This window comes from Loxodonta africana, chromosome 8 (assembly GCF_030014295.1).
Source record: "Loxodonta africana isolate mLoxAfr1 chromosome 8, mLoxAfr1.hap2, whole genome shotgun sequence".
In the NCBI taxonomy this organism is placed as follows: Eukaryota; Metazoa; Chordata; class Mammalia; order Proboscidea; family Elephantidae; genus Loxodonta; species Loxodonta africana.
The window spans coordinates 130,626,298-130,698,386 of NC_087349.1; the positions used below are offsets into that span (position 1 = coordinate 130,626,298).

The 72,089-nt window shown below is 43.8% G+C and overlaps 1 protein-coding gene across 2 annotated transcripts; it reads right to left on the reverse strand.

Moving 5' to 3' along the window:
• Positions 1 to 1,531: 1,531 nt before the first annotated feature.
• Positions 1,532 to 25,928, reverse strand: PRXL2A (peroxiredoxin like 2A). Of its 2 annotated transcripts, none has more exons than XM_023558563.2 (6): positions 25,812 to 25,928; positions 13,786 to 13,948; positions 9,717 to 9,808; positions 5,852 to 5,992; positions 5,053 to 5,217; positions 1,532 to 2,411 (listed from the first exon to the last, which is right to left on the reverse strand). In XM_023558563.2, the coding sequence occupies exons 2-6, from the start codon at positions 13,928 to 13,930 to the stop codon at positions 2,298 to 2,300; spliced, it is 657 nt and encodes a 218-aa protein (XP_023414331.1). In that variant the 5' UTR covers positions 13,931 to 13,948; positions 25,812 to 25,928; the 3' UTR covers positions 1,532 to 2,297. The 2 variants fall into 2 exon arrangements, with proteins under 2 accessions (XP_023414331.1, XP_003418635.1); XM_003418587.4 differs by having other exon boundaries at positions 13,786 to 13,965; positions 25,812 to 25,914.
• Between the last annotated feature and the right edge of the window lie 46,161 nt (positions 25,929 to 72,089).

Consider the following 72,089-nt stretch of genomic DNA (forward strand, 5'->3'; position numbering starts at 1 on the left):
GATCTCTTTGCAGTGTTAATTAGGTTATATCCGAGTAGGTTGAGTTCTATATCTAATCACTTCTGAAGTATAAAAAGACCAGAGTAGACACAGACACACACAGGGAGAAGAGGAAAGTAGAAGATGGAGACAGACACATCTACAAAGACTGCCTGCTACCAGAAGCTGATAGACAAGGAAGGATCACCCTCTAGAGCCACACCCTGAAGTTGGACTTCTAGCCTCCTGAAAAGTGAGAAAATACATTTCTGCTCTTTAAAGCCACTCACTTGTGGTGTTTGTGTTATAGCAGCACCAGGTAACACAGCTTTGCTTCTCAAAGTGTGACCCAGGAACCAACAGAGCATTAAGACCACCTGGGAGCTTGTTAGAAATGCAGAAACTCAGGCCCCACCCCAGACCACTGTATTAGCTGCCATTTTAACAAGACCCTCAGGTGGTTTGCATACACAGTAAAGTTTGAGATGTGTTGCTTCATAGTATTTATCATTCCCTCAATAGCTTCTCATAATAACAGCTCTGAATTGCAGGCAGGGATTATGCTGTCCAGTTTACCAGTGAGAGAGCTGAGAGTCACAGCTTCGCTCAAGGTCACGCACTTAAAACTAGAGCTTGAACCCACTCCTCACTCAATCGAGTGTCTTCCCACAATGCCATGCTAATCAAAGAGAGAAGACCACAAAGCAGATGAGGACCCAGGACAAAAAAAGCTGATGCAAGAGACCCTGTGAGGTTTCTCTTTGTGCATGCATTGATACCATGTCCCCTCAGGCTCCACTTCTTCATATGCTGCAAGAGAACCATTTCAGAATCATCAATTGTCTTCTAGGCACCCATGCAATTCTGTCTGAGTTATCCTGTCACCCTCTTAGCTGGAGTCCCAGGGATCCTGGCGTTGTACTGGCCCTTTTCAAATACTGAAGGGTGTTGTCTCAATGAGTGCAGAAGCCCAGCATTTCCCCGGGCCTACCCAGCACATTCAGCACCAGCACACTCAGTCAGGCTCACTTACGGGTCTTGGTCCTGAACAACTCATCCCTACTCTCTGCACACTTAATCCAGACTCACCCCTACTTTTCCAGCTTTACGTCCAACCGCTTTCTCTACTCTTGTTTTCCTACCAGGCAGATCTGGTGCCTTGAACAGACTCCCCAGGGCAGAGCTCCCCTTAAACTCCTGCTGACCTCATAATCATCCACATGACAAAATTTCAAACATAACAAATTAATGAATTAAGTTATATTTTGTCCTCACTAACTCTACCCGTTCTTCTCCTAATTTGCCAAATTTAGGCTGAAAGACCACCAGGGGAAAACAGTTACTAATTAATGTTAACCAGTCACTGCTCCAGAAGAAGCAGCAACAGCACTAGCACGAAGAACGTGATGAAGTGTTCTGGTCATTCACAAAGCTCTGAGGTAATCAGAACACAGTGCGCTTCTGACCTCAGTCCCAGCCCCTGCACCCTCCCCTGGCTTCACCCCATACATGTGGAGAACAGGGACTTCACTTTCAATGTCTTTGATATCAATGTTTAAATTCAGCCAGCATCATTGTAAATATTTTTATTATTAGTTTTATCAGAAAAACTTGTATATACAGGTGATTTTTAAAAAGCATGATTCTTTTGACCCTATAGGAGAGAGCAGAACTGTTCCATACGGTTTCCAAGGAGTGCCTGGTGGATTTGAACTGCTGACCTTCTGGTTAGCAGCTGTAGCTCTTAACCACTATGCCACCAGGGTTTCCATTACAGCCAGAGGTGATCATTTCTTCTGGAGAGATAACCTCCAAGGTTAGAATGGAAGACAATGTAAAAACAGATTCCACTTTACAGTTTACCTTTATCAAACCATCCTGGAACACATTAATTCTGTCATATGAATATGATTTACATTATATAAGTCAGTAATAGAAAACACAAGCCAAAAACCTTATATTCTCTAGTCTTCAAGTCAAATATCAATTTTCTTAAAATGTGAAGACAAAATAAAGTGTTTCAAGTAGCAGCACTTGAACACTATATACGTCTGTAATGATGTGCAGTAGTCAACTTTAAGCCTCATGTTTTCCAGGTTTTAGTGGAAATTACTCTCTCTAGTTTCTTAGATTTTTGTCAGTCTTATTTTGGGGGCTATTTTGCCTCATTGAGCCTAAAAAGAGTACACTTTTAAGATACATTAATGATCCATACTGAGAATAAGGTACAAATGGTTTTCCAACTCCTTAGGGACATGAGTTACTATGAACACAAGTGAGCACCCCAGTTATCTCTGAGCTGGGCAGTTTCAACAAGATCATTTTTCCTCTGGGGCCAAGGTCTGTGGCTTGATCTTCCTAGCAGCTTCCAAAACAGAAGCCAGGTTTACTTTGTCTCCAAATTCCTTCTCTCGGTGCTCAAGAAGAATGCCCTGAAAGGAAACGAGGGGACGTCAGTCCTCATCCTGGGTCATTCATTCCTAAGACGGACGTGGAGCACTGGCTATCCGTCAAGCTCTGTGCTGGGCAGCAGGACACAGATCCATTCCCATGAGTTCAGCCTTAAGGGGAAAGTAGGCACGGACAACAGGCTGCGCCACAATATGTGGGCTGTACAGTTGCACTTGGGAAGCAGAAGGTCAGGAGTGATTAATCACAAAGGCAATCAGGAAGGCCTGGCTGGTCCATGGAAGGTAAGAGAACAGAATGAGCCAACAGACAAGAGCCCGAAGGTGTGGAAGTGGAGCTCAAGAGGTCAGGCTTGGAAAAACCACCTGAAAAGCGAGAGCCTCTCTTCCTTCACTCTTCTTAAGAAACTAGAATCCACTCACTTGTGCTGATGCCAAATGCTTTAAAGGTACAGAATACTCCAAAGTGGTAAAAAAGATAAAGTGATATGTCTGAGACCAGTATCGAGATCGTTGTTAAAGAGTTCTCTGACCCATTACGTATAACTGGGAACTCATTTTGAACAAAAAAATAAACACCTGCAGGTAGGTTCACTATGAAAGTCCCAATTACGCATTGGTGACAACAGGGAGGCAAATCAGGGTTTTTTATCTACTTGCTCAGTCAAGCATCATGCCATCATTAAGACACAGAGTAAGAACACAGAATGACATGGGGAAATGTTCATGAGGCACTGCTAAATGAAAACAACAGCTAGGCCAGTAAGAGGCCATTCTGTAAAATAACCAAACAAAATGCCACTCAGCTCTGTTCTGATGGCTTGTCCATGGTGGCTGAGCTTACAGAACAGGCCTCACTGCACCCTTCCCCCTACCCCTGCTTTCTACTGTTCTCTTGTTTTCAAAATTCCTATAGTGCACACATATCACTTTTTCAAACATTATTAATGCAAAGGAAATCCCCACTGAGTGGCACCTGGCATGATGGGACTGCAAAAACTGCTCCCAAGAAGAACTGAGATTAAGTCCTGAAAGTCAGCCAGCCCAGTCAAACTTCCACCACGGCAGGTGAGAGGCAGGGGCTCCAGGGAGCACCAACAGAGTCAAACACCACACCTAGCAACACCAGGAGCGTGCCAGCCAGCTCAGAGTCCATGAGCACCAAGTTAGTCATTGCCAGGCAAGAGAGGGCTGGCCAGGGGGCCCAGCCCTGCCCTAGGGGCTGTGGGAAGGTGGAAATGGAGAGTGGGCAGGGGCCCAAATGCCACAGAGGGAAGAGGCTGAGCCTCCAGGAAGTTGGAAGGGCACCTGGAAGGGCTCTTCGGAGCCATGCAGAGAGAGGCTATGGGCAGGAAAAGGGCAGGGTCCCCAGAGCTGGACAGATCTGAGCTCCATTAGACCACTGACAAGCTATGAGTCTTTGACTGAGTTACTTCATATCTCTAGGCCCGCTTCCTCACATGTAGACGGGGATAAAAATACCTCACATTCCAGACTGGTTGTGAGAAGTAAGATCATGATTATGAGTACCTGGAACAAGGCAGGCACTCATGACAGCCATGATTACTAAGACATTCTGATATATTTATGAAATATGCCTGGCCAGGCCATCAAAGATAGACAGTAGAGAAAATAAGAAAATTAGCACATACGTTTATGCTCGTCAGATACCACATCATGCTAGATTTTGATGCAGACAAGCAGTAGAGTTGCCATGGTTTAAAGGTAAGAGATTATAAAATAAAGCTTAAATTGGGAGGGCTTCTATTCCCACTAACTGGGAAAAGTCTACCACTATCAATGTCAGCAATGAGAGCCACCAAAGCAGACCAACCCTGTCTCTTCAGAGATGAGGCCAAATGTCAAGGCCATATCCAAGGTTGGTGGAGATAGGCCTTGAGGTCAGGCCACCATTCCCCTGGTCTCCTCTCCTTGCTCTTGAGCCTGCATCCACTCTACACCATCCCTGCTACACGTCCACCCAGCCTCTGCCTGCACCCCTCCAAACCCCGCCTGGGAGGGGAGTTCCCCTTGGCTGACCATTATCTGACAAGCAGCACCTGCTGCCTGCCTGTCGGCCCCCCGAGAGCTCCCCTTTCCTTTCTACGACATCTCCGGGGCCCATGCAGGCTCTGCATCTTCATAATGAGGAGTCAGTTCCTTGCCAGGGCAACTCAGACACCAAGACCCTCGCAGGGAAAAGCACAACTCTTTGCCACTTGCCCTGACAGGTCTGTTCTCATTCCTCCTTTCCTCTTCACTTCCTCCCACCATCCATCGTTGGTGGCTTGGGAACAGTGTGAGGGATGGACTCCCTGACAGAGACCCAAGAGGAGCTGCCAACAGCAACTAGGCTTCAGTTTGAGCAAAGGAAACAGAACCCTGGGTCCAGGACCCGATGGCACCATGGATCAGCCATGCACCTTGTGCAGCCACTCACCCTAGTCTTCAGTTCCCTGTCTGAGAAATGGCAAAGCCATGGGTACCTCTCTGTGCTGAGAGACTGCATATGTGAGACTGGACATTTGAAAGGGGACAATCCTTCCCCTTCCTTCTCATATTCCTTGGCTTTCTGGAAGGTAGGCTGGGAGACCAGAAGCATAGAAAGTTAGCCCTGTCTGGGTATCCCACACACAGACACGTAAGTGAACACCTAGGATTTTACCTGCTTTCCCGATCCCACCACAAAGATTCCTCCGAGGATAAAGCCTTCGCCTTCTAGGTTTCCAGAGAAGCCTCCATTCCAGGCCCGGAAGAAGTTGTGCCAGACACCCAGACGGACAAATCCCATAAACATCATCTTCCGCTTTTGGGGACCATAGAACTTTTTCTGCAGGAACAAGACAGAACTCACATCAGTAGCTGACTGCCCACCTTTCCCAATAGGGCATTCCACCTCAGGCAGAGACCCAGCCTACCAATTCATGTCCTCCCTTCTACCCAACACACACAGATCCTGGCCAGGACCACCCTCAACCCGCCCACAGAAACAGAACCCTGCTGGGTGCAGCTTCTGACCACAGGGCAGGCCCAACCTAGGGAAACAGGTCTGCAGCTTTCAACTGTGACCTCTCATTAGTGATGTGCAGGCTGCCTGTGCCCGACAGGGTCATAACATGCCTACCTTCTGGACAGGTGGTGGAGAGGGGAAGGAACACAATGAATTAGGGTCAGGCTTTGTGCTAGACCCCCACCTGCAACATGGCAGGAACCCGACGGGGTTTCAGCTACTCCCTAGCCTCAGGGGTTAAAACTCAGGAAGGGCTTAAGTAACCAATGTGGGGAGCCATCTCAGTGCCCGGTACACTCCCTCTGCTCAGGGCATTAGGAGAGCCCCCCAAGCTCAGAGCAGCTGGAAGGGAGGAAGCCTCCAGCTCCAGGCCAGATACCTCCTGGGCCCCAACCTCTCACAGCTAAGCACAGTCCCCTCCAGTCAGTCCATGTCTGATGGGCTCAGCACACACCTTTTCATCCAGGAAGATTTCTCCTTTGAAATACAGCTGGAAGTCCTTCACTTCAGTCTTGACCTGCTCCTTCACCACTGCATAGAGGGGGATGCCCAGCTCGTCCAACTTGGGCTTCAGGGAGGACAGGTCTGCAGCCTCCTGTGGGAGACAGGGGCTCAGGTTGTGCGCCTGTGGCTCTGCAGCCAACAGACACCCTTTCCCACAAGCCCCGAGCATACCTGGCACTGAATGTAGAGGAACAAAGGAAGCAAAGCTGCCCTAACAATGAAGGCCTGTGCAGCCCAGCATAAGCCTGTCTTGGGTAGGCTCTGGGCCTCGGTACAGGGTGGTCAGGCCTTTTCCCCAGCCCAGCCTTGTTGTCTTTCCGTGAAGGGAGAAGTCCTGATGACAGAGACTGCATCCCAACATGGTCCTCCACCCATCGCTGATGTTTTCCCCTTCCCTCTCTCGCAGCCCTCCCGTGCATTAGAACAAACTAGCACAGGGGCCTGTCAGACAAACTCACTCATGCTGTACAAATGGCTGCCTCTAGGACTTTGCTCAGTCAGTCCCCTCCCCTGCCATAGCCCTCCTCCCCTCTCGAGTGCAAACCCTACCCTTCGACAGGTGTGCCTCTGCTAAAAAGTGCTCCCTGGCCAACCTGGAGCGAAGCCCCCATTCTCTGTGCACACCCCATCTGCCCTGTCTGCTGATGTTTTCTGTCCCAAGTCTTTGTGTTACCACTCACTTAAGTATTGTCACTTAGGTTCCCAGAGGTGTCTCATGGTTAGAAACCACATCTTCCATTTCTTGGTATCCTTCGATGCCTAGCATATGGCTGAGTATACAGAAAGTACAAGATACCACATGGGAAAGTCTGAAGGTGACCAATGGGGAGAAGGCAGCTGAGCCAAGCAGGACAGATGGCCCTCTTTTGAAATGTGCCGGACAGATAACTGAAACGCACGTGTCATGGTAAAGCTTCCACCTTAAGAACAAACTGCTTTTTCACATTTGGTGTAAGAACTACTGCTCACCTCCAACACAAATACTGCTATATGGTGGCAACCACATTTTATTTTTTAGAACAAGAAAAAAGCATGCAAATGAAGGTGAGCTGATTACTATGCACTTATCAACAGCATCAGTGCGTGGCAACCGTTGTGCCAGAGCAAAGAGGGCAGCGTGGAGTCAGACATGGTCAGCGACTGCCTGTTTGTGAGCTGGAAGGTTTTAGTCACTTCTCCTGGGCTCTTTCCTCTACGTGTGTCATTGTGCAAAGCCCATGAAGTAGAAACTGAGTCACACGCCTCCTCCCCAGTTCACTCAAAATGACTCATACCACCACCCCGCATCCTTCCAGAAACCTGATTCCACCAAATGCTCTGCCAGGGCACGGATCAGAGCAGAGGAAAAGAGGTGACAACCAGGGACAGCAGCTGCTCTTTGAACCCTTCGGGTTTAACTGACATGAAGAAATCAAGTCAAAAGAGACTTCCATGTTGGTATTTGGAGCCAGGAACCTGTGAACAGTTTAGGCTACACAGCAAGGTGGAATAAAAGTTACTACCATTTGACCTTAAGATAAGGAGATCATCCTGGATTATTTTATCCAGGTGGGCCCAGCGGAATCACCAAATCAAAAAACCAAACCAGTTGCCATCAAGTCAATTCCGACTCATAGTGACCCTACAGGACAGAGTAGACGTGCCCCATAAGGTTTCCAAGGAGTGGCTGGTGGATTTAAACTGCCGATCTTTTGGCTAGCAGCCAAGTTCTTAACCACTGCGCCACCAGGATCCAGTGTAATCACAAGGGTCCTAAAATGTGGAAGACAGAGGCAGAAGAGTCAGTGTCAGACTGATGCAGTGTGAGAAAGACTTGAGTGGCCATTGTTGGCATTGAAGATGGAGGAGGGGGCCATGAGCCAAGGCATGCAGGCTGCCTCTAGAGGCTGCAAAGGCAAGGAAACAGGTTCTCGCCTAGAGCCTCCAGAAGGAACCAGCCCTGTGACACCTGATGTTAGCCTAGTGAGACTCAGTTAGATTTTGACCTTCGGAACTCTAAGATGATCAATTTGTGCTGTTTTAAACCACTGAGTTTGCAGTAATTTGTTACAGCAGCTGTAGGAAACTCATGCATCTCCCAAGAGCAGTGAGACTTTGTCACAACCTCTCTGTGCCTGCTTCCACTTGCATAAAACAAGGATAAAAACAAGCTTCGTTTTTTAAGGATTCAGGCGAGGAACCAGTACGATAACAAGCATAATAGTGCCCTCATGTAAGGTACTGCAGTGTATCATATGCATCCAGCAGTGTAAACAGGCTCTTCACCAGCCCTGCTGGGCAAGCATAGGCGAGACCAGCAAGGCTAACAGGAATGCCTCTGGGCCAGAAAAGTCAGTCAGGGTACGGAGAATGACACCTGTGGCTAAGTTGTCTCCAGAAAAGGGATACCATCATTCCCAGCTCTCCCCAGGCTAGGCAGTGATATCAGAACCCAGGTCTTCTGCCTCCAATGCAGGCTTGACCACCAACTGGCTATGTAACTACCAACAGGTCCCCAAACTGCCCTGGCCCTCAGTTCATACACCCACCAAGGGGCAAGGCTGGACCCAGCTCACTCCAGTGTACCCTCCAACTGGACCCAGCTCACTCCAGCGTGCCCTCCAACTGGACCCAGCTCACTCCAGCGTGCCCTCCAACTGGACCCAGCTCACTCCAGCGTACCCTCCAACTGGACCCAGCTCACTCCAGCGTGCCCTCCAACTGGACCCAGCTCACTCCAGCGTGCCCTCCAACTGGACCCAGCTCACTCCAGCGTGCCCTCCAACTGGACCCAGCTCACTCCAGCGTGCCCTCCAACTGGACCCAGCTCACTCCAGCGTGCCCTCCAGCTGGACCCAGCTCACTCCAGCGTGCCCTCCAGCTGGACCCAGCTCACGCCAGCGTGCCCTCCAGCTGGACCCAGCTCACGCCAGCGTGCCCTCCAGCTGGACCCAGCTCACTCCAGCGTGCCCTCCAGCTGGACCCAGCTCACTCCAGCGTGCCCTCCAGCTGGACCCAGCTCACTCCAGTGTGCCCTCCAGCTGGACCCAGCTCACTCCAGTGTGCCCTCCAGCTGGACCCAGCTCACTCCAGTGTGCCCTCCAGCTGGACCCAGCTCACTCCAGTGTACCCTCCAGCACCAACATTTTGTGCTTTAACCATGACAGCTCCTGCTTTCTCTTGCAGAAGGCAGTGGTTTCTGTTTGCAGGGCCAAGCTCAAGACCACCCAGTCGAGGAACTCAAATGCTCTCCCATCAAACTCTCACATCAACTGCATCCACACCATCGGCATGACTGAAATCCCACCGAGCTTCAGATGCAACACTGAGGGCGCACGGGGCGGCGGCAGAGCTGCCAGTTCCAGTGCGTGGTGCTCAGCTGTCCAGGAAAGACTCCAGGCAGGTCCCAGAACAGACAGTGGGTCATCCTACAAGTGTGACCTTGCAGAGCTTCCCCGTATGCACAGCTGTGCCACTGCTAAGCCCTGACCTCTCGTTCCAATAGGCCTCTCCGTGTCCTAAGCCTCAGGTATGTGGAATTGCCTCTGTCCCTGCCCTTGATGAAATGGGAAAACATCCAGGACACAGGTAGTACAGCATATGGTAAAGGGTTTAGGAGTACCAAAAAGTCAGATGTGTTGTAACCCCAGCAGGAGATGGTGAATTGCTAAATTAGCAGAAACAGCGTAAGTCAAAAGAAACACCTGCAGAAAACAGAGACCAGGCCAACACTCACCAAGGGCTAACGTGGGCCTACAGACCTTTGGTCCCGGCTGGAAATGCACTGCCCTACTTGACAAGACCCTTTAACTGAGCAGACCCTCAAATGTACTCACCTCTCGACACAGGAAACAGCCTGGTCTCCGCACAGCCATAATCACAGCACCATTCTTTTCCCAGAGCTCCTTTGCTTTGAAAGCCCTGGGTTCTAAGGGGGAAAAAAAGGGAATTCAGTTATTTCCCCAGCCCAGCCCACTGGACTCCCAACCATTAAGCATGACCTAAACCCCACTGGACCCATCCCAGGCAGAATCCAGGCCCAGCAGAGGGTAAGGACAGGCATTTCCTACATGGGACAGGGCAAGGGGACACAGTCAGGGGATGTTCAGACTCCTGAGGAACATTAGTACACTACTATATACCCCAAACACCCCCTTCTTTTTTTAAACTTGAACATCCTAAACTGGGAGATAACTGGAAAAGAGCAATTTCCCTTTTTTGCAGGAGTCACTGGGTGTTGTAACAATCCTTTAGGACAGAACGTGGCCAAAATCCGGAAGTGACTGCACTTTCACAAAAATAAGCCCCACTCTTAAAAAAGTATTTGAAGAAACTAAGGCAACAGAAATTAGTTTTTGTTTTTGTTTTTTTTTTAACCTAAATATGCTAACTGCAACACTACCAATAGGGGAGGGGCAGAAAATGCCAGAAAGGAAATGCTCTCTGTAGTAGAGGGCTGCATTTGAAGCGGGAGCTCCCTGGTCAGTCAGCCTGAATCTGGCTGTGCGAGCTCCTCTCTGAGCCTCAGGTACCTGACCCGACTGGTAATAGGAGCAGTGGTAGCTACCACTCCAGGCTGCAGGAGTATTAAAAGATGGATATGAAAATGCTCACCAAAGCGCTGGCAGGAGACAGGTGGTGAGGGCTCAACGAGTATGAACCCTTATTACTGAGTATTTCCCAGATGGATCTATGTCCACCCAGCAGGGATGCTATGTCAGGAAAAAAGGGGTGGGGTGGGGGGAGGAAGTCCATAATCAAACCAGACAGGGAAACACTGGGTTAAACTAAGTGAAACAGGTTGCTTTCCGCAGGGCTTCTTAGTCCCTTACTCAAAAAAAAAAAAAAAAAACCCAGTACTAGGGTGGCCTATATTATGAATCTGCACAATCACAGCTCCTGCCTTCCCTCGACCTACTGAACAGAGGACAGTGGCTTCCGTTTGCGGCGCCAAGCTGGAGACCGCCTAGTCGAGGAACTCAAATGCTCTCCCGTCAAACTCTCAGGCCAACTGCACCCACACCATCTACGTGCCTGAAATCCCACCAAGCTTCAGATGCAACACCGAGGGCGCACAGGGCAGCCGCAGAGCTGCCAGTTCTAGTGCATGGTGCTCAGCTGTCCAGGAAAGACTCCAGGCAGGTCCCAGAACAGACAGACGGTGGGTCATCCTACAAGTGTGACCTTGCAGAGCTTACTCGTATGCGCAGCTGTGCCACTGCTAAGTCCTGGCCTCTCATTTCAATAGGCCTCTCCCTGTCCTGAGCATCAGGAAGTGGGACTGGATAAATAGTGTTTCTCAAACTTATTTGACTCAAGAACCCTGTTTTCATGAAGATCCCATGAGCATGGAATTCCTAAGGGCACAATCTGGAAGGTCTGGTTTAGTAAGCAATTGTACAATATTACTAAATATCATGGAGCAATCCGTCAGTATAATCACAGAGAGAAGAATACAAAGTGAAAAACTCTTTAGTAAGGAAAAGCTAAAATGTAAAAGTACTTACCCCAAGATCAACATGAAAAAATATACATGTATACATGAGAAACAATATGCATAAATAAAAGTAATTATTGTGTTGTTTAGGTGCCGCTGAGTCAATTCCAACACATAGCCACCCTATGCCATCCTCACAATCATTGCTGTGTTTGAGCCCATTTTTGCTGCCACTGTGTCAATCCATCTTGTTGAGGATCTTTCTCTTTTTTATTGACCCTCCACTTTACCAAGCATGATGTCCTTCTCCAGGGACTGGTCCTTCCTGATAACATGTCCAAAGTATGTAAGAAGTTAGTCTCATCACCCTCACTTCTAAGAAGCATTCTGGCTGTACTTCTTCTAAGACAGATTTGTCCGTTCTTTGGGCAGCCCATGGTATAGTCAATATTCTTTGCCTATACCATAATTCAAATGCATAAATTCTTCTCTGGTCTTCCTTATTCATTGTCCAGCTTTCACATGCATATGAGGTGGTTAAAAATACCATCCCTGGCTTGGCTCAGGTGGACCTTAGTCCTCAAAGTGATATCTTTGCTTTTCAACACTTTAAAGAGGTCTTTTGCAGCAGATATGCCCAGTGCAATGTCTTTTGATTTCTTGACTGCTGTTTCCCTGAATGTTGATTGTGGATCCAAGTAAAATAAAGTCCTTGACAACTTCAGTCTTTTCTCCATTTATCATGATGTTGCTTATTGGCTCACTCATGAGGTTTTTTGTTTTTCTAATGTTGAGGTGTTATCCACACTGAAACCTGCAGTCTTAGATCTTCATCAGTAAGTGCTTCAAGTCCTCTTCACTTTCAGCAAGCAAGATTGTGTCATCTGCACAACACAGGTTATTAAGCAGTCTTCTTCCAATCCTGGTGCCCCATTTTCCATATAGTCTAGCTTCTTGGATTATTTCCTAAGCATACAGATTGAATAAGTATGGTGAAAGGATATAACTCTGAGGCATGCCTTTTCTGATTTTAAACTATGCAGTATTCCCTTGTTCTGTTCGGACTGACTCTTGGTCTATGTACAGGTTCTGCGCGATCACACTTAAGTGTTCTGGAATTCCCGTTCTTCACAATGTTATCCATAATTTGTTAACATCCACACAGTTGAATGCCTTTGCATAGTTAATAACACACAGGTTAAAACATTTTCTGGAATTCTCTGCTTTTAAACAAGATCCCTCAGTAATGATATTCCTTGTTCCACATCCTCTTCTGAATCCGGCTTGAATCTCTGGCAATTCTCTGTCAAGGTACTGCTTCAACCGTTTTTGAATGATCTTCAGCAAAATTTTACTTGCGTGTGGTATTAATGGTACTGTTCAATAATTTCTGCATTGTTTGATCATCTTTCTTTGGAACGGGTATAAATATGGGTCTCTCCCAGTTAGTTGGCCAGGTAGCTGTCTTCCAAATTTCTTGGCATAGATGAGTGAGCACTTCCAGGGTTGCATCTATTTATTTAAACATCTCAACTGGTATTCACTCAATTCTTGGAGCTTTGTTTTTCACCAATGTCTTCAGCACAGCTTGGACTTCTTCCTTGAATACCATTGGCTCTTGATTATATGCTACCTCCTGAAATGGTTGAACACTGACCAAATCTTTTTGGAACAGTGATTCTGTGTATTCCTTCCATCTTCTTTTGATGCTTCTTGAGTCATTCAATATTTTGCCCATAGAATCCTTCAATATTGCACACTCAGGTTGGAATTTTTTCTTCAGTTCTTTCAGCTTGAGATATGTTGCAGGTGTTCTTCCCCTTTGGTTTTCTATCTCCAGGTCTTTGCACATTTCATTACAATACTTTACTTTGTCTTCTGAAGCCACCCTTTGAAATCTTCTGTTCAGCTGTCTTATATCATTTCTTCTGTTCACTTTAGCTACTGTACATTCCAGAGTAAATTTCAGAGTCTCTTCTGGCATCCATTTTGGTATTTTCTTTTTTTCCTGTCTTTTAAATGACCTGCTTTCTTCATGTGTGATGTCCTTCATGTCATCCCACAACCTGTTTGGTCTTCTGTCATTAGTGTTCAATGCTCCAAATCTGTACTTGAGATGGTCTATAAATTCAGGTGGGATATACTCAAGGTCATACTTTGGCTCTCATGGACTTGTTCTGTTTTCTTCAGCTTCAACTTGAAGTTGCTTCTGAGCAATTGATATTCCACAGTTGGCCCCTGGCCTTGTTCTGACTGATTATATTGAGCTCCTCCATCATCTCTTTCCACAGATGTAGATGGCATTATTGGTAATTTAAAAAGCGTTATTAAGTTTTTCCTAATGTTGCTCGCTATACAGCCTTTTCAATAAAAAAAGAGTTGTTTAGAAGGAGAGAAAGAAAAAAAAAAAAGTAACCCTGGGTCCCAGCATCTTGGAAGAGTACTGAGACCAGCGGGTCACCACTTACCCTCCTCCAGTGTTTTCAGTTCTATGTCTTCCAGATACTCCAGCGTTGCTTTCTGGGGTTTGGACAGAAAGACGTCTGTGTTGGCCAGGAGCAGTGCCAAGGCAGCAGCTCCCAGGGCCCCCGCACCAATGGACCACATCCCCATGGTAAAGAAACTTGGGTCCTGGAGGAAAGACATTTCTGGAGATTGAGAGGAAGGAAGAAGACGTTACTGCTCCCACAGGATAGCTGGAATCTGATCTTCCTTGCAAGGCTGTTGCTGGGCGGCCAGCCAGGAATCACAAGATGGGGGAAGGAAGGGACAGCAGTGTCAGAGACAAGACCACACAAGGGCTGCTGAGTATCTGCCACTACAAGAGACTAGGGATCCCACAGACACATAGCAGCTCCTGCCCCAAGGAGCTCACCAGGAGGCCAGGAGCTATAATAGAGACATGACAACCCTTCCAGATTCTTCTTTTGTCTCCTCCACCCACCCCCAAGGTTGTGGCCCCCAGCCTGTGATGCCCTTCCATACTACATCCCCTCATTCCCTTTCTGGTCAGTGTCTGTATCTCCTTTACAATCCACTGGTTCAGCTATTGCCTTCCTGACTAAGGGGCAGCTTTCTCTTCTGTGATCAGAGGAGACTCAGAATGCCAACCACACCATTCTGCTACCTTATCTTCCTTCCTCTTCAGTCTATGATGCCTCAGAAACAGGGACCATAGCCTATCATCCAGCCCCTGTCAGTGCCACCAGAGCCTCACTCATGGGAGGTATGCAACCTCAGTGAATTTCCACCAACTGCAAATGGTTTTATTGTTTAGTCATTATAGAAATAAAAGAAGCTCATGGAAAAAAACAAAAAAGAGGGAAAACACATAAAACCAGAGTTGACAAGACAGCAAATCAAATATCCCCTGAAAGCCTGCCACCTGGTGATGATCACTGTATCTCATCTGACATTTTTTTCCTGTGAACAGAGCTACACAGAAGATCGCCGAATGAATGGCAGGAGAAAGAGCAAGGTGCTGGCTGTCTTTCCGCAGAGGGTGGGGGCTCTGCCACTGTAATGGAGGTGTGGGCAGGTCCTGCCAGAGTCCAGCCTTGTCCCCTGCTTAAGCCCAGGTTTCTCACTAAGGTTTCCTCCAGCTGTGAGCCCTTGGGTTTCTGGGTGGGAGCTCCTGGAAGCCAGCCAGCCCTGCACCAGAGGCAGAGACCCCATCCAACCTTCTTTCTCCTGACAACCACTTACAATATCTCCCTTTCCATTTGACCCTCACAGCATCCTGGGGTCTGACTTATATTGGAGCCTTCCTGCCTCAGGACCAGTCTGATTCTGGGTGTTAGATCACTGGGTAGAAGCCTGGGTATATGGGTGGGCGGCCACCTACCCTCACACTCACCTTTCCCTTGCTGAGAACAGAATTTTTCTAAAGGATTTCTCTAAAGCATTAAGCAAAGGCCTGGAAATCCTTGTGACGCTGCCAAGAGAGGGAGCTGCTAGGGGTCCACCGCTGTGCAGTAGATAGACAGTGGAGTAGCTCAGTGATGGCGACTTTGGGAGGAAAGGGCAGGATAGACTAGACAACACCGGCCTGCTCAGTTCAGTTAGGAAATAACAAGGAGCTTCCAGGCAGGGGATGAGCAAATGAAAACAGCATTTAAGAAAGAAGAATTTGGCATCTCAGGAGAGGAAATGGAGGGGAGGCCAGTGTGTGTGTGTCAAGGGCGGGCTGGAATCCTAGACTGGTGGAGGGACTCAGCTGGGAGAGATAAGTTCTAGGACCTCACTGCACACACCGTGGCCCTGATTGCAGCCCTGGTGTCACCTGAGGGCTCATTAGAAACCACTCTGCAGCCCCACCTCGGAACTATGGAACTCCACACTGCCTCTTCATCAGATCAGCAGGCAGTGCACATACATGTTCAAGTCTGAGAAACACAGTCCTAGGGCAAAGCACGCAGGATTTTGCGCTTGGCTGGCTATAAGCCAGAGAATAAAGTACAGCCTCTGGGGCAGGCTGGCCTTGGAATGCTGGGCCCTACTCACTCCCCAGGTCATTGTGGGAGGGCAGCTGTGGTCTTGGTGACACAGAAGACCCGAACATATCTCCATGTTTCCGCCTGAAGGCCCCACCTCGTTCTAGTCTCAAGACCCAGATGCCTCTTCGAGAAGCGTTGCGGAGGTCTGCCCACCCACTACTCCCACCCCGAAAGGTGTTCATTCACTGTCTCCTCTATCCTGTGACCAACGTCACCCATGAGCCTTCTGATGTGTCTGACAAACTGACGTGGACCCATGTTCGTCCATTCCCACCCCCCGAATCTCTGGTGCCCGGCACAGGGCATGTTTGGTACACAAGGCTCTCCCTCAGTGGTCTCACAGGAACTTAGGATTGATGATGAAGATGATAACTTATGGAAGACCAAAGTTCTGGGTCAAGAAGGAAAGAACCTTCAATAGGCCTGCTTCCAATCCTTTTACGTGGGCAGGTTACACATTACTGGATTACAGCTCACAGAACAATTAGGAGGAAACCACAGCTCTCACCTGCCTGTGGTAAACAGGAGACTCCCCAGAGCCTGAAACAATCTACACCTTTACGTACTTTCAAAGCCTCCCTGGGATCCTGGTGTGTGTATAATTCAGAACACAAGGCTGGGTCCCTGATTGCAGATCTGATAAACACCTCTGAGTCAGTACACAAAGCCAGCACAGATCTACCACACAAGAGGGTTCACATCCACTCATGGAACACATCAGTGTAGTTCCAGAAGTCCAAGGACATTCACCATCCCCCTTTCTTAAAGGGCACTTTGGGAGGACATAAAACTAAACAATACACAATTTTCAAGGAGATGCAGACCTAGTACACAAATAACAGAAACGCAAGTGGAAGGTGAGGCACCAGGGCCGCTATGGGAATGCAGGGATGAAATCCAGTAGCGTCTGGCCTGGGCAGCCACAGAAGGACACAGAGGGAAGTGGGTTGGGGGCGGGTATACATTGGGTTGCCATGCGTCAGAATCAACTTGACGGTACTGGGTTTGGGTTTTGTTTGTTTGTTTTTTGTAGGACTCAGGGACAGGAGGAGAGGGCTGGGAGGGGTCTGGGCTAAGCAGCAGGCTGACTGGTGGGTAGAAGTCTGTGCTGAAGGCGCCTTGAGAACTCAAACTTCTATGTTCCAATGGTCCCTCCACCCCTCACATTCAAGGGTAGGTGAGCAAAAGGTGAGCTTCAAAACTGCCTGGAGCCTTGTTTTCCATCCCCTGGCCATGCTGCAGAAAGTATGGGCCGCTCCTCCTGTGCCCTCGCCCTCAGGGCCTGCAGCACTAGATGTGAAAGCACTACTAGCACTAGGGGTGAGGGGTGGGCTGCCCAGGGGGCTCACAGTGGGCTCCTCTGCTAGTCGGGAGCAGTGAACACTGACTGCTAGAACCACCCAGAGAGGGTGCAGGGCCAGCCGCTCAGCCAAGGCCCCCAAGCTACAAAGCATTCCCATCCCAACATGTCCCGGAGTGTGCCACAGTCCCTGCTTCACAGAGACGGCAGACGGCTACCCACCACGAGAGGGGCAGAGCTTCAGTACTGCAACAAAACAATGCCCTTCCACACGGGCCTCAGCAGGCCAGCATGCACTGGGTGCTCCTAGACGTACACACCCTAATTTGACTCACACCGCAATCTCGTGGTGCAGATTATCCTGTTTTATGGTGGCCACACTGGAGGCTCAGAGAGGTTCAGCAACTTCCGCAACACCACAGAGCATGAAAGCAGCAGTCCCTGAACCCACATCTCCCAGTCTTTCCACTGTTACACCTTGACTCTTACACCCTCAGGAAACAGTTTCTATAGGTCAAAGGATATGAGTCCCTTTGTTTAAAGAGAAAGAAGGCCAACTTATTTTTTGAATCATCAAATAGTCAAATTGTAATTAAAGGAAATTTACCCTACAACAGATGTCCCCTCTCTTCCCTCCCCTTTCTATGCCTGAAAGGACAGGGTCAGTTTCTCTGAAAGATAATAGCAAGGTTGTTTACAGAAGACACAGCCCCCACCTGATACAGCCACAGTATCCAGTTCCCCACAGCGGCTTATCTGATCCCAGCCCTCTCCCACAGAAGGTGAAGCGATAAGGCCAGGAACAAACAACAGCTGTGGCAGCTCAGAATGGCAGCTCTGCTCTGGGGTGAGCATGGGGGTGCAGGACAGCTACATTCCCTGGGCCAAGCAGGCCCCATCCTCCCCAGGCCTCATTTTCCTCAAATCCAAAATTGGGGGGAAGGGGGGTGCTGGACAAGGTGAGTGTTAAGGCTCCTAGAGCTCCCAGTGACGTCTCATGATTCCATCAAAACCAGAGCCCTGCTCATTCCTGGTTCCTCCTCCCATCTGCCCACCCCACCACATTTCCACATCCAGCTTGGAGACCTCGTCTCTTCTCTGCCACCTGATTCACCAGATGCCTACCCTCCCAACATGCCCCCCACAACCTCAGGCAGTTCATACCTGGAAAGGAGGCACTCACCATCAAACACATCTACACCCGTTCCTGCTGACGAAGAGGCTGACTCACAGCAAGGATGAGTGGGCAAAAGGCAGGCAGACACTTGGGGGAAGGGGGAAGGCTGAAGTCCACCTATGCCCCTGCACTCAGAGCTCAGGCACTCCACAGACGGGACCGGGACACTCAGAAGCCTGGGGCTCCTCCAGCTGCCAACAGTCAATCTCCAGGAAACAGAGTGGACAGCTGCCAGGACCCCCCAACCCTTCAAATACTTGAGCAAAGCTGAGTCATTTGCAGTCATGCAGGTTATAACATTTGCCAAGTGCCAAGAGACTCCCACTCTGATACCCAGTGCAAGCCAACAATGCAGAGCCTGCAGCGCAGTGCCCCGGCAATCAGCTGCCCCCTGCCTCTGATGACACAGCGTGCATTTCTGTGTGAATGCACACGCCTGGGACACTGCATAAGCAAAGGTGACGTCCTGTTCTCCATGGCTCCTTGTGCACTTGCCCCTTGCCCAAGACGCCCACCAGCGGCTCCCCTGAGGCCCCTTCTCTGCCATCTCCCTTTGACTTCCCGTGGCTTTCCTCCTTCTGCCACTTCAATGACTCCTCTCGGCCCACACTCTGTTCCTGGGACCTCACCTACTCCCAGAGCTTCCACTACACCTTGCCACTGACTTCCAAGTCCCTACTGCTATTCCTGACCCCAAGTTTCCACTTGGGGGTCCTGTAAGTAACTCATCCACACTATGTCCAACACTGACCTCCTCCACGTCAGTTTCTTTCTGGAGTCTCCTAGCTGAGCAAATGGTGCAAGCATTCAGGCAACCACCATAGCCAGAAACTGGTAGTCACATTTTACTCTTCTTCCTCCCTCACTGCCCACATCTACTTAGTCACCAAGTTCTGTCCCTCCTATAAAATATGTATGCTACCCATCCTCTTCTCAGCCTCAATGCTGCCATCCAAGCCAGCCCCTGCTGGTTTGTACCTGGCCTTGGCTCAGCTCTAGTCCCGTCCTCTACAGCTCATGCTCCATGCTGGAGCCAGGGCAATCCCAACACACCACACCCTGATCACATCCTCCCATGCTTCCAGACTCTCACGAACACTGAACCCCCAGTATAGCTGTAAGGGCTCTTTATGCTTAGCTTCAGTCCAACACTCTGGCCTCATGCCTGTCACTCCACCACTCCATCATACCACTCAAGGTGCAAGACCACAACACGTGTTGTCAGGCCCCACGCTGACAAATGCTGTGTTGTTTCCTTCATCCAGAACGCCCTCTCATGCATGCCCACCAGGTGAACGCCTCCTTATTTGCAAGGCCCAGCACAAGTAATACTTTCTCTCCAAAGCCTTTTCCAAAAGCCTCTGATTACACAGTGTGCATTCATGTGTGAACACATGTATCTTTGTGTTGTACAAGCAAAAGGACTCCGCATTTTAGTTATTTATGTAGCTCCACAATATGGTCCTCCAATGTGAGGACATGGGCTGTAGTCTTACCCGTTCCTGCATCCCCAGTACTTCATGAAGATCCTAGTAATTAGCAGGCATTAGATGCCTAATGAAGTGATCTGAATTTCACTCTTTAAACGCCACAGTGAGGCAGACCTGGAACTAAGGAAGGTAGTTTTGGACAGAGCTCACTTGACCTTACAGAAAATACTCAAGCCTGGGGCTTAGGAGACCTTTGGATGGGTCCTAGCTCCACTGTTCACTGGCCGGGTAATCTGACATAAGCTATAAAGAGCCTGGGTCTCCTTATCTGTACAGAGTAAAGAACCAGAAATCTACAAGGTGCTCTCCGCTCTAAAGTACCAAGTGATTGCAGCTACAGGGGTCTGATATCCAGAAAGCCACGCAGGCGCCCACCCTCTCACTGCCTGCCTCCTCAGCCTAACTCTGCTGTTCGGGGAGCTGCCTCTGCGCAGGAACTGATGAAGTCAACCCTGAGGGATTAATGCATGCCTGAAACAAGTAGAGACGGTATCCTATTCCAAACTTAAGGATGTACTTGCGCAGCCCAGCCCCACCCAGGGGATCCTCCCTCCTCCCTCCTCAGAATGAGGGGGCCTGAGGCAAAGACAGGGAGAAGCAGGAAAAGTGTGGTGAGGGGGAGAGAAGGGAAATGAAGGGTGAAATGCAGTAAAGCACTACAGAGTTGAAGGCAGCATATCTTTCTCTTCTCTGCAGGGCTCAGATTCATTCACTCTCCTAAGGGTGGAGCAGAACAGACAACATGGAAGACGTTCTCCAGCTGTGCCCTGCAGTCCTGCCTCCTGGCTGAAGTCCTAGGTCTGGTGGGAGCCATCGGGCCTGACTGTCCACTCCAGAACACACACTCCTTGCCGTTCCTTCAGCAGCTGCTCACGCTGCCTTCTGTGTCAGCAGTGCCAGAGAAGGCAAAGGGGACAGCCCAGCTGCAACCTCCCTGTGCTAGAGGCCGCCGGGCTCAGAGGTGAAGCTGGGTCCTCCCAGAGCCTCCATGCAGTTCTTGCCACAAAAGCCTCAGGCGGGAGACTCACTATCTCTGCTCAACATTTCACAAAGAGTTAAATACCCACCTGGCATGAGAGCTGCATTATTTCAGGGACACTGAGAGACCCTGGAGCTCAGGGCCCCAGAATTCCAGTCCTAACCAACCTTTCTGGGTGCCATTTAGGTGACACAAGCTGATGAGACAATCATGAGAAATGATTTCTCTCTCTCTTTAGGAGCAGCAGATCACAAGTAATGGCACACCCTTACAAAGGAGGATGAAACGGGAAGGGCATCAGACCCAAAAAACTAAGATCAACTCAAATTCCGATTAGCTATACAAATCTGCACACAGCACTGTTTCTGCAAAAGTAAATGGGAATGATTCTTGAAATACCTTCTACACAGTTGTGAGAATCAAAGGGTTAAATATATAGAAAGTGCTTTGTGAGCTGCGAAATGTCAAAAATGTAGGACATGGGGGAAAAATGTAGAATGAAAGATCAAATTCACAAAAGGACCAGACTTACTGGTCTGACAGAGACTGCAGGAACCCAAGATTATGACTCCTGGACACCCTTCTAACTCACGATTAAAGTCACTCGTTCACCTTTCAGTCAAAGATTAAAACCAAAAAATCCAAACCCAGTGCCATCCAGTCAATTCTGACTCATAGCAACCCTATAGGACAGAGCAGAACTGCCCCGTAGGGTTTCTGAGGAGCACCTGGTGGATCTGAGCTGCTGACTTTTTGGTTAGCAGCCGTAGCTCTTAACTGCTACACCACAGGGTTTCCAGCCAAAGATTAGGCAGGCCTATAAGACAAAACAATAACACACATGAGGAAAGTGCTTCTTAGATCAATCAAGTATATGAGACCAAATGGACAACACCTGCCCAAAAACAAAGACAAGAAGGTGGGAAGGGACAGGAAAACTGGACGAATGGAACCAGGGAACCCGGGGTGGAAAGGGAAAGGGGGGAGTACTGACACAAAGCAGGAACTGCAACCAATGTCATGAAACAATTTGTGTATAAATTTTTGAATGAGAAACTAATTTGCTCTGTAAACTTTCACCTAAAGCATAGTAAGTAAAAAAAAGAAATATGAAAAGGAGGAACACATAAAGATTGATATCCTAGGCATTGTTGTTGCTGTTGTGTGCCGCTGAGCTGATTCCAACTCATAGCGACCCCACAGGGCAGAGTAGAAGTGGCCCATAGGGTTTCCAATGAGCAGCATTAGTGAGCTGAAATAGACTGTTATTGGCCATTTTGAAGTGGACAATCACTTCGTCTACTATGCCAGGAATGGCAAATTGAAGAGGAATGGTGTCGCATCATTGCCAAAAAGAACATTTCGAGGTCTATCCTAAAATAAACACTGTCACTGATACGATAAAATCCATATGCTTACAAAGAAGATCGGTTAATACTACTATTATGCAAATATATGCACCAACCACTGATGCCAAAGATGAAGAGATGGAAGATTCTTGCCACCTTCTACAGTCTGAAGTTGATCAAACATGCAAACACGGTGATTGGAACGCGAAACTTGGAAATGAAGAAGGATCGGTAGTTGGAAAATATGGCCTTGGTGATAAAAACAACGCTGGAGATCACATGATAGAATTTTGCAAGACCAGTGACTTCTTCATTGCAAATGCCTTTTTCAACAACATAAATGGTGACTATTTTTTATAGGGTCACTATGAGTCAGAATTGACTGGAAGGTAATGGGTTTGATTTTTTATTTTTTACACACATGTACCTCACCAGATGCAATACACAGGAATCAAATCGACTACATCTGCAGAAAGAGATGATGGAGAAGCTCAATATCATCAGTCAGAACAAGGCCAGGGGCCAACTGTGGAACAGACAATCAATTGCTCAAATGCAAGTTGAAGTTAAAGCTGAAGAAAATTAAAATGAGTCCACAAGAGCCAAAATACAACCTTGAGTATATCCCACCTGAATTTAGAGACCATCTCAAGAATAGATTTCACACATTGAACACTAATGACCAAAGACCAGGCAAGTTATGGAATGACATCAAGGACATGATATATAAAGAAATCAAAAGCCCATTAAAAAAAACACGAAAGAAAAGACCAAAATGATGTCAGAAAAGATTCTGAAATGTGCTCTTGAACATCAAGTAGCTAAAGCGAAAGGAGGAAATGAAGTAAAAGTGCTGAACAGATTTCAAAGGGCGGTTCGAGAAGACAAAGTATTATAATGAAATGTGCAAAGACCTGAAGTTAGCAAACCAAAAGGGAAGAACATGCTCGGCATTTCTCAAGGTGAAAGAACTGAAGAAAAAATTTCAGCCTCCAGTTGCAATACTGAAGGATTCTATAGGTAAAACGGATACCCTGGTGGCGCAGTGGTTAAGTGCTATGGGTGCTAACCAAAAGGTCAGCAGTTTGAATCCACCAGGGCTTTGGGGCAGTTCTACTCTGTCCTATAGGGTCACTATAGGGTTGTTATGAGTTGGAATCGACTCGATGAAAGTGGGTTCTTTTTTTTTTTTTTAATAGGCAAAATATTGAATGACGCAGAAAGCATCTAAAGATGGCAGGAATACATAGTTACTGTACCAAAAAGATTTGGCTGATATTCAACCATTTCAGGAGATATCAAGAACCAATGGTATCGAAGGAAGAAGTCCAAGCTGCACTGAAGGCATTGGTGAAAAACAAGGCTCCAGAAACCGAATGAATACCAACTGAGATGTTTCAACAAATGGAAGCAGCGCTGGAAGCACTAACTTGTCCATGCCAAGAAATCTGGAATACAGCTACCTGGCCAAGTGACCAGTAGAGATCCATACTTATGCCCACTCCAAAGAAAGGTGATCCAATAGAATGCAGAAATTTTTGAACAATATCATTAATATCACATATAAGTAAAATTTTGCTGAAGATCATTCAAAAGCAGCTGCAGCAGAAATTCAGGCCAGATTCAGAAGAGGACATGGAACCAGAGATACCATTGCTGATGGATCTTGGCTGAAAGCAGAGAATGCCAGAAAGACGTTTACCTGTGTTTTATTGACTATGCAAAGGCATTCGACTGTGTGGGTCATAACAAATGATGGATAACACTGCAAAGAATGGGAATTCCAGAATACTTAACTGTGCTCATGAGGAACCTGTACATAGACCAAGAGGTGGTCACTGGAAGAGAACAAAGAACAAACTTTACATGTGTGATATAAAGTCAGGTACGATGTGCATCAGAGTTGTTTCCTTTCGCCATACTTATTCAATCTCTATGCTGGGCAAATAATCCAAGAAGTTGGACTATATGAAGAAGAAAGCAGCATGAGGATTAGAGGAAGACTCATTAACAACCTGAGATATGCAGATGACATAACCTTGCCTGCTGAAAGTGAAGAGGACTTGAAGCACTTACTGATGAAGATGAAAGACAACAGCCTTCAGTATGGATTATACCTCAACATAAAGAAAACAAAATCCTCACAACTGGATCAATAAGCAACATAATCATAAATGGAGAAAAGACTGAAGTTGTCAAGAATTACATTTTACTTGGATCCACAATCCACATCCATGGAAGCAGAAGTCAGGAAATCAAATGACATATTGCATTGGGCAAATCTGCTGCAAAATACCTCTTCAAAGTGTTGAAAAGCAAAGATGTCACTTTCAGGACTAAGGTGTACCTGATTGAGCCATGGTATTTTCAATCACCTCATATGCATGCAAAAGCTGGACCACAAATAAAGAAGACCGAAGAATTGATGCCCCTGACTTACCATGCTGGCGAAGAATACTGAATATACAATGGACTGCCAGAAGAACGAACAAATCTGTCTTGAAAGAAGTACAGCTAGAGTGCTACTTCGAAGCGAGGATGGCAAGACTTTGTCTCAGCACTTTGGACATGTTATCAGGACAGACCAGTCCCTGGAGAAGGACATCATGCTTGATAAAGCAGAGAGTCAGCAAAAGAGAGGAAGTCCCTCAAGGAGATGGATTGATACAGTGGCTGCAACAATGGGCTCAATTATAGCAATGATTGTGAGGGTGGCACAGGACGGGGCAGTGTTTCCTTCTGTTGTACACAGGTCTGCTACCAGCCAAAACTGACTTAATGGCACCAAACAACAACATGCATCGTAATCAACTTAATGGTACACAACAACGACAACCCTAAAAAGGTGTTTGTACACCAGGTGGAGGGTTTCAGATCATTGGGTTTACTCCAAGGAGACGGGGTTCACATTCTGAATCCCAATTCTCAGTCTCCAGGGCTGATCAGGAGCATGGAAGACTCCACAAGCTGGCTCCTGGAGAATGCTTTCCAAGATAAATCATGAGTAATTATTTTTCTTTTTCATCATCTGCCAGGCTCAAAGAAAAACACATTAAAATTTAAAAAAGCAAGAACTAAACTGAAGTCTGGGCAATTGGGCTGTGGAACCAGCAAGGTGGTAAGGGAGCGGCTCCTGCCGCACAGCCTTGTCAGGCCGCCTCCACTTCAGTTACGGGCCTGAGACCGCCTCCACCATCTCCTCCCTTCGCCGACCCTAAAGCCACCCCGCCGCATTCACCGTTACATCCCCAAACCTCAGCTCCCCGTTTTAAAATCACACTGGGGCTTCTCTCAATTTTAGGTGAGAGTTAGCAACCTGGTCGGGGTGGGCTGTGTGCCTCTGAGACTGGAGAAAAGCAGAAACCGCTGCCCCGTCGCCCCGCAAACACTCCACCTGCGCTGGCACCTAGACGAGGACGGCCAGGGCCCGCGCCTGCAGCCGCCGCCCACCCCGGGCTCGCAGCCCTGCTCGGTCCTCTGTCCCGCGCGCGGCAGGTGGTACCGTCCGCCTCACTCACAGACGGAACGGGCTCCGGAGGAGGCGCTGTGCTCTGAGGGGCGCCTAGGCCCGCAGAGGCGTCCGCGCCGGGCCGGCTCCGGGGGAGCACCACCCGCCCGAGGGGCTGACTCCGAAACCTGAGCAGCCAGCAAACCCTGCAGCGCCGGCCGGCCCCAGGACCCCACCGTCCCTCAGTTTCCTCACCTGCGCCTCGGCGGACGCAGCGGTCGCGGACGTCAGGTGGCTCGCAGGGCCCGGCGCGCAGCAGCAGTGCCCGCACTCCCGTCTCGCCCGCTCTCGCTCCTGACACCCGACGCCCGCGTGCTGACACCTCCCGATCAGGAGTCCCAGGGGCGGACCCCGCGCCTGCGCAGCCTCGCGCCTGTGGGGCCCGCTCGCTGCCCGCCCCGCCCCGCCCGCCCCGCCCACGCGCCCCGCCCCGCCCCCGCGCCCCCGCGCGTCCCGCGAGCGGAGGTCGGCTCGGCAGCTGACGGGGGGCGAGAGCCGGGCCTGCGTGGGCGGAGCTCCGGGTCGCCGTGTGCCGCGGCCTGGGCGCCGCTGCTCGCGGGAGCCGAGGGACACCTGCCGCTGCTCTCGGGGCGAATCCTGCCAGGGCCCCGTCCTCGGTTCATATGAGGCCGGTTGCAGTTCCGTCCTCCGCGCGTCGGCGACCTCCGGGCGGAGAGGTCTGCACCGCCCTGACAGAGTCTGCAAGTGGCGTCTTGTAGCCTAGGCGGCCATCGTCAGTCCGCCGCATGCTTTCAAGCAGTTTTTTTTTTGGAGTGGTGTTAAGGAAACTGAGGCCCAGTTTGACTCAGTGGCTAAGTCTTTGCAGTCCTCCCTTTGTGACGAAGATGTTTGTTAGCCATAAACTACCTCAGAGTTTATCTAATGCAAAGAATATAACTTCAGGTAATTTTCTTTGTGGTTAGGCGTCCGGCCGCTAACCAAGAGGCGAGGAGTTTGAATCCAGCAGCCACTCCTCTGCCCAAATGTCCTGTAGGGTCGCTGTGAGTCAGAATTGACTAGACAGCAATCGGTTCCTGAGAGATAACCCTTGGAATCCCCTGAATAATTGCGATGCCGTCTGTCGCCTGAATAATTGAGGTTCTACTCTATTCTATGGGGTCTCTGTGAGTCAGAATCGGCTCGGTGACAGAGGGTTTTGGCTTCTGCCATTTTAAACCTCCAGACTGCACCCGAAGATTTGTGCCAGTGACAGACGCCGGCTCCCTTCCCCGGCTCCTGAGCCAGAGACCACCTGGATGATCTCAGCAAGGGAGTGTGGTACGGTTCAATCAAGCACATTAAGATTAGCCAATGATTGATTTTCTATTTTACTTCTTCTTTTTAAAAGTTTCGTTTTAACTAACCTCCATTCAGCCACTCTGTTTTTTTAGAAGCAGAATGATCTTCCTATATACATGTAGGATAACCACTCAAACAAACCCTATGTTTTAGTTTATTTGTTGTTAGGTGCCCTGGAGTCGTTTCCGACTCAAAGCAACTATATACAACTGAATGAAACACTGCTAGGTCCTGCAGCATCCTCACAACCTTTCTTAGGCTTGAGCCCATTGTTGGCAGCCACTGTCAATCCATCTCGTTGAAGGTCTTCTTTTTTCCACTGACCCTCTACTGTACCCAGCATGATGTCCTTCTCCAGGGACTGATCTCTCCTCAAAACAGGTCCAAAGTATGTGACATGTAGTCCCTCCATCCCTGCTTCCGAGGAGCACTGTGGTCATACTTCCTCCAAGACAGATTTGTTTGTTCTTTTGGCAGCTCGTGGTATATTCGATATTCTTTTCCAACACCACGATTTGAAGGTGTCAGTTTTGGGGCCTTCCTTATTCATCATCTAACTTACATGCACATGAGGTGGCCGAAAACACCATGGCTTGGATCAGGCGCACCTTAAGTCCTCAAGGTGATATCTTTGCTTTTCAACATTTAAAAGAGATATTTTAGAGCAGATTAGCCCAGCGCAATGCTTCTTTTGATTTCCTGACTGCTGTTTCCATGGGTGTTGATTGTGGGTCCAAGTAAAATGAAACCCTTGACAACTTCAATCTTATCTCCGTTTATGTTGATGTTGCTTATTGGTCCAGTTGTGAGAAGTTTTGTTTTCTTTGTGTTGAAATGTAATCCATACCGAAGGCTGTGGTCTTTGGTCTTCATCAGTAAGTGCTTCAAGTCCTCTTTACTTAAGCAAGGAAGGTTGAGTCTTCTGCATAACGCAGGTTGTTAATGAGCCTTCCACCAAACCCGATGCCAAATTCTTCTTCATATTCCAGTTTCTTGAATTATTTGCACAGCATACAGATTGAATAGGTATGGTGAAAAGATAACAACCTAACACACACCTTTCCTGACTGTAAACCACACAGTATCACCTTGTTCTGTTCAAACAACTGCCTCTTAATCTATGTACAGGTTCTTCATGAGCACAATTAAGTGTTCTGGAATTCCCATCTTTCTTAATGTTATCTGTAATTTCTTATGATCCACACAGTTGAATGCCTTTGCTAGTAAAACACAGGTAAACGTCTTTCTGGTATTCTCTGCTTTCAGCCAGTGTCCATCTGACATCAGCAATGACACCCCTGGTTCCACGTCCTCTTCTAAAACTGGCTTGAATTTCTGGCAGTTCCCTGTTGATATACTGCAAAAGCCACTTTTGAATGATCTTCAAAATTTTACTTGCATGTGATATTAATGATATTGTTTGATAATTTCTACATTCGGTTGGATCACCTTTCTTGGGAGTAGGTATAAATACGGATCTCTTTCAGTTGGTTGATCAGGTAGCTGTCTTCCAGATTTCTTGGCATAAACAAGTGAGCACTTCTAGCACTGCATCCATTCATTGAAACATCTCGGTTGGTATTCAGTCAATTCCTGGAGACTTGTTTTTCGACAGTGACTTCTGTGCAGCTTGGACTCCTTCCTTTAGTACTGTCATGGATTGAATTATGTCTCCCCCCAAAATGTGTCAGCCTGGTTAAGCCATGATTCCCATTATTCTGTGGTTGTCCTCCATCTTGTGATTGATACAATTTTCCTGTATGTTGTAAATCCTAATCACTGCCTGTGGTTAATGAGGCAAGACTGGTTTATGTTGAAGAGAATTAGGGTGGGATGTAACACTCTTGCTCAGGTCACATCCCTGATCCAATGTAAAGAGAGTTTCCTTAGTCCTCAAGGTGACATCTTTGCTTTTCAACACTTTAAAGAGGTCTTTTGCAGCAGATTTGCCCAGTGCAATGCATCTTTTAATTTCTCGATTGCTGCTTTTATCTTAATGAGAGATAAAACGAAAGGGAAGCGAGCAGAGAGAGGGGGACCTTATACCACCAAGAAAGAAGCACCAGGAGCAGAGCGTGTCCTTTGGACCTGGAGTTCCTGCGCAGAGAAGCTCCTAGTCCAGCGGAAGATTGATGACATGGACCTTCCTCCAGAACTGACAGAGAAAGTCTTCCCCTGAAGCTGTTGCCTGAATTTGGACTTCTAGTCGAAATTGACTCGACGGCACTGGGTGTTTGGGTTTAGCCTACTAGACTGTGAGAGAATAAACTTCTGTTTGTTGAAGCCATCCACTTGTGGTATTTCTGTTATAGCAGCACTAGGTAACTAAGACAAGTACTGTCGGTTCCTGATCATATGCTGTCTCCTGAAATGGTTGAATGCCAACCTGTAAGGGGGAGGGGGACAGCTTGCATTTGGGAAGAGGAAGAGGCAGGGGGTGGTGACATTCCTCAATAAAATGGTCCCTACATTGTTAAACCTTAAACCAAAGAAATAGTCTCCATAGGTGGTCCTGTCCTGGCTTTTAAATGTTAACAGAGACAAGAAGGGTATAAAACCCTAAGAAAAGGACTATGGGGGCTCTCAGATTCTCTCTATATCTGAGTAGCCCGCTTGATGCTTCCTAGTCAAGTGTACTTTTACTACTAACCCTCTGCTTGCTAATAAACCTCTGCTCGCTTGGCACTGTTTGTCTCAGTGTTTGAATTCTTTCGTATACCGGAGACAAGAACCGAGGCCATTCTCCGGTAACAGACCAGTTCTTTTTGGTATCTGCTGGGAGCCAGGCTGCAAGGGCGGCCCCTCTGCGCCCACTGACCCCAGCATAAACATCGAAGAATTCCTGAAAAGTCAGGAATATCTCTGTCATCTGTGTTATGTTTCTGTTTCATTTTCAGCCTGTGTATAGCAGAATGTATAAGCATAAAATTCCATTATAGATTTAGGGACCTTTGGAGGGGGGGCGTCCTACTCATAATCCCCTGGTAAAATCCCGGGTAGGGACAGCCCGTGTATTACCTGAGGATCAACATGAAGTTGTCTTAGGGGGAAAACGAATAGCTCAACTATGGAAAACAAAAACAGGATGGTGGAATCCTGGTATTTACCGAGACCCTTTTGTGATTAAACCACCACCCACACATGATCCCATAAAAGTGGAAAAACAAAAGGCAGTGAGCTCTCTCAGCCGATTTCTCAGCCAATTACAGGTCGACCTTCTCGTCTACCCCGCTCACTGCTGCGCTTGACTGGTCTTTGGGCATAGAGATTGGGCTAATTGTCCTTGGCATAATCGTGGACAATATGACGTAACCCAAAGTGGCTGGACTTCAAGAATTTGGCCACCCTGGGCAAGATGGACAAAGCCTATGTGGCAATGGTTTTTGCAAAAAGATTAATTGTTATAAAAACTGTGGAAGGTATTGCAAGATTAAGCATAAGTGTAAAGCAGTATGAAGTCAATTGTTACTTTAAATCAACAAAATGTTCTCTTCAACTAAACAAAAACTCATTGTCTTTGTGTGCGCATGCAGAACTGTACTATGTGTCACTTGGAAAATTATGTCTCTGGGAAATGATGTTATCTATAATGATTATATTTTGTACTGCCCCTTTATTGATCATGCGATGTTATGCTTTTGTAAGCTTATGATATAAAAGACCATGTAAAAAATAAAGAGCAGGTTTTTTTTTCTGCAGAATGAAAATATAAGACACACTACGTCTCATTCTTTTTCGCCAAACTCTACCCCTCTTCTGGTGACCCTGTTCTTTGCTGAGGCTGGCCCCCGGCAACTGGCGCCCGAACAGGGACCTGAAGGTAAGCAATGTCGTCTCGGGGTAGATAGGGCTGTTGCCTAGAGCTAGATAAGAAAGGAAAAAAGCTCCCTTTAGCCATCCCGTCATTAGAGAGGACGGGGATAGGAAAGGAAAGATAGGCATAAAACATATGAGAAGTTGTTAGACCCCTGTATAAGCAGGAGAATACTAGAAAAACACTATGGGACAAACATCCTCTGCAGAAAGAAAACTGTTTATTGATATCATCACGTGTATGCTCAAAAAAAGGGGAACCGCAGTGACTAGAAGCCAAGTAGCTCGATTTTTACATTTTGTTCAGGAACAATGCCCCTGGTTCCCAGAGGGAGGCTCGGTTAATTTGGACATATGGAAAGCTGTGGGAGAACAGCTACAAAAACATTATACTAGATGTGGTCCTGAGGGGGTGCCTGTTGATGCTTTTGCATTATGGATGCTTATCAGAGATACTCTTGACCCAACTCCCGATTCTGTTAAAGCATTCCAAGTACTAGACAATCCTGACTCTGACCCCACTTTAGAGGAGGAAGAAACACCTCTGCTTCAGAAACATCCTTCTGTAGTGTCTACCCCTTCAGCCCCCCCCCCCTTTGTTGGTCTATCTAATCCAATCACGAATGACACTCTGAGCCCGGAGGAGCAAGTCGATCTAGAGGAGGAGGCTGCTAGATATCATCAAGATGAGGATATTGTTCTTCCTTTACGAAAGTTGCAAATTGAGTCACAGCCTCCAAAGTATGAGGTTAAATCATTGACCTTTACTCCTCGAAATAGAGTACCTTTACCTCCCCCACCTCCTTCTCTGGCAGGAAAATCAAAAATCAAAGCAGCCTTAAAACAAGGCTTGTCTGAGGGGGACGTTACCCTCCCTTTGTGCTTTCCAGTACATTATAGCGGGGAATTTGATGAGGATGCAGAATGGACTCCTCTTTCTTATAAATTCCTCAAGGAGGTTAAAAATGCCTGCAAAGAATATGGACCCCTGTCTCCATACACATTGTCGTTAATAGATATTCTGTCAACCAGCTGGATGACTCCTTATGATTGGTATCAGCTGGCAAAAACCTGCTTACCAGGGGGTAGTTTCTTGTTATGGAAAATGGAAAAGACCTGACCCATTAATCTCTTGTGGAAGAGGCTATGCTTGTGTTTTCCCACAGGACAAAACTTCCCCTTTATGGATACCCGACAGACTCATCAAACATGCAAGACCCAAAAACCACCAAAAATCCTCCAACACTTCCTCCCTCACTGCTCACAAACCTAACACCTCCCACGACTCTTCTGAGAAATCTGTCTCTTGAAAATGCTCCATCTACACCCCCACCTTCGCCTGTCTCTAGTTCTTCCTCCTCTTCATCTTCTACTCCACCCCCTCTCACTGACTTTATACAACCCTCTACATATCTCAACAACTCTTCATCTCGAGACAAAGTGCGGTGGAGAAGCCGGAGATATACTCCTTATTCAAGAACCCATCGAGCCATTGCGGCTGAGCCTCCAACTTGGGGCCAACTCAAAAAACTATCCCTGGCTGTATTCCTTTTGGCTTCAAATCAATGATTACTGACTCACCTAATGGAAATCAAAACCAACAGCCTTACAGATTATTATGGGCTCTACGCCTCATCCTTCCAGAAAAAACTGACTTTCTTAAAGGTATCCCAAAAGTACACACTCCTCTTTTTCCTACCTGTGATAAGTCGCCTCCTGAGAATTCTAAGAGCAATCAAGATTGGGCTATGATTGACCCTTCAAAAGGATTTCCTATTTGGAGAAATTGTATGTATAATTCACAAGTTGTATATGCTCTGCCTGAAATGTCTGCACGTCTTATTGATTTTAGATCCTGAATATGATTATCGTCAATATTTAAAATTAGCTGGATATCGTTTTAATTGGCAAGATGCCTTAGTCCCTCTCCCACAAAAAGTTAATCGTTGGCATATGAATGGATGGGTTCCCCCTATTCTTTCTACCTTCACGGGTAACATACATCCATCTTTGTGGAGACTGGCAACTGCTGCCAGCAATGTCACTTTGTCCCGTCCTTTTAATAATGAGAGTTTTGATATTCAAGCTTGTGTACCTGCTCCATATGTGTTATTAATTAGCCACAGCAATCACTCTAGTATTGTTATAGAAAACAAGAAAACACATTATGTTAGTTCTTGTGAAGATTGTATACTGACTCGTTGTATAAACCCTGCAATTCCTGTCGAAAGTATGATGATTTTACAACAGCCAAAATATATTATGATTCCTGTACATTTACAAGAAGATTGGTATGATGATTCAGGCCTAGAAGCCTTAAAACAAGCTTCTGCTATTTTATCTCGAGCCAAACGGTTTGTAGCAGCTTTAATACTGGGGATTTCCACTCTCATAGCTTTAGCAACTTCTCTTTCACTTTCTGCTATGGTGTTAACACAACAGATTCATACTGCAAATTATGTAGATAATTTAAGTAAAAATATTACTTTAGCCTTAGCCACACAAGAAGCCATTGATAGAAAATTACAACAAGAAGTTAATGCCCTTGAAGAAGCAATTTTATATATAGGACAAGAAATCACTAATCTCAAAGTGCGACTTGCTTTGAGATGCCATGTAAGTTTCAAATGGATTTGTGTTACTCCAATGCCTGTAAATACTACCATACATAATTGGGAAAAAATCAAAAATCATATCCAGGGCATATGGAATCATTCCGATTTGAGTTTTAATATTGACAAATTACATATGGAAATACAAGATATTACAAATGCAGAAAAAGATTTTTCCTCTTCTCAAACAGCCAAACAATTTATTGATTCCTTAAATTCCTTTATTCAAAAACATAGTCTTAAAAACATTCTGTTAAACACGGGTATTTCTTTATGTTTATTCTTGATTTTGTTGTTCTTTCTTCCAGTCATCTTCCGAATCTTAAATCAAGCTATCCAAAAGGTGGCTTCAGATCTTCATCTGGCGAAATTGAAAAATAAGAACGGGGGAGATGCTGGGAGCCAGGCTGCAAGGGCGGCCCCTCTGCACCCACTGCCCCCAGCATAAACATCGAAGAATTCCTGAAAAGTCAGGAGGAGCCAGGCTGCAAGGGCGGCCCCTCTGCACCCACTGCCCCCAGCATAAACATCGAAGAATTCCTGAAAAGTCAGGAATATCTCTGTCATCTGTGTTATGTTTCTGTTTCATTTTCAGCCTGTGTATAGCAGAATGTATAAGCATAAAATTCCATTATAGATTTAGGGACCTTTGGAGGGGGGGCGTCCTACTCATAATCCCCTGGTAAAATCCCGGGTAGGGACAGCCCGTGTATTACCTGAGGATCAACATGAAGTTGTCTTAGGGGGAAAACGAATAGCTCAACTATGGAAAACAAAAACAGGATGGTGGAATCCTGGTATTTACCGAGACCCTTTTGTGATTAAACCACCACCCACACATGATCCCATAAAAGTGGAAAAACAAAAGGCAGTGAGCTCTCTCAGCCGATTTCTCAGCCAATTACAGGTCGACCTTCTCGTCTACCCCGCTCACTGCTGCGCTTGACTGGTCTTTGGGTATAGAGATTGGGCTAATTGTCCTTGGCATAATCGTGGACAATATGACGTAACCCAAAGTGGCTGGACTTCAAGAATTTGGCCACCCTGGACAAAATGGACAAAGCCTATGTGGCAATGGTTTTTGCAAAAAGATTAATTGTTATAAAAACTGTGGAAGGTATTGCAAGATTAAGCATAAGTGTAAAGCAGTATGAAGTCAATTGTTACTTTAAATCAACAAAATGTTCTCTTCAACTAAACAAAAACTCATTGTCTTTGTGTGCGCATGCAGAACTGTACTATGTGTCACTTGGAAAATTATGTCTCTGGGAAATGATGTTATCTATAATGATTATATTTTGTACTGCCCCTTTATTGATCATGCGATGTTATGCTTTTGTAAGCTTATGATATAAAAGACCATGTAAAAAATAAAGAGCAGGCTTTTTTTTCTGCAGAATGAAAATATAAGACACACTACGTCTCATTCTTTTTCGCCAAACTCTACCCCTCCTCTGGTGACCCTGTTCTTTGCTGAGGCTGGCCCCCGGCAGGTATCGTGACTCTGTGTCTTCTTTCCATCTTCATTTGATGCTTCCTGCATCATTTAATACTTTCCTCGTAGAATCCTTCAGTATTGCAACTCGAGGCCTGAGCTTTTTCTTCACTTCTTTCAGCTTCAGAAATGCTGAGCATGTTCTTCCCTTTTGGTTTTCTATCTCTAGGTCTTTGCACATGTCTTCATTTTTTTTTCATAATACTTTACTTTGCCTTCTCAAGCCACCCTTTGAAATCTTCTGTACAGCTCTTTACTTCGTCATTTCTTTCTTTTGCTTTAGCGACTCAATGTTCAAGAGCAACTTACAGTCTTTTCTGACATCCATTTTAATTTCTTTGGGTTTGGATCATTTTTTGTAAACAGTAGGGAGAGGCAGTCTTCAGTACCCACACATTCCAATGACTGTGTCTTCAAGCTTTAGGAACAAATTCAGAATTGCCAACCTCTGACCCCTCCCCACATTCTCTTTCACTCCCTAATGCTGGCCATTTGGCAGAGGGTGGGGTTGGCTGCAAGCATCTGCCTGGAGTATTGGCTCCAGGGATGTTACCTGACTTTGTGAAAAAAATTTTATTAAAAATAGATATTTTACTTTTATCTCAAGAGATTTTTCTTACACAGGAGCCTAACAATAACTGACCCAAAACCTACCTTGCCTGCAGCTTTGCTGGCCTGTTTTTTCAACCAAAGTTGCCAACCGACTTTGTAGCATGGTTAAACTTTTTTTATTTTTTTTTTTGGCTGGAAGACAGCAGTCAATAACAAACGCATTACCTTGTGATTTAATGAAAAAGGCAGTGTGCTTACTTAATTTTAATTTCAAGAGGTCTCATAACTACAAATGGGTAAAGAGCTGTATTTTCAGGAGTTACTTCCTAGTGCTAACTCAGTAACCATTAAGTACTCCATCACCGTGGAAACTGGTATTCATTAAGCAACAATTATTTAAGTCTGTGTGAAATCTCAAATCCCTGGAAGCAGTTTCCTCTTGCTGGAGAACATCTCCCCGATTTGTTTACAGTACTAAGTCATAAAGCAATCAAATATTGTGTTACTCTTTTGAATTAATACAAGATTTTATTTTTAACACTTGCCTCAGACTAAGCAACACTGGGCTAGTTTGGCCCACACTCACTCATTCATTAGTTCATTCATTCATTCAATCCTCTATATGAAGTGCCCAGGCTGTTTTATACAAGTAGGTGACTGGGAGAGTGCAATTTCAGAAACAGGAAGAGATGACTCATAAAACAAGACTTAAAAGACATCTGGAACAACAGGAAGACCAGTCACAGGACAGTGTGCCGTAAAGGAACAGAGCTGGCTGACTGGCCCAGCGGTCAGAGTCCTCCATCTGCTCGCAGTGCCCTCCTGTTCCTTCACTGGATACCTGCCCTGGTAGTTAAAGTCCAAAGGTTTCCGGGATTGCTCCCAGACCTCCTACCCTGACTTCACCTTCCGTATAAATTTATAGCAGCACTTGGACTCATACAGCCTATCCAAGGCAGGGACAGATTATACAATAAGCAAGGTACACACAGGCTTAGCTGTGCTTACTTATTAATCTGTAGTGCAAAATTGGTAAAATTGTGCATTACAGGTTAGCAACGAAGCACGATTAAGGCTGGGCGTACCTTGTTTACTGTAAGCCAGTACATACCATGATTAATCCACATCTGATCCAAGTGGCCTCTCTACCCGACCAGACTGGGATCCCAGAGCCCAGCCCACTGATAGCAGGGGATGTACTTGGGAAACATGTGAAAGATAAAGGGTGCCTCTAGACTGGGGGGTGGGAAGTTTCAGCTTGAGGGATTGTGCAGACTTCTTGCAAGAGAAGGCATCTGATTTGAAAGCAAGAAAATATTTGGAATAATTTGGTACAATGTAGGTGTACTAGTAAGAAGACAATTTTCTCCTAGAGGATGTGTCTCTTTCCTACTGTATGGAAGCCCCAAAATTGAGGCACTTGACATTACTAGAATAGCTGACCTAGGTCTGAGTCCTGACTTCATCTTGCTGTAATCCCTTTTACTTTTGCTTACACCCTATATTAACCTTCGAACAGACTTAATCCTGCAGCGAAGGAAATGTTTTTCTCTGTGATAGAGCTAAGAAGGGATGTTGACAGAACTTTCCCAGAGGGTCTTGACGCAAATGGTTATCAAAAGTTGCCTGCACAAGCTACCCCCAGGAAATGGTTTGAGGCAGAGCTCCAGAGTGCTGTATTCTTTACCTGGTCTCCTCCCCTACAGTGTTGTATTGAAAAATCGTTTCCTTTGCTGGGCTCAATCCCCCACCCCCCAGCTTTGCATTTGAATCCTGCTTTTGCTTGGAGGTTATATGTAAACCCCATTGTGCCTGTGTAGTATGATTAAGAATGTTGCTGACGTAACTTGTATGAACTCCCTACTTGTAAACCCCTTTAAAAGTAACTTACCTGCCCACCCTTGGTAAGCAGTCTTGGCAGCAGCAGTTCTGACTGACTCCATTTCCTTGTACAATGAAATAAATGTGCCTTTGCTGTTCTCCCATCTCAGTCTCTCATTTATTGGCCGATAGGAATTATGCCCTGTAAGAACCTGGGGTCTCCACCCAGTAACATTTCTGGCCAGCCAGCCAGGAGCCATCTCCTCAGTTCCTGAAGTGGATCAGAAAACAGACTGGCCCCAGTGTCTGGTCCCACCAAGAGATTTCTCCTGGAGGCCTTGGAGCAGCTCTGAAAGCTGATCCCCCTGGGACCCAAATGATGGCTCTATGAGAGGTATGAAATACACCTGGGTTGTTTGGTAAGTACCTAGATAAGGCCTTAGAAGAGTCCCAGGAAGCGGGACAAATTGACTGTTGAGGGCATTAAGAATCTGAGGTTATTTGGTAAGTAACAGCGTAATTCCTAGGTAAGGCCTTAGAAGAGTCCCAAGAAGCAGGGAGAATTGACTGCTGAAGGTGTAAAAGGCTCGGGTATCTGTTAAGTTGGTGTACTGGATTAAGTTGTGTGAGTGTGTAAGTGTGTGTATCCACAGAATAGGGAACATTCAAGGGATCCTGGAATGCAGCCCACTGAGATGCATCCTTAAGAACTGAGAACAGAGACTCAGTTAGACATGGCTCTGGCAGTATGCTTGTCCCTTTCTACTCTTGCCTCTTTAAGTATATGCTTTACTAAACTTTGTAGTGTTTTCACCCTACAAGAGATATAGCAGAGATTCTAAAACCATGAATCCAGTTGACCTTGATGGGACCTAGACTGTGGAGCAGAAATGAGCAAAAGGAGAGGCCCTATCTTCTGGACCCAAGCATTTGCACTCCATGGCCCTTTGACACCGATGAGGTGAGTGCTCTCAGAAGATGAGCCTCTGCTTGTTGTTTCTCTCATTTTTTTTATGTTTCGTTTGGCATATTTGTTTGAAAAACTGGTTGTCTTGAGATAGGGAAGAAACAGGGACTGAGCCCCTAGGCAAGGAGCCCTGCAACACCTGCAACTTGCAACTTACTTACAATACTATGTGCTTGGCTAATGCAAAACCTGCATCCTGGAACGTGTGATAAGGAAAGAACAAAAAATGTACACTCTTGTAAGATGTTTTTTGGAAGGACAGACCCTATCTGGTCCCTGGAGCATGGACAGAACATCCACCTCTGACTGCTACGTGACCGTCCACCAGGGGCAGCAGAAGGCACAGTCACAGACCAGGAATCGAACTCGAGGAGTGACAGACTGCACAAGTGCAATAGCCCATATTAAGTCCTGCTATGAGTCCCAGAAGCTCCGGAACAGGAGCTGTCTTAAAGCCGTCTCAGAAAGCTGCTGCACGCACACCACAGTTAACAAATCCCCGCCCAGACGGGAAGCTGCTGCACGCACACCACAGTTAACAAATCCCCGCCCAGACGGGAAGCTGCTGCACGCACACCACAGTTAACAAATCCCCGCCCAGACGGGAAGCTGCTGCACGCACACCACAGTTCACGAATCCCGCCCAGACGGGAAGCTGCTGCACGCACACCACAGTTCACAAATCCCGCCCAGACGGGAAGCTGCTGCACGCACACCACAGTTCACAAATCCCCGCCCAGACGGGAAGCTGCTGCACGCACACCACAGTTCACAAATCCCCGCCCAGACGGGAAGCTGCTGCACGCACACCACAGTTCACAGATCCCGCCCAGACGGGAAGCTGCTGCACGCACACCACAGTTAACAAATCCCCGCCCAGACGGGAAGCTGCTGCACGCACACCACAGTTCACGAATCCCGCCCAGACGGGAAGCTGCTGCACGCACACCACAGTTCACGAATCCCCCCCAGACGGGAAGCTGCTGCACGCACACCACAGTTCACGAATCCCCCCCAGACGGGAAGCTGCTGCACGCACACCACAGTTCACGAATCCCCGCCCAGACGGGAAGCTGCTGCACGCACACCACAGTTCACAAATCCCCCCCAGACGGGAAGCTGCTGCACGCACACCACAGTTAACAAATCCCCGCCCAGACGGGAAGCTGCTGCACGCACACCACAGTTAACAAATCCCCGCCCAGACGGGAAGCTGCTGCACGCACACCACAGTTCACGAATCCCCCCCAGACGGGAAGCTGCTGCACGCACACCACAGTTCACGAATCCCCGCCCAGACGGGAAGCTGCTGCACGCACACCACAGTTCACAAATCCCCGCCCAGACGGGAAGCTGCTGCACGCACACCACAGTTCACAAATCCCGCCCAGACGGGAAGCTGCTGCACGCACACCACAGTTCACGAATCCCCCCCAGACGGGAAGCTGCTGCACGCACACCACAGTTAACAAATCCCCGCCCAGACGGGAAGCTGCTGCACGCACACCACAGTTAACAAATCCCCGCCCAGACGGGAAGCTGCTGCACGCACACCACAGTTCACAAATCCCCGCCCAGACGGGAAGCTGCTGCACGCACACCACAGTTCACAAATCCCGCCCAGACGGGAAGCTGCTGCACGCACACCACAGTTCACGAATCCCCCCCAGACGGGAAGCTGCTGCACGCACACCACAGTTAACAAATCCCCGCCCAGACGGGAAGCTGCTGCACGCACACCACAGTTCACAAATCCCCGCCCAGACGGGAAGCTGCTGCACGCACACCACAGTTCACAAATCCCCGCCCAGACGGGAAGCTGCTGCACGCACACCACAGTTAACAAATCCCCGCCCAGACGGGAAGCTGCTGCACGCACACCACAGTTCACAAATCCCGCCCAGACGGGAAGCTGCTGCACGCACACCACAGTTCACGAATCCCCCCCAGACGGGAAGCTGCTGCACGCACACCACAGTTAACAAATCCCCGCCCAGACGGGAAGCTGCTGCACGCACACCACAGTTCACAAATCCCCCCCAGACGGGAAGCTGCTGCACGCACACCACAGTTAACAAATCCCCCCCAGACGGGAAGCTGCTGCACGCACACCACAGTTAACAAATCCCCCCCAGACGGGAAGCTGCTGCACGCACACCACAGTTAACAAATCCCCCCCAGACGGGAAGCTGCTGCACGCACACCACAGTTAACAAATCCCCGCCCAGACGGGAAGCTGCTGCACGCACACCACAGTTAACAAATCCCCGCCCAGACGGGAAGCTGCTGCACGCACACCACAGTTAACAAATCCCCGCCCAGACGGGAAGCTGCTGCACGCACACCACAGTTAACAAATCCCCCCCAGACGGGAAGCTGCTGCACGCACACCACAGTTAACAAATCCCCCCCAGACGGGAAGCTGCTGCACGCACACCACAGTTAACAAATCCCCCCCAGACGGGAAGCTGCTGCACGCACACCACAGTTAACAAATCCCCCCCAGACGGGAAGCTGCTGCACGCACACCACAGTTAACAAATCCCCGCCCAGACGGGAAGCTGCTGCACGCACACCACAGTTAACAAATCCCCCCCAGACGGGAAGCTGCTGCACGCACACCACAGTTAACAAATCCCCCCCAGACGGGAAGCTGCTGCACGCACACCACAGTTAACAAATCCCCGCCCAGACGGGAAGCTGCTGCACGCACACCACAGTTAACAAATCCCCCCCAGACGGGAAGCTGCTGCACGCACACCACAGTTAACAAATCCCCGCCCAGACGGGAAGCTGCTGCACGCACACCACAGTTAACAAATCCCCGCCCAGACGGGAAGCTGCTGCACGCACACCACAGTTAACAAATCCCCCCCAGACGGGAAGCTGCTGCACGCACACCACAGTTAACAAATCCCCCCAGACGGGAAGCTGCTGCACGCACACCACAGTTAACAAATCCCCGCCCAGACGGGAAGCTGCTGCACGCACAACACAGTTAACAAATCCCCGCCCAGACGGGAAGCTGCTGCACGCACACCACAGTTAACAAATCCCCGCCCAGACGGGAAGCTGCTGCACGCACACCACAGTTAACAAATCCCCGCCCAGACGGGAAGCTGCTGCACGCACACCACAGTTCACAAATCCCCGCCCAGACGGGAAGCTGCTGCACGCACACCACAGTTCACAAATCCCCGCCCAGACGGGAAGCTGCTGCACGCACACCACAGTTAACAAATCCCCGCCCAGACGGGAAGCTGCTGCACGCACACCACAGTTAACAAATCCCCGCCCAGACGGGAAGCTGCTGCACGCACACCACAGTTAACAAATCCCCGCCCAGACGGGAAGCTGCTGCACGCACACCACAGTTCACAAATCCCCCCCAGACGGGAAGCTGCTGCACGCACACCACAGTTAACAAATCCCCGCCCAGACGGGAAGCTGCTGCACGCACACCACAGTTAACAAATCCCCGCCCAGACGGGAAGCTGCTGCACGCACACCACAGTTAACAAATCCCCGCCCAGACGGGAAGCTGCTGCACGCACACCACAGTTAACAAATCCCCGCCCAGACGGGAAGCTGCTGCACGCACACCACAGTTAACAAATCCCCGCCCAGACGGGAAGCTGCTGCATGCACACCACAGTTAACAAATCCCCGCCCAGACGGGCCACTTGCCAGAAAACCCCGCCTAGACCTATGAATAAACATAAATCTTTTCCTGCTCAAAAACCTTTAAAAGCCCTTGCAAATCCTTTGTTCTGGGAGATGGGGGTAAGTGTTGCCTAGGCCCTCCTCATGTCCACTTGCAAGCCTCTTTTAATAAAGCTTTGCTCAAGTGGAAAATTCTCTGGGCCTCACCTGTTCATTCTTGACCAGTGAGAGGCAAGAACCTTATTTAATTAAAGGCGTGGAGGCGCTGGCAACAGTTTCATTAAGGAGACTCTTTCTTAGATTTTTGCTTGATCATTTGTTTAAGAGTGATATCTAGTAACTCTTGGTAAACTGCAGTTTAGGTCCAGATTTGAGCATTTGAAACATTGAGGAGGTAATTCTATTTTCAAAGAGCTCTGAGCCACTGTAAGCTGCAAAAATTCGGGCATGGGTCGACCAGAGAAAGCCATTAGGGTAGTTGCAAGTGCTCATCATGAGTGTTGAAGACTCCTCTGACAGGGTAAGGTGGTCGTGAAGCAGGCTAGAGCACTGGGCTGCCTGCCACCCTCGTTCAACAAAGTTACACGTTGGTCGAAGGGAAACACTGTCCAAACCCACGGTGTTCATTAGGTTTCTTTTTGTGGCTCAGAGAAAACCTGGAAAATAGTGCTCCGTTTCACCAAATTTGCAGGGGGAGGTGGCAGCCCCTGACCTGCTAGGAAATTTGCAAGAAAAAGTGGCAGCTCCTGACCTGTTTTGTAGAATTTTCAGGGAGAAATGATAGCTTCATACCTGTTTTATGATATAGTTTCTCGATAAAGAATCACAATAATATTCCTCCAACTGATGCTCTGACAAGTTAATAAGTTTTATCTAAAACCTGTTATTTCCATTAAATTTAATTGCGGTATACATAGGACAAGTGTAAGCCTAGGGGGAAAAAAAGGCTAGCCAAGAACTGATGGATTCGTTTACAAAATTGCTAAAAAGCTTTGGTATTTATTGGGTAGATAGCCTTTCAAAATGCCTAGCTCAATTTAAACATACGTAAAGAAAAATAAATAAATAAATAAAATTTTTATTTTTTCTTTAAATGAATCAGAATGTCCTAATCTTGTCTTCTACCTTGAGTCAAAAATAGGGAAAGTGGGGCAACAGCAAGTCTCCCAAGGTCTTATAGCTTTAGGAAGCTTACTATAGTTATCAGAAATTGAATAGATCCCAATCATAAAAGAACTCTAAAGAAGTTCTCTCTATTGTAGAGGAACTTTAAGAAACCAAAAAAAAAAGAAAATAGAAATCATAATGAGGCACACCTGAAATGGCCTGAAAAAATATTTTCAACCCTAGCCAGACACTTAAGGTTATACTCATATCAATGAATTGGTCAGTTGAGCAGAGACTTTGTGATTTCCAAAGCCAGTTGATAAAATATTTAAGGGCTAAAGTTAGATTGTGAAAATATGAGAAATAGTAAAAGTTGAATAAAAACTTAGAATGTGTAAACAGACTTTCTTTCAACAACAGTTATGTTTTATGGTATAAAGGCTAGAAATAATTTCTAAGACCTTTTAGCTAACTTAAAAAAAATTATTGATGTTAAATTCAGTTAATAGATATTTGTCATAATTTAAGCTTATATACTTTTGCTTTTTATGCTGCAAAAAAAGGACATATATGTATGTATGCATATATATATATATATAAGTCTGCTAATGACTGTGTTCATTTTTGTCATTTTAAAAGAATGTACTATAAGAGGTGTGCAACAAAGACAACATTTAAGAGGTTTATTAAAAAGAAATTTGTTTGATATGGTCAAAAGTTTTATCTGTCTGACTGAAGTTTAATGGTTTAATTTATGAGATTTTTAGGAGCTTTTTTTTTAAATATTAAATAAAACAAAGAATTGGATTTCTTGCTGTTAAAATAACAAAATTTTCTTTGATTTCTGATTTAAAGGGTTATTTTATTCTTCATGTAATCTTCCTTGAAGGAGAAGGTTTGGCCTCTCATTAGAATAAGATTCCTGAGTCGAACCAAGCCACATGGCTTTTAGGAAAAAAAAAAAAGCTAAGGTTTTTTACTTCAAGATCTTTGTTTAAATAACTTAAGTATTGTTTCACGGTGACCTCTAAGAAACTTCTGACAACTCTGAAACTTCATGAAAGTCACAAAAAATTTTTATTAAAAAAAAGTGCCAAGAAGTTTTATTTTATTACATGAAACGTGTTGTCAAAATCAAGAAAAACGCCTGATTTCTCTTTGGGTTAAAATTTATATGTTAGTATTTCCTCTTGTGTTTTTGCCTAATATTAGACAGCAAATGCATAATATTATGTTGTAATTTTATTATTATTTCTTGGTTGCAACTTTGTCAAACCCAGTGGTTTGATTGGGAATTCACAACATTTACCTATGACATTTTCTTTTATTACTATTCAGGTATTTAAAGATTTGATAATCTTGGTATATTCTCGATATATCTTGACTTGGTATATTCTAGTATTATGTCTCAAGATTGTTATGTATTATATCTGAAGCTCTTTAAAAATATGGTTAATGGATATATTTAGAGATATTTTTATCTAAAGTTTTTTTTAAACTGATTTTATTTGGCCTTTATGTTATACTTGTAATTAATTTCTATCAGGTCTTTCACTATAAGAGTATTATTTTTACAAGTTAATCGTGGCCGTATTAAGTTTTGTCATCTGCAGATAAGCTTTTACTTTGCTGATTTGCTGAAAACATATGACCAAAATATCTCAACAAAAAGATGGACTATATTGGACTTGCAAAAAGAACTGTGACCAGACTGAATAAAGTTTCCAGAACTTCTATGCAGAAGCTGATGAGTTAACAGACTGTGGCTGATCCAGATCATGTAGAATAAAAAATTAACTACATAAAACTGCATAAACAGAAGGAAAATATGGGTTTTATGTGGGAATATTGCACATATTTTAAGGTCCTACTTTCTAAAATATAAGAAACTTTTCCTTTCTCCTAAATTATTTGACTAATGGGTTTAGATATTGTAACTCTTGAATTAGAAGTTCTTCTCTCCTAAAAACAGTTTTGTTACACTTCTTCTTCTGAGAAAATAACCCATGACTGTTAATAGGTAAACCAAGGAGGGGCAGCTTGCCCTTGAGAACACTTAGTATGTTTTAAACAGATTAACTGAAGACCTCTGACAGGAGAGGTCCATCCTATATCATCTTGTTAATCATGTATTCTCTGATGAAAATCTGGTTGTCGCATGTGAATTTTTCTATACCTTCTGTTTCCTCTAGCCCTTTTCAACTGACAGTGAGTTTATGTGGACAGTCTCTTGTTTAGCTATTTGGTGAATGCATGGGCAACACACTTTGAGAATTTTAAGATTACTTTTAGATATTCATAGTAATGATGCCAGTAAATATTGAAAAAGTGATGTTAAATAGTTACACATTATAAAACGAGTCAAAAAAAAAAAAAAAAAAAAAAAAAAACCCTTGATCCAACACTCAGTGTATGGTTGATAGCTTTAATTCCTAATTATTGTATAGTTGAATTAGAAAAATCTATACGAAATTTGTCAATCATGGGACAAGGAACAGATAAAGTTGCTAATGAGATAAAAATACAACAGAAATCTCTGACCTCATTAGCCAAGGTGACATGAGATAACAAAATAGCCTTAGGTTTTTTTTTATTAGCCCAAAAAAGTAGAGTCTGTGCTGCAGCAAATATCTCTTGTTGCATTTAGATAAATAACACAGAGAAGTAGAACAAGATATACATAGAATTAAACAGCAAACTACTTGGTTACACACTGTAACACCCTTACGAACACCAGATTTATTTGGCTGTTTACCATCAGGTATAAATACATGGGCTAGATCACTGATGCAAGGGACAGTAAAGTTCTAAGTCTGCATCCTGATAGTGTTATCACAATTTCAAGAGTTAGAGTCGCCTGCCGCAAACAGCCAATTCTTGAGACGGGTGAGGTGGGTAGCAAGAACTTTATTATATATACCGGTATATGGAGACAGAGGGGAATGAGCTCCTCCTAAAGGTATCTGTCTCCAGGAACTGCAGTCCAGTTGGGGTTTTATAGGGAAAGGGGGACATGAGTTTTAGGAACTTGTGGAATGTCCATTCTCTTTCTGTGTGGTTTTGGCCGTCACATTTCAAGCATGTTGATTTTTTTCTGCCATTATCCCATCAGCCCAGGAGGTGGCTGGGGCCATCTTTCATCCTGTTTGAAAGGCTTAGATTGATATCACTTGTTTTTCAAGGTACTATGGGAGACATTAGTTAACATTTAACTTTTAGGGGAGTTAACAGCAAAATCATACTTGGAGACAGAGACAGCCTAGGGAAAGGAAAAATGGTGCAGGTTCTGTTCAAGATATGGCTGAGCAGCCTGTTTCAATCCCCCCTTTTTGTTGTAGGTTTTTCAATCTTGGGAAACAGGGTGCTGAGTCTCTCTAGTTGCTTCCTTCCAGATGGGGGCATAGAGGCGTAAAGGTTAGAGAAGTGGAACTGCTGTGTTGTCTGAGTTAAACTATTGTATCTCTCTTGTATTTATAGTGGCCCTTTATTGTGCTGTTGTCTCTCTTCTTAATGGGGGATGCGTTGAAGTCTCTGAGCAACTATTATTTGGAGCTAGAACTTTTGAATCACTTGAAACGACTCTACCCTTTGGGGGAGAAGGCACTAACTCATCAAGGCATACACCAAGACACATAACCTTGTCTAGAAAGAGGAACAACCCAAGCAAAGGTTAAAATAGAAATTAGTAAACAGGCTAGAGCAAAAACAATTCTTAAACCTCTACAGTACTTATTTTTATTTTACTTATTTACCAGTCTTTGTTTTGTCTTTTGAATAGTCACTAAATTCTTTTAACTGGTTCATACATTTAAAAAGGCAAAAGTGGGAAGTAGACAAGCATGCTGCTAGAGTCATGTCTTTTCAAGTCTTAAACGAGTATTTTTAAAATGGGCAAAACCATTGAAAGCTTCACCCTTTCACAAATTGGCTAGAAACTGTGATCTTATATTTTAAATTATCTTTCTTAACAATCATTGGTACAGGTTTCCATAACCGACAGTCAGGAGGATCTTCATTGGTCCAACAAATTTTCTACTCACTGTAAGATTTTTAGTAAAAAAAAAAAAAAAAAGATGGAGTCTTTTGTGTTCTGGTTTATGTAAAACATTCCTTAAAAGATATTTTTCTTTCTTAAAAAGATAATTTTTAAGATTGTCTCATCTATTGTCTTTAGTTCAGGGCTCAGTTGATGTGTCTTAGTGAGTCTTTGTGAGCCCAGCTCCAGCTGGATCACTTTTTTAGTGTTCAAGGACAGGGAATAATGACTCTAATATTTTTTAAATCATTCTTTTCTTTTGATTGGAGATTGGAGATAACACATCGATGATCAATACCTGGACTTAATCGAGTTCCTAGATGGCGGCCACTGCAGGCTCTTTCAGCTCACAGTGCTAGTTTTCCACTGGATACCATCTGGTTCTTCACCAGGATCTTAAGTAAGAGCACAGTTTTTATAATTGCAGATTCAATCTACATCAACATTTTAGCCCGAGGCTTTTCCTTTTGCCTTTTAAGTGTGTAAGACAATAGAGGATAAATTTTATTATGTCTAATACTATCAAGACTATCCCTTGCAGTAGTGATCTAGCTCATACACTTATTTTTGATGGTAACAAACCAAATAAATCTGGTATTCGTAAGGGTGTTACAATGTGTAACCAAGTAGCTAGCTGTCCAATTCTATGTGTTCTACTTCTCCTGTATTATTTATCTAGATGCATCAAGAGGTATTTATTATAGCACAGATTGCACCTTTTTGGGGGGATAAAAAAAAATCTCAAGTCTGTTTTGTTATCTCATGTCACCTCGGCTTAATGAGGTCAGAGATCACTGTTGTGTTTTTATCTCAGTAGCAACTTTGTTATTTGTCCCATAATGATTGATAATTTTTAAAAAGATTTCTCTAATTCAACTATATCATAAGTAGGAATTAACTCTACCAACCACACCCTGGGCTTTCTTCCGACTCTCATTTTTCAATGGGTAAAAATTTAACATTTCCTTTCTAATATTTACTAGCATCACTACTATGAATATCTAAAACTAATTTTAAGGTTCTCAAAGTGCATTGTCTCACACATTCTTCAGGACTCTAAACAAGAGGTTTCTCACATAAATTCACTGTCAGTTAGAAAAGGGTTATTTAAATTAGTTTAGTTGAGTCTATCACACAAAAAAAATATATCTATAAAGCACACAAAGTTTGTCTAGAGAAAACAAAAGGTATAGAAAAATTTATATGTGACAAACAAATTTCTAATGAAGAATACATGATTACCAAGATAATACGGGATGGACTTCTCTTGCTGGAGGTTTCTAGTTAATTCGCTTACGACATACTAAGTGTTCTTCCCAAGGGCAAGCTGCCCCTCCTTGGTTTACCTATTAACAATCATGGGTCACTTTTTCAGAAGCAGAAGTGAAACTTAAGACAGAATGGAGTCTGAGCCATGAGGTCAATTTCCTCTGAGAGCCTATTTTCTTTAAGATACATAATTCTTTGTACAGCAAGAGGGTGAGAGTTTGATTACAAACATTAGACAGGTATTTCATACAACACTGTTTTGAAGACTGATTAAATCGAGTACTGATTTGCCCTAAACATAATTCCCAGTCTGATCTTTGGAGTCAGTTTCTCAAAACAGACTGAATTCCTCAAAAAAAGCACAACATGAGAGGCGGGGCCAAAATGGCAGAGTAGTCAGATGCTTCTGGTGAACCCTCTTACAACAAAGACCCCAAAAAACAAGTGAAATGATTGCATTTATGACAAGCTAGAAGCCCTGAACATCAAAGGCAAAGTTAGAAAATGGACTGAGCAGCAGGGGAAGGGGAGAGACTGTTAAGAAGCAGAGAGGAGTTACTGGACCTGAATTGCCAGGATCCTTCAGGTGCCATTACCAGAAGCAGCAGCAGCGGGCCAGTGGTAGCATTCGGCCGCAGTTTCCTAAGGGAGAAACAGCCAGCTCCACAGCCTATTCACACCTCCAGAACCAGAGAAGAACAGCGCACTCGGCAAAAGCTAAGGGCTTTCGTATATTTTATCACTCCCCAAGCTCCGAAGTTGACTTCAGTGGCTGTCGATTTCCCTGGGCCTGAGATAGGTCTGGTTATGTGCCCTGAGCCATGTCCCAGCCTTGGGAAAGGAATAAATTCACAATTGGGAAAAAGATAATCTGCTAGCTCCACTAACCTGGGGAGCTCAGGACAGAAGCAGCTTCTGTCTAGGCATAAATGGTCTGTGGACTTTGAGTACCTTTCCCCTCTGCATGGGCCTGTGTGGGCCTATTTCAGGAGAATAGGCTTTTGTTGGCGGACTGCAACTGTTTCAGCTGTGTGGTGGAGAGATGGGTGTTTGATGTTTGACACCACTTTGCCTATTAAACAGGGTCCTCACCTTCCCACATCAGGGGCCTAGGGACAGGTGGCTCCACTCAGGTCACCCATCCACCTGCGACAGGGATACAAGGATAACTAGTACCTCCCAGCCCTTACAACCAAAAGTATTGGGTGCCCAAGGTACATCTGCAGAACTCACCCACCTATGTGCTCTAGGGAACAGGGACATGCTTTCCTCACAGACACTCAAGGGATGGTTGCAGCCCTCTGCCTTGTTCAGAGCATGACCCCCTGCTGCAACTAGATACAGGTACCTACACCAATTCACCCTGCCCCCTAAGACTGTAGGACAGAGCCTGTACCACACACTTGATGACCAAATACCTGGACACCTAAGCTGCAGCCATAAAGAAAACTGAATGGACTTCTAGGCTCATATACCTGGTACCAGCTCTAGCCATCTAGTGACAGGGTGTTAGAGCTTCAAAGGTGAAAATAAACAAGCTAGCTCACTCAAGCAATCTATTTGGGCATATCAAAACAAAATGAAGCAAGAAGCTAGGATATAGTAAGCAAATATAAAATAAAATAATACACTAAATGGCACAGAAAAAAACAGTCAATATCAAATCACATAAAGAAGCAGGCCATGATCACTACGACAAGCTCTCAAAACAAAAAATCCAGGGATCTTCTGGATGAAGGTGCCTTTGTAGAATTATCGGATACAGAATACAAAAGATTAATATACAGAATTCTTCAAGATATCAGGAAGGAGATCAGGCAATATGTAGAACAAGCCAAGGAACACACAGATAAAACAGCTGAAGAAATTTAAAAGGTTATTCAAGAAAATAATGAAAAATTTAATAAGCTGCAAGAGTCCATAGAGAGACAGCAATCAGAAATTCGGAAGATTAACAATAAAATTACAGAATTAGACAACTCAATAGAAAGAGGAGTAGAATTGAGCAAGTGGAAGGAAGAATTAGTGAACTTGAAGATAAGGCACTTGGCACCAATATATTTGAAGAAAATCAGATAAAATAGTTTTAAAAAATGAATGAAGAAACCTTAAGAATCATGTAGAACTCTATCAAGAGAAATAACCTGAGACTGATTGGAATACCAGAACAGGGATAGATAACAGAGAGAACTGTTAAAGATTTGTTGGCAGAAAACTTCCCTGATATTGTGAAAGATGAGAAGATATCTATCCAAGATGCTCATCGAACTCCACATAAGGTAGATTTTAAAAGAAAGTCACCAAGACATATTATAATCAAACTTGCCAAAAAAAAAAAAAAAAAAGATAAAGAGAGACTTCGAAGAGCAGCTAGGGATAAACAAAAAGTCATCTACAAAGGAGAGTCAAAAGGAATAAGCTTGGACTACTCGGCAGAAACCATGCAGGCAAGAAGGCAATGGGATGACTTATTTAAAAAATTGAAGGAAAACAATTGCCAGCCAAGAATCATATATGCAGCAAAACTGTTTCTCAAATATGAAGGTGAAATTAGGACATTTCCAGATAAACAGAAGTTTAGAGAATTTGTAAAAAACAAACCAAAACTACAAGAAATACTAAAGAGAGTTCTTTGATTAGAAGATCAGTAATACCAGCTATCAGCCAAAGACTAGAGCACTGGACAGAGCAATCAGATGTTAACCCAGACAGGGAAATCACAAAAATAAGTCAAGATAAAAAGCACTCAAAACGGGGAAACAACGATGTTATTATGTAAAAGAGGACAACATTAAAACAATAAAGAGGGACTAAGAAATGTAGTCTTAGATCTTTCATATGGAAAGAAAGACAAGGTGATATAAAGACATAAAAGTTAAGTTTAAACTTAGAAAACTAGGGGTAAATATCAAGGTAACCACGAAGGAGTCTAACTTCCTCCTCATCAAGATAAAATACAAGAAAAAAAGAGAGACTCAGCAGATACAAAATCAGCAATAATGAATAACAGAAGACAATATATAAACTACTCAGCACAAAAAATTAAGTGGGAAAAAGAAACTGTCAACAGCACACAAAAAAAGACATCAAAAGGACAGCACTAAACTCATAAATAAAAAAAAAATTTTTTTTAATCCATAATTACCCTGAATGTAAATGGACTAAAGGCACCAATAAAGAGACAGAGAGTGGCAGAATGGATTAAAAAACAAGATCCGCCTATATGCTGCCTATAAGAGACACATCTTAGAGACACGAACAAACTAAAGCTCAAAGGATGGAAAAAAATATATCAAGCAAACAACAATAAAAACGCGTAGGAGTGGCAATATTAATTTCTGACAAAATAGACTTTAAATCCACCAGAAAGGTTAAGGAAGGACACTATATAATGATTAAAGGGACATTGTACCAGGAAGATATAACCATATTAAATAATTATTCCCCCAGTGACAGGGCTGCAAGATACATAAAACGAACTGTTAACAGCACTGAAAAGTGAGATATATAGCTCCACAATTATAGTAGGAGATTTAAACACACCACTTTCAGTGAAGGACAGGACATCCAGAAAAGAAGCTCATTAAAGACACGGAAGATCTAAATGCCATAGTCAACCAACTTGACCTCATAGGCGTATACAGAACACTCCACCCAACAGCAGGCAAGTATACTTTTGGAACATTCTCTAGAACAGACCACATATTAGGTCATAAGGCAAGCCTTAGCAGAATTCAAAACATTGAAATGGTACAAAGTGTCTTCTCTGACCATAAGGACATAAATGTAGAAATCAATAACAGAAAAAGCAGGGAAAAGAAATCAAACACTGGGAAACTGAACAATGCCCTGCTCAAAAAAGACTGGATTATAGAAGACATTAAGGATGGAATAAAGAAATTCATAGAATCCAATGAGAATGAAAACACTTCCTATCAGAACCTTTGGGACACAGCAAAAGTAGTGCTCAGAGGTCAATTTATATCAATAAATGCACACATACAAAGTGAAGAAAGGGCCAAAATCAAAGAATCATCTCTACAACTTGAACAAATAGAAAGGAAGCAACAAAAGAAACCCTCAGGCACCAGAAAAATGCAAATAATAAAAGTTAGAGCAAAATTAAATGAAATAGAAAACAGAAAAACAATCGAGAGAGTTAACAAGACCAGAAGCTGCTTCTTTGAAAAAATTAACAAAGCTAATAAACCATTGGCCAAACCGACAAAAGAAAAACAGGAGAGGAAGCAAATAACCCAAATAAGAAATGAGATGGGTGATACTACAAGAGACTCAACTGAAATTAAAACAATCATATGAAATTAGTAGGAAAAATTGTACTCTAACAAATTTGAAAACCTAGAAGAAACAGATGAATTCCTAGAAACATACTGCCTACCTAAACAAACACAAAAAGACGCAGAACAACTAAATAGACCCTTAAGACAAGAAGAGATTGAAAAGGTAATCAAAAAATTCCCAACAAAAAAAGCCTTGGCCCTGACAGCTTCACTGCAGAGTGCTTCCAAACTTTCAGAGAAGAATTAAAACTATTACTACTAAAGGTATTTCGGAGCATAGAAAAGGATGTAATACTCCCAAACTCATTCTATGAAGCCAGCATATCCCTGCTACCAAAACCAGGTGAAGGTACCACAAAAAAAAGAAAATTACAGACCTATATCCCTCATGAACTTAGATGCAAAAATCCTCAACAAAATTCTAGCCAATAGAATTCAACAACATATCAAAAAAATAATTCACCATAACCAAGTGGGATTCATACCAGGTAGGCAGGAATGTTTCAACATTAGAAAAATAATTAATGTAATCCATCATATAAAGAAAACAAAAGGAAGAACCACATGATCTTATCGATTGATGCAGAAAAGGCATTTGACAAAGTTCACCTATTCATGATAAAAACTCTCAGCAAAATAGGAATAGAAGGAAAATTCCTCAACATAATAAAGGGAATTTATGCAAAGCCAGGAGCCACATCATCCTAAATGGAGAGAATCTGAAAGCATTCTCTTTGAGATAGGGAACCAAACAAGGATGCCCTCTATTACCGCTCTTATTCAACATTGTGCTGGAGGTCCTGGCCAGAGCAATTAGGCTAGATAAAGAAGTAAAGGGCATCCAGATTGGTAAGGAAGAAGTAGAAGTATCTCTATTTGCAGATGACATGATCTTATACACAGAAAACCCTAAAGAATCCTCAAGAAAACTACTGAAACTAATAGAGGGGTTCAGCAGAATATCAGGATACAAGATAAACATACAAAAATCAGTTGGATTCTTCTACACCAACAAAAAGAACATCGAAGAGGAAATCACCAAATCAATAGCATTTATAGTAGCCCCCAAGAAGGTAAAATACTTAGGAATAAATCTTACCAGAAACGTAAAAGACCTATACAAAGATAACTACAAGACACTACTGCAAGAAACCCAGAGATCTACAAAAGTGGAAAAACACACCTTGCTCATGGATAAGAAGACTTAACGTTGTAAAATGTCTATTCTACTGAAAAGCGATATATAGACACAATGCAATTCTTTTCCAAATTCCAACGACATTTTTTAATGAGATGGAGAAACAAATCACCAACTTCATATGGAAGGACAAGATGCCCCAGATGAGTAAAGCATTGCTGAAAAAGAAGAACAAAGTGGGAGGCCTCACTGTACGTGATTTTGGAATGCGTTATACCGCCACAGTATTTAAAACAGCCTGGCAGTGGAACAGAATTGAGAATCCAGACATAAGTCCACCCACATGTGAACAGCTGATACTTGACAAAGGCCCAAAGTCAGTTAAATGGGGAAAAGACAGTCTCTTTAACAAATGATGCTGACATAACTGGATATCCATCTGCAAGAAAATGAAACAAGACCCATACCTCACACCATTATCAAAAACTAACTCAAAATGGACCAAAGATCTAAATATAAAATCTAAAACGATAAAGATCATGGAAGAAAAAATAGGGACAATGCCAGGAGCCTTAATACATGGGATAAACAGTACACAAAGCATTACTAACAATGCAGAAGAAAAACGAGATAACTGAGGGCTCCTAAAAATCAAACATCTATGCTCATCCAAAGACTTCACCAAATGAGTAAAAAGATTACCTACAGACTGGGAAAAAGTTTTTAGCTACATTTCCGATCATCTGATCTCTAAAATCTATGTGGTATTACAAAAACTTTACAAAAAGACAACCCAAGTAAAAAATGAGCAAAGGATATGAACAGGCACTTCAATAAAGAAGACATTCAGGTAGCTAACAGATACATGAGGAAAGGCTGGACTTAATGGTCTGACTGAGATTAGAAGGATCCCGGAGGTCATGGTCTCCAGTCCTTCCGTTAGCCCAAGACAGGAACCATTCCCAAAGCCAACTCTTCAGACAGGGATTGTACTGGACTATGTGATTTAAGATGATGCCAGTGAGGAGTTGCTTCTTGAGTCAAGTGGATGCATGAGACTATGTTGGCATCTCCTGTCTGGAGGGGAGATGTGAGAGCGGAGAGGGTCAGAAGCTGGCCGAGTGGATACGAAAATAGAGAGCGGAGGGAGGGGTTTGTGCTGCCTCACTGGGGGAGAGCAGTTAGGAGTGTATACCGGGTATATATAAGTTTTTGTATGAGAGACTGACTTGATTCGTGAACTTTCACTTAAAGCACAATAAAAACTAAAAAAAAAAAAAACAGCACAACGCCCAGACACAGTCTTGTTAGTTTATCTGGACAATTGTTTGACTCAAAGTGGCTTCAGAAATCAATTTTTTTTTTTCTTTCCACAGCTCGAGGTTTAAAAGGACGCCCAGAGGTGGTGATGGCCTGTGTTGGTTACCCCAACCTCCATGAAAGCCAGAAATCTGTATTCTAGGAGAATTACGTACAACTGTCTCATGGTTCTTTTCTTTGGATCATGATCTTTTTATAGAATCTTTGATCAAAAATGTTCAAAACTGGTAATTGGGCACTATCTGGCCATTAAGATCTCGGGCACCATACAGCAAATCAGGAGATGGAATAGAAACACTAACAATAATATTAGGCCAATTGTCTGAACTAACCAATAAAACCGTAACCCTAAGGCCTTTAAACTAAGGAAACAAATCTAATGAGGTGTTTGTTTACGCATAAGCATCATCAGTAACTGTTTTTCATGTGCCTCAGCAGCAGCTATATTTTATAAAACCTAACTTTGTGTATTAATATAAATACAGCAACAATTATCTATTAAGGCACAAAACTGTTCCAAAAAAATAGGAAATCTAACGTTATTTTAATTTGTAAAATCATGGGTTAAATTTCAGACACTTCTCTGGTTATGATATTTACAACTTTGTTAAATTTATCAACAGGAACTTCTAATTTAAGAGTTATAATATTTAAACCCACTAGTTAGATAATTTAGGAGAAAAGAGTGTGACCTTAATACTCTCATTTCTCATTTTCAAAATGGGTGACTAAGAGGTTGACACAACTAAGACCTTGATAAACATATAAGTTTTTCTCTTTTTTTGCCTGCCTCTGCTTTCATATACCTCTGTTAACGACTTTGTTCTTTGTTTTAATCTGATGTAAATAACTTTGTTTTGTCTACCTGTGACTTACAACCCTCCACATGGAGATTAGAGCCCAGGTGTCTGATATGTATGTCCTTAGCCTGTTAAAGAGATGTTCTGGCCTGTGCCTCTTCAGTCTGACAGAGTCCCCGTCACTATTCTGCAGTGAAAACTCTTCCAGCCATCTGCGGGCTACAAAGACACTTCTAACCCTTATAAAACCCCACACAAGCACTAATGTAAAATGGCTCCCTGGGACTCCACAGAGACAGTTCGTGTTCCTGCAGGGTCCCAGGTGATGTACATATCTCTTAAACAAACTTTCTCGCTCTTTCTGACTTGGAGTACATTTCATTGGCTTGACTGCTCCAGTGCACAAACCTTAATCTGGTAGCAGAAGGAAAATGGTTAAGCATTTCTTATTTTTAGAATTAGTTTAGTTGAATCTATCACACAAAAAATATATCTATAAAGCACACAAAGTTTGTCTAGAGAAAACAGAAGGTATTGAAAAATTTATATGTGACAAACAAGTTTCTATTAAAGAATACATGATTATCAAGATAATACAGGATGGATACCCATAGTATCTTTCTGTTTACTCAGTCTTATGTAATTTCTGTTCCAAGTGACTCTGGATCGCCTGCAGTTTACGAACCCATCAACTTTTGCATAGGAGTTCTGGAAATCTTGATTGAGTCTAGTCACAGTCTTTTTCTTAAATCCAGTGTAGTCCACCTTATTTTTCGAGATATTCTGGTCAAATTTTTCAGAAAATTGCAAAGTAAAAACTCATCTGCAGATGACAAAACTTAATATGGCCATGATTAATTTATAAGTATAACTCTGCATAGTGAAAGACCTGATAGAAACTAATTACAAGCATAATGTAAAGGCCAAATAAAATCAGTTTAAAAAAAAAGACTTTAGATAAAAGTATTTTTTTAATAATTTTTATTGTGTTTTAAGTGAAAGTTTACAAATCGAGTCAGTCTGTCACATATAAGCTTATATACACCTTACTACATACTCCCATTTACTCTCCCCCAATGAGTCAGCCCACTCCCTCCTTCCAGTCTCTCCTTTCGTGACCCGTTTGCCAGTTTCTAACCCTCTCTACCCTCCCATCTCCCCTCCAGACAGGAAATGCCAACACAGTCTCAAGTGTCCACCTGATACAAGTAGCTCACTCTTCATCAGCGTCTCTCTCCGACCCATTGTCCAGTCCCTTCCATGTCTGATAAGTTGTCTTTGGGCATGGTTCCTGTCCTGGGCCAACAGAAGGTTTGGGGACCATGACCTCCGGGATTCTTCTAGTCTCAGTCAGACCATTAAGTCTGGTCTTTTTATGAGAATTTGGGGTCTGCATCCCACTGTTCTCCTGTTCCCTCAGGGGTTCTCTGTTGTGCTCCCTGTCAGGGCAGTCATCAGTTGTGGCCGGGCACCATCTAGTTCTTCTGGTCTCAGGATGATGTAAGTCTCTAGTTCATGTGGTCCTTTCTGTCTCTTGGGCTCATAGTTATCATGTGACCTTGGTGTTCTTCATTCTCCTTAGATCCAGGTAGGTTGAGACCAACTGATGCATCTTAGATGGCCACTTGTTAGCATTTAAGACCCCAGATGCCACACTTCAAAGTCGAAGGCAGAATGTTTTCATAATAGAATTATTTTGCCAATTGACTTAGAAGTCCCCTTAAGCCATAGTCCCCAAACCTCCGCCCTTGCTCCGCTGACCTTCGAAGCATTCAATTTATCCTAGAAACTGCTTTTGGTCCAGTCCAGTTGAGCTGACCTTTCGTGTATTGAGTATTGTCCTTCCCTTCACCGAAAGTAGTTCTTATCTACTAACTAATCACTAAATAACCCTCTCCCACCCTACCTCCCTTCCCCTCTCCTAACCACAAAAGAATGTGTTCTTCTCAGTTTATACTATTTCTCAAGATCTTATAATAGTGGTCTTATACAATATTTGTCCTTTTGCATCCGACTAATTTCAATCAGCATAATGCCTTCCAGGTTCCTCCATGTTATGAAATGTTTCACAGATTCGCCACTGTTCTTTACCGATGCATAGTATTCCATCATGTGAATATACCATAATTTATTTAACCATTCATCCGTTGATGGACACCTTGGTTGCTTCCAGCTTTTTGCTACTGTAAACAGTGCTGCAATAAACATGGGTGTGCATGTATCTGTTTGTGTAAAGGCTCTTATTTCTCTAAGGTATATTCCGAGGAGTGGGATTTCTGGGTTGTATGGTAGTTCTATTTCTAACTTTTTAAGAAAACTCCAGATAGATTTCCAAAGTGGTTGTACCATTTTACATTCCCACCAGCAGTGTATAAGAGTTCCAATCTCTCCGCAGCCTCTCCAACATTTATTCTTTTGTGTTTTTTGGATTAATGCCAGCCTTGTTGGAGTGAGATGGAATCTCATCGCAGTTTTAATTTGCATTTCTCTAATGGCTAATGATCGAGAGCATTTCTCATGTATTTGTTAGCTGCCTGAATATCTTCCTTAGTGAAGTGCGTGTTCATATCCTTTGCCCACTTTTTCATTGGGTTGTTTGTCTTTTTGTGCTTGAGTTTTAACAAAATCATATAGATTTTAGAGATCAGGCTCTGGTCAGAGATGTCATAGCTGGAATTTTTTTCCCAGTCTGTAGGTGGTCTTTTTACTCTTTTGATGAAGTCTTTAGATGAGCATAGGTGTTTGATTTTTAGGAGCTCCCAGTTATCTGGTTTCTCTTCATCATTTTTGGTAATGTTTTGTATTCTGTTTATGCCTTGTGTTAGGGCTCCTAACATTGTCCCTATTTTTTCTTCCATGATCTTTATCGTTATAGTCTTTATGTCTATGTCTTTGATCCACTTGGAGTTAGTTTTTGTACATGCTGTGAGGTATGGGTACTGTTTCATTTTTTTGCAAATGGATATCCAGTCATGCCAGCACCATTTATTAAAGACTTTCTTTTCCCCAATTAACTGACAGTGGTCCTTTGTCAAATATCAGCTGCTCATATGTGGATGGATTTATATCTGGGTTCTCAATTCTGTTCCATTGGTTATGTGTCTGTTATTGTACCAGTACCAGGCTGTTTTGACTACTGTGGCTGTATAATATGTTCTAAAATCAGGTAGAGTGAGGCCTCCCACTTTGTTCTTTTTTTTTCAGTAATGCTTTACTTATCCAGGGCTTCTTTCCCTTCCATATGAAGTTGGTGATTTGTTTCTCCATCACATTAAAAAATGTCACTGGAATTTGGATCAGAAGTGCATTGTATGTATAGATGGCTTTTGGTAGAATAGACATTTTTACTATGTTAAGTCTTCCTATCCATGAGCAAGGTATGTTTTTCCACTTAAGTAGGTCCTTTTTAGTTTCTTGCACTAGTACTTTGTAGCTTTCTTTGTATAGGTCTTTTACATCTTTAGTAAGATTTATTCCTTAGTATTTTATCTTCTTGGGGGCTACTGTGAATGATATTGACTTGGTGATTTCCTCTTCAATGTTGTTTTTGTTGATGTAGAGGAATCCAACTGATTTTTGTATGTTTATCTTATAACCTTAGACTGCCGAACTCTTCTATTAGTTTCAGAAGTTTTCTGGAGGATTCCTTAAGGTTTTCTGTGTATAAGATCATGTCATCTGCAAACAGAGATAATTTTACTTCTTCCTTGACAATCCGAATGCCCTTTATTTCTTTGTCTAGTCTAATTGCTCTGGCTAGGACCTCTAGCACAATGTTGAATAAGAGTGGTGATAAAGGGAATCCTTGTCTGGTTCCCATTCTCAAGGGAAATGGTTTCAGGCTCTCTCCATTTAGAATGATGTTGGCCGTTGGGTTTATATAGATGCTCTTTATTACGCTGACGAATTTTCCTTCAATTCCTATTTTGCTGAGAGTTTTTATCATGAATGGGTGTTGGACTTTGTCAAATGCCTTATCTGCATCAATTGATAAGATTATGTGGTTTTTGTCTTTTGTTTTATTTATATGGTGGATTACATTAATGGTTTTTCTAATATTAAACCAAACTTGCATACCTGGTATAAATCCCACTTGGTCATAGTGGATTATTTTTTTGATATGTTGTTGAATTCTATTGGCTAGAATTTTGTTGAGGATTTTTGCATCTATGTTCATGAGGGATATAAGTCAGGAATTTTCTTTTTTTGTGGTGTCTTTACCTGGTTTTGGTATCAGGGATATGATGGCTTCATAGAATGAGTTAGGTAGTATTCCATCATTTTCTATGCTTTGAAATACCTTTAGTAGTAGTGGTGTTAACTCTTCTCTGAAAGTTTGGTAGAACTCTGCAGTGAAGCCGTCCGGACCAGGGCTTTTTTTTGGGGAGGGGGGGAGTTTTTTGATTAGCTTTTCAATCTCTTTTTTTGTTATGGGTCTATTTAGTTGTTCTACTTCTGATTGTGTTAGTTTAGGTAGGTAGTGTTTTTGTAGGAATTCATCCATTTATTCTAGGTTTCCAAATTTGTTAGAGTACAATTTTTCGTAATAATCTGATATGATTCTTTTAATTTCAGTTGGGTCTGTTGTGATATGGCCCACCTTGTTTCTTATTCAGGTTGTTTGTTTCCTTTCCTGTATTTCTTTAGTCAGTCTGGCCAATGGTTTATCAATTTTGTTAATTTTTTCAGAGAACCAGCTTTTGTCTTTGTTAATTCTTTCAATTGTTTTTCTGTTCTCTAATTCATTTAGTTCAGCTCTAATTTTTATTATCTGTTTTCTTCTGGTGCCTGATGGATTCTTTTGTTGTTCGCTTTCTATTTGTTTAAGTCGTAGGGACAGTTCTCTGATTTTGGCTCTTTCTTCTTTATGTATGTGTGCATTTATCGATATAAATTGACCTCTGAGCACTGCTTTTGCTGTGTCCCAGAGGATTTGATAGGAAGTGTTTTCATTCTCTTTGCATTCTATGAATTTTTTATTCCGTCCTTAATGTCTTCTCTAACACAGTCTTTTTTTTAGCAGGTTATTGTTCAGATTCCAAGTATTTGATTTCTTTTCCCTGATTTTTCTGTTATTGATTTCCACTTTTATGGCCTTATGGTCTGAGAAGATGCTTTGTAATATTCCAATGTTTTGGATTCTGCAAAGGTTTGTTTTATGACCTAATATGTGATCTTTTCTAGAGAATGTTCCATGTGCACTAGAAAAAAAAAAGTATACCTTGGAGCTGTTGGGTGGAGTGTTCTGTGTAATTCTATGAGGTCAAGTTGGTTGATTGTAGCAATTAGGTCTTCCGTGTCTCTATTGAGCTTCTTACTGGAAGTCCTGTCCTTCTCCGAAAGTGGTGTGTTGAAGTCTTCTACTATAATTGTAGAGGTGACTATCTCACTTTTCAGTTCTGTTAAAGTTTGCCTTATGTATCTTGCAGCCCTGTCACTGGGTGCATAAATATTTAATATGATTATATCTCCCTGGTCAACTGTCCCTTTAATGATTATGTAGTGTCCTTCTTTATCCTTTGTGGTGGATTTAACTTTAAAGTCTATTTTCTCAGAAATTAATGTTGCTACTCCTGCTCTTTTTTGCTTGTCGTTTGCTTCATATATTTTTTTCCATCCTTTGCGTTTTAGTTTGTTTGTGTCTCTAAGTCTGATGTGTGTCTTTTAGGCAGCATATAGGCAGATCATGTTTCTTTATCCAGTCTGAGACTCTCTGTCTCTTTATTGGTGCATTTAGTCCATTTACATTCAGCGTAATTATAGATAAGTATGTGTTTAGTGCTGTCATTTTGATGCCTTTTTTTGTGTGTTGTTGTCAATTTCATTTTTCCACTTACATTTGTGCTGAGAAGTTTTTCTTTGTAAATTGTGTGTTCCTCATTTTCATAGTAGTCGAATTTAAGTTTGCTGAGTCGTTATGTTTTCCTTGGTTTTGTATTTTGAATTTTGGAATTGTTAGGCTTCTTTGTGGTTACCTTAATATTTAGCCCTATTATTCTAAGTAAAAACCCAACTTGTATCATCCTATTTCGCCTTGTTTTCCTCTCCATATGGCAGTTCTATGCCTCCTGTATTTAGTCCCTCTTTTTGATTATTGTTATCTTTTACATAATGACTTCAGTGATTCCCTGTTTTGAGCATTTTTTTCTTTTTTAAATTAATCTTAATTTGTTTTTGTGATTTCCCTATTTGAGTTGGTATCAGGATGTTCTGGTCTGTGACCTTTTGTTGTGTTGGTATCTGATATTGATTTTCTGACCAAACAATTTCCTTCAGTATTTGTTGTAGATTTGGTTTGGTTTTTGCAAATTCTCTAAGCTTGTGTTTATCTGTAAATATTTTAATTTCACCTTCATATTTGAGAGAGAGTTTTGCTGGATATATGATCCTTGGCTGGCAGTTTTTCTCCTTCAGTGCTCTATATATGTCATCCCATTGCCTTCTTGACTGCGTAGTTTCTGCTGAGTAGTCTGAACTTATTCTTATTGATTCTTCTTTGTAGAAGGCTTTTCTTTTATCTGTGGCTGCTTTTAAAATTTTCTCTTTATCTTTGGTTTTGGCAAGTTTGATGATAATATGTCTTGGTAATTTTCTTTTTGGATCAATCTTATGTGGGGTTCGATGAGCATCTTGGATAGCTATCCTTTCGTCTTTCATGATGTCAGGGAAGTTTTCTGCCAACAGATCTTCAACAATTCTCTCTGTATTTTCTGTTATCCCTCCCTATTCTGGAACTCCAATCACATACAAGTTATTCTTCTTGATAGAGTCCCACGTGATTCTTAGGGTTTCTTCATTTTTTAAAAATTCTTTTATTGGATTTTTCTTCAACTGTATTGGTGTCAATTGCCTTATCCTCCATCTCCCCCACTCTGCATTCCAGTTGCTTGATTCTGCTCCTCTGACTTCCTATTGAGTTGTCTAATTCTGTAATTTTACTGTTAATGTTTTGTATTTCTGAATGCTGTCTCTCTATGGATTCTTGTAGCTTATTCATTTTTCCACTATGTTCTTGAATAATCTTTTTGATTTCTTCAACTGCTTTATCAGGGTGTTCCTTGGCTTTTTCCGTAGATTGCCTTTTTTCATTTCTGAGGTCATCCCTGATGTCTTGAAGCATTCTGTAAATTAGTTTTTTATATTCTGCATCTGGCAATTCCAGGATTGTATCTTCATTTGGGAAAGAGTTTGATTCTTTAATTTGGGGAATTGTAGAAGCAATCGTTTTCTGCTTCTTTATGTGGTTTGATAACTACTGCTGCCTCCCAGCCATCTATTAAGATATTGTAATGATTTATTTTATATTTGCTCACCAAGTCTTATCTTGTTTTGTTTTCTTTCAGTATACGTAGATGGGCTACTAGATTGCATTGTCTTGATTGTTGTAGCCTTTGAATCACTTATGTCCTCTTACCAGCTGGTTTGTGCTGTTAACAGATATATAAGCCTAAGACTCCATTCACTATTCTTGAGTAGAATCTGATTTTGGGTCACCATGTATGTGGTGTAGACTGTCACCTATTCACTTAGAGGAGTAGAGGTGATAGTTGTGTGCACCAGATTCTAGTAGCAGCAGGGGGTCACACTCCAGGCAGGGCAGGTTGCTGACAGGCTTCCCCCAAGTGCCAGTGAGGTAGGTGTGTCTCTATTCCTAAAGCACTTTGGTGTGTGGGCTCTGCAGCTGCACCTTAGGCACCCAATGCATGTACCTCTAAAGATTGGTAGGTGTCACTATCCTCAGACCCCTATGGCAGGAGGGTAGGTGGTTTGGGTGGAGCTTCAGCCCTCAGTTCCCCGTTGTGGGTCAGTGAGGGCTCTGCTTAATAGGTAGAGATATCAGACCTGGGAAACTTGTGTTTCCAGTAATCGGCTAAAACAATTACAACCAGATCACTATCAGAATTGCCTTTGCATTATAATAGCCACTTTGTTCCCTGTAGGGATGAAAGCCCAAGACTGTGGCTCTCGTATGCTTGGCTGGAGCTGGTTCTGTATTTTCAGTCCAATTTCGGGAAGTCACGGAAGGATTTTTGGTCCCTGGGTTTTTTGTAGCTGCTTCTCTCAGGCCAGGAGAATGGGTTAGGAAAAGACCAAAAAAAACCTGCAGAGCACTTCACTCTCTGGCCCAGGAAATTCCAATGTTAATGAAGCTGCCTGGGAAGGGGAGGGGAGGGATCAGATAGATAGGAGAGAGTAGCACCCAGGAATATAGACAGAGTTACTTATCTTGCTTGGTGATGACTGTTTTACCTGAGATTCCCGAGGAGTGTGTAGCCTGTGTGTGTTGGCTGGGTCGAGATTGCCTGCATCCTGTGCTTGTGCTGTCTCAGAAGCCGTGGTCAGTTCCTCTGCTCCCAGTCAAAAGCCCATCGCCAAGGTTCCCCGGCTGGGATGCTGGACTCCAGGCTCCAAAACCAGTTGCTGCCTCCCAGTGACTTGTCCTCCTGTCAGCTGTGTCACTGCGCTGCCTGCGTGCACTGGCTGGGCTTCCCCCGAGGTCACTTCTGGGGGCTAGGGCTGCGTCCTGTGTTTGTGCCATCTCAGGATGCCATGCTCAGCTCTCCTGCGCCCAGTCCAAAGCCTGGCACCAAGGTTTTCTGACTGGGACCCTGGCTCCAGGCTCCAAAAACAGTCTTTGCTTCCCTGTGGTTGCTCGTTCTCTCGTTAGCCACGTGAGTGTGCAGCCTGCTTGCACTGGCTGAGTCTCTGTCAGTCAGGTCAACTCTTTAGATCCGTGTTTGATGGTCAGGGTTTGTAGATTGTCATGTATGTGATCAATTCACTTGTTTTTCCGAGTCTTTATTGCAAGAGGGATCCAAGGTAGCTTCTACCTAGTCAGCCGTCTTGGCCCCACCTCCTCCTAGATAAAAGTATTTTTAAATATAACCATTAACCATATTTTTAAAGAGCTTCAGATATGATACATAATAATCTTGAGACTTAATACCATATAATCCAGATATATTGATAATATACCAAGATTATCAAGTCTCCAAATACCTGAATAGTAATAAAAATAACTTCATAGGTAAATGATGTGAATTTTCTAATCAAACTATTGGCTTTAACGAAGGTAGATTAAAAAATATTTTGTGACCAAGTTAGCAATAAAGAAATAATAATAAAATTATGGCATCGTATTATGTGTTTGTTGTCTAATATTAGGCAAAAACATAAGAGGAAATACTAACATACAAATTTTACCTCAAAGAGAAAGAATCAGGCACTTCTCATGATTTTAACGACATGTTCTATGTAATTTAGAATACGTTAAATCTTTTTAGTGCTTTTTCTTTATAAAAATTTTGTGGCTTCCCAACTTGCCAGGAGTTTGTCATAAGTCACTATGAAACAATACTTTATTTAACCAAAAACCTTAAAGTAAAAATCTTAGTTTTTTTTTTTTTTTCCTAAAGCTATGTGGCTTGGTTTTTGAGTCAGGAATCTTATTCTAATGGCAGACTGATCCTTTGCCTTTGAAGCAGATTACAGAAGGAAGAAAATTAACTCTTTAACTCAGTAATCAAAGAAAATTTTGTTATATTAACAGTGAGAAGCCTAATTCTTTTATATTCTATTAAACATTAAAGCTCTTAAAAATCTCGTAAATTAAACCATTAAACTTTAGTCAGACAGATAAAACTGTTGACTATTATCAAGTAAATTTCTTTTTTCAATAAACCTTTTAAACGTTTTTTGTTGTATATCTCTTATAGTACATCCCTTTAAAGGGCAAAAATGAACTCACTCATTAGCAGACCCAAATACACACATACATATTTTTCTTTTTGGCTTCTTAAAGTTCTCTTACAATAGAGAGAACTTGTTTACACTTTTTTTATGGTTGGGATCCACCCAATTTCTGATTACTGTAGTAAAACAGCAATTTTTTTCTTAAAAGGATCTCCACTGTTGAAAGGAGTCTTTTAAAAGCTTCTCTGGAGCTATATGACCCTGGAGAGTAGGGATTGGGGGCTAAGAAGGCCTGATCTTGCCCCACCCTGCCTACCTTTTAACTCAGGGTAGAAGACATGATTAGGTCAATCTAATTCATTTACATACGTTTACATCAACCTGACGTTTTTGAAAGGCAAAAGATAATTTCCCTTCTACTGTTCTGGAACTGTTACTTTACGTACTTTAAGACAAAATTATCCTTTTTTGTTGTTGTTGCTTGGTATTTTGTACGCTCTCACTTTTAACGTCTTTTTTCTTTACACCAGCCGCACTGGTCTCTTTTTAAGGGATGTGGGGCCTTCTTGGCTCCTGTGGCGTTGGTCTCCCTCCTTTTCTTTGTTTTCTTGGGGGATGGCCTTTAGTCTGCAAGGTAACAGTTAGGAAAACTGCCTGGCATTTTGGGGCTGTAATTTTTTTTTTCTTTATTTCAATTATAGTAAACTTGGCTAGTCAGTTCTACTAGCCAAGAGATTTTTAACCCTATACTTCCTTCAGTTTTTGAACCTTTTCTTTTTTTTTTATTTGATCATAAGAAAAGGATTTCCAATGTTTAAGAACACACCCTAGGGGTGAATCTCCCGGTACGTTCTCTTGATTCTTCATTCTGTCCAATTAGTTGTTCCCAAGAACCTAGTTTTTTATTTTTGTGGATGGTTGATACTACCAGCTTTTTCTTTTGGTCCAGTAGGAATTTATTTGTCTCTTGCACTGCAGCCAAGAGTTTTTTTCAGCACTGGAAGAGAGCCTCTTTTAAAATCCTAACACTCTGGCTGGAGTGTTCTCTGTATTGTGATTCAAATCCCAGTCTAGACTGAAAATCTCTTCTCCCTGTGCATTTCTTTTTTTCAGCTCAATCAGTAAATCCTCAGGAGTCTCTATAGGTATGTTCTAATTCACCCTGAATTTTTTTAACCAATTAATTTCTATGCATCACACATAAATTACACATAAGACACAGACAGAGGCGACAGAGATAATCTTCCCATCTCAACTTCCCAGACAGCCATCCAGGTTACAGAGGTGATCTTGGCAGCCTCAACCTCCCAGGCAGCCCTGGTCACACATAAGATTCACCCATAAGACAAACAGACAAACAGAGAGTGCTCAGACCAGTCAAGCCAGAAAGGAAAGGGGGAACGAGGATGCTCTTAGTGAGGTCTAACACATTACTAGGAATGTCTGAATCTCCACTTCAATCCTCCAGATACCTCCTATCCCCATGCCAGATGGAGGGGCTTCAATCTCCCAATCTAAACCAACAGAGATATCTACATTCACTCTCCAAAACCAGGGTGCACCAACCAGAGACAGACAACATCCAACACAAAACTAACGGCTGCTACATACTCGTATGCCTGCCCAACTCTACAGCCACCAAGAGTCCCTCCTTGTGGTCCTACTCATGGGGATGGTCATCCATGGCACCACTCACCTTAGAAACCAAGGGCCCAGGTCCAGTTCTGGAAGGCATGCTGGCCTGCCCTATCTGCCCGAGCCCTGAGCGTAACAGGGAGATGGTCATGAACTCACCTTGGGATCCTGGCTAGGTCTTACCTTCATCCACCTCTTTGGTGTGGTTGGGGACTGGTGGCACTGCAGGGGAGCCCAGGTCCAGGGTCAACCACAGGGCCACCACATCTCAAACGGCTGGAGCTCCCTGTACGGGCATTAAATTTTTACCGCAATTTCACAAGTTAGAGCTGCCTGCCGCAAATATCCAATTCTTGAGACAGGGTTGAGGTGGGTAGCAAAAACTTTATTATATATACCAGTATATGGAGACAGAGGGGAATGAGCTCCTCCTAAAGCTGTGTGTCTCCAGGAACTGCAGTCCAGTTGGGGTTTTATAGGGTAAGGGGGACATGGGTTTTAGGAACTTGTGGAATGTCCATTCTTTTTCTCTTTGGTTTCGGTGGTCATATTTCAACCATGTTGATTTTTTTTCTTGCCATTATCCCTTTAGCCCAGGGGGTGGCTGGCACCATCCTTTGTCCTGTTTGAAAGGCTTGTATTGATATCACTTGTTTTCCAAGGTGCTAGGGGAGACATTAGTTAACATTTAACTGTTAGGGGAGTTAACAGCAAAATCATACTTAGAGACAGAGATAGCCTAGGGAAAGGAAAAATGGCACAGGTTCCATTCAAGATATGGATCAGCAGCCTGTTTCAATAGTTTTAGGCATGGCAAAACTTATCTTTAATTGTCTTACACACTTAAGAAAGCCTCAGGCTAAAATGTTGATGTACATTGAGTCTGCTCACTTTGGCAATGCAATTGATGGGAACGTTATTCTTACATAGGATCCTGGTGAAGAACCAGATGGTAACTACTGGAAACCCAGTACTGTGAATTTAAAGAGCCGCCATCTAAAGGCTTGGCTAAGTTCAGGTATTAATAACTCCAATCTCTGATCAAAAGAAAAGAATGATCTAGGAGAAAATGTTGAAGGCAGTATTCCCTGTCCTTGAGCATAAAGAACGTGACCCAGCTGGAGCTAGACTCATAAAGACACATCAACTGGGCCCTGAAGTATAAAGACAATAGCTAAGGCAATCTGAAGAAAAAAAAAAAAATCTTTTGGGGAGACATTCACAAAAACAGGACATAAACCAGAACCCAACCCAGTGCCATCGAGTCGATTTTGACTCGTAGCAACCCTGTAGGACATAATAGAACTGCCCCATAGAGTTTCCAAGGAGCGCCTGGCGGATTCAAACTGCCTATCCATAAAAGCCACTCTTTTTTCTTTTAATAAATAGTTATAGACCAACAAGAGGTCAGTAGCCACAATGAAAGGCCTAAGTCCAGTATTTGCCCCTCCCTGAAAATATGCTGAACAATTCTGAGCCAAGCTGCAGTCAAAATGTTCACTGGTCTTAAACGACCAATGTCCAAAAAGAAATGGGAAGAGTAAGACAGAGCTCCCACAGCGCCATATGCTTTACCTGGCTTCCTCCCCAACAGTGTCCTATTGAAAAATTTTTTCCTTTGAGCTTCCCCTCCTCCAGCCTTGCATTTGAATCCTGCTTTTGTTTGGAGGTTATATGCAAACCCCAATACACTTGCAAATAGCATGATTAAGAGTGTTACTGACATAACTTGTATGAACTCCCTACTTGTAAACCCCTTTAAAAGTAACTTGCCCGCTTGCTCCTGGGGAGCAGCCTTGGCAGCAGCAGCTCCAACTGACTCCTTTTCCTTGTACAATGAAATAAATGTGCCTTTCCTGTTCTCCCACCTTGGACTCTTGTTTATTGGCCAATACAAGCCATGACGATTAAGAACCTGGGGTTTCCACCCAGTAACATGTTTGCTTGAGAAAGCTATTTTAACAGAATATCTTTAGAAATATGACTGTAATACTCTGCAACATGTTTTCTCCTTTTCAAATTGGGTGATGGAGACCTTGACAGAACTGACATCACAGCTAGACTCTAAGTAAACTGTAAGTTTTTTTCTGCTTGGTATTTTGTGTGCTCTCACTTTGAGTGTCTTTTTTTTTATTACACTAGCTGCACTGGTCTCTTTCCAAAGGAGTGTGGGGCCTTCTCGGCTCTTGCAGCTTTGGTCTCCCTCCTTTTCTTTGTTCTCTTGGGGTATGGCCTTCAGCCTGCAAGGCAGTAGCTAGGAAGATTGCCTGGGGCTTTTGGTCTCTAACTTTCTTTTTCCCTTGTTCCTTATCTCAGTTAGAGTCCAGATGTCCGGCGTGCTTATTTTTAGTTTAATAAAGAGTTTCTTGTGATGTATACTCATTCGACCATCTGTGGGCTACCTGCCTGAAGACACTGTAACTCTTGCAAGAGTGATATATAAGCTCGGATACAGAAATTGCCTTTCAGGACTCCATGAAGACAGCCACACTGGTGCCACCTCCTAATAAACTCTCTTTCTGACTTGGAGTACATTTTATTGGCTCGACTGCTCCCAGGTACAGACTGTAATCGGGCAACAAGAAACAATGTCCTGTGATTGTCTTGTGACCATCCTGTAAGCTTCCATAGTCACATATTTCTGCAATTTTTGATAATATCCAATCTAAGGAGCCCATATACCTCCCTTAAGCCAATCATCTTAAGATCCTCGCTCTGAATTATCCCACTGCCCACTTCCCTAAATGCTTGAAAACCAACCAGAAAAATTGTATTTAAGTCCCTGATTCCGTTATATAAATAGAGGTATTCCCCCGCTTTTCGAAAGTTTGCTATCGGCCATTTTGCTTTTACAAAGGACCTGTATTAGTACCTGTTTTTGATAACGGAAAGAAATTCGAAGAGGATTTTCACTTTTATGGAAAAAGGCAAAAAAACTGGAAACAGCATTCAGCATCTGTTTTGCAGTAAGCCATTAAAGAGGCAGTGTACATCCTGAGCAGCAAGACTGGCATCACCAAACCCCTGCGCTGGGAACCACACTCAGCGTCTCAGCATTAAGCCACTGTGGCTTTGCTTTAACGTGTGCATCCTTTAGCAAGTTGCGTCCCAAGGTACTGGAAAAGCCTAAGAGGGCTCTTAGGGGTTTTATGTATCATTTGGTAGGATTTAGTAGGTTATTTTTGGGGTCTAGGGAGGCTAAAAACATTTTTCCACATAAATTAACGGTAGCTGTTTCTTTATGACATCTCGGCTTACAGAAGTTTTCACAGGAATGCTCTACTTTACGAGAGCTGGGGAAACCTGTATGTCATTCATCTTCAGTTTCTTGGAGCACCTGGTTTCACTTTGTGAGCTGCGTGTTTCCTCTTTAGAACCTTCTAGAACCTTCAATAAATCTCTTTGCTTTTTATTTTAAGAGAGTATGTGTTTTTTACTCCTTGACACTACCCCGCGAAAGGAATGGGGAGAAGACTCACTCTCCATGCTGTAATAGAATGTCTGGTTAAAGGTGAGGGAGGTTTGCAGGGAAGGAGGCCACTTAGAAGAAAACAGAAAGCTGAGTCCTTGGGGTACAGGCCCGCAGACATGGACTATTAATGACAAAGCCTTCAGAGGCTGGGATAGTGGAATCCTGGAATGGAATGAGGCTCTCGCTGTGATATACTCACTAACTCACTGCAAAAAGCCATGATTGTATTTATGCTTCTGTAACATTCCAAAGCTCTGGACTTCAAAAACAAGCTAGATCTGATTAATTGACATGCTCCTTATGCTCCCAATTTTCTTTTTGCCCAAGAGGCACAGGCTGAACTCATTAAAGACAATCATCAGACCAGAGTAATAAGTTACGGGCAAGCAGACACAGGAAAACCTATTTATGAAGCTCAAAGTTTAAAAAAAAAAAACGAAACAAAAACCTGCCAAGTTTTAAAGAGAAAAATAATTCTAGTGCTGTGAAGACTGTATAATAGCCATAGATTATGAGTTTAAGAGGGTAGAATTTAAGGTTGAATAGAAGCTTTGTGACATGGACTGGGAAACTTCACTGCTCCTCACAAGTCCCATTAAAAAGAAAAAAAAAAAAAGGTTGCCGTCGAGTCAATTCTGAGTCACAGCAACCCTATAGGACAAAGAAGAGCTTCCCCGTAGAGTCTCCAAGGAGCACCTGGTGGATTTGAACTGCCGACCTTTTGGTTAGCAGCCATAGCTTTTAACCACTACGGCACCAGGGCCCACAGGGCAGGCAGAAAACAAAGCCAGCCAGAGGCGAATATGGGTAAAGGCTCATGGTTCTTCTAGCCTCATAGCCACACCTCTACCTTCAGCTGGCTTCATTTGCTCACTCAGCAGTGATCCAGGCACCATAGCATCATTGTTTAAGCTGATGGCTCTGTTGTGGTCTGAGCTCACTGGGACTGGTTGGGCAAGCAGCTAGCTTGGAAGTGAGGAGAAAGTAAAAACTGGTGCTTAACCTCATTGTCTCAGACCCAGGTCTCCATGCCATGGAAGTGTGAAAGTGAAATCAAGATCTAGAAATACATATAAACTACAGAAATAGAGGTTCATAAAAAAAAAAGGATCAGCTCAAAATATCTTTCTATTTTCCAATATCCTGGTACTCAGCTCTTTCTTAATTTTTAAATCACATAAAGATGCTCAACTTCCATAATTAGCCTCACAGCAAAACCTTTAGGGCCCACTTTCTGGAACCCTCAATGTTGTTGTTGTTAGATGCCACAGAGTCGATTTTGACTCATTTCAACCCTACGTTCAACATAAAAAACACTGCTTGGTCCTGCACCATCCTCCTGATTGTTGCTATGTTGTTGTAGTCACTGTGTCAATCCATCTCATTGAAGGTCTTCCTCTTTTTTGCTGTCCATCTATTTTACCAAACGTGATGTCCTTCACCAGGAACTGGTCCCTCCTGATAACATGTCCAAATTATG

Excerpts from the sequence above, each read along its gene's own strand:
- PRXL2A (XM_003418587.4), bottom strand. The coding sequence starts at position 13,963 with ATGTCTTTCCTCCAGGACCCAAGTTTCTTTACCATGGGGATGTGGTCC. Across the intron at positions 5,993-9,716 it reads GCTGTTTCCTGTGTCGAGAG|GAGGCTGCAGACCTGTCCTC; the intron begins GTGAGTACATTT and ends TGTCTCCCACAG. Across the intron at positions 2,412-5,052 it reads TGGTGGGATCGGGAAAGCAG|GGCATTCTTCTTGAGCACCG; the intron begins GTAAAATCCTAG and ends GTTTCCTTTCAG.